The sequence below is a fragment of the Vicia villosa genome, linkage group LG4 (genome assembly GCF_029867415.1).
Source record: "Vicia villosa cultivar HV-30 ecotype Madison, WI linkage group LG4, Vvil1.0, whole genome shotgun sequence".
Lineage (NCBI taxonomy): Eukaryota > Viridiplantae > Streptophyta > Magnoliopsida > Fabales > Fabaceae > Vicia > Vicia villosa.
In genome coordinates, this window is record NC_081183.1 from 118,865,235 (window position 1) to 118,931,871 (window position 66,637).

Here is a 66,637-nt window from a genome sequence, read left to right on the forward strand (position 1 = left end):
GAAGATAATCAAAGAGTGTTTTATAAGATTTTGACCTAATTTTGGTACATTACTTTGTTAGGACAAATATTTGTGCATGCGTCAATGTGTTATTGTCGGTACTTTGTATCAATAAAGGTATCATATAGATTCCCAACTAGCTAGCCACTATATTCTTTCCTTCTTTTTTGAACATGGAATTTTGAAAATTTGATTAGAATCAGCTATGTGGTGTGATTTAAATTTATGGATTTTCCGTGTGAATTAGGAATATTGGTTTATCTCCATAATTAGTCAATCAATTTGTTATTTTGATTGTATTTTAATTAGTAAGATCTCCAAAACATGATGATGAATGATCTCCATTAGTCATTAATCCTAGTGAAAATTTAAAAATACCACGTTTGTACCTCAGAATTTTAAAATTCGGACGCACCATAATACTACAAACCCAATGGTAGGATCACGCCAAAAGTAAGTAATGAATATGTTTGGAGACTGAAATCTGAATTCACGTCTATGATATCACGTAATACATATTCAATATAGTCTAAGAGATTTGTTCAAATATTGAAATTTCGATTCACCCCTTTATTATTAAGTATACACGTAACACACATCCAATATCATCTCAAAGATTTGTCCGGATATTGAAATTCGGACTCACCTATTTGGTATCACACAAACACAATTCATAATATAACTTCAACATAAATCTTTGTTATCACATACACATAATACATAACATAAATCTAAAATATTAATATAACTTAAATGCAACATAACATTAACTTCATATTTCATCACTAAAAGATGGTTCATAACATTTTATCATCTTTAGAATATCGTTAATTGATCTTGCAAGATTCACATCCACCTTGATTGGACCCTTTTATGTAAGATATAAAATATACTCTACATAACACTTACATTTGTATTCGTTTTCAGCTCAAATTTACTGAACTTGATCTTTCACTCATTATCAATCGTAACATGGGTTAATAACATTCTATCTTAGCCACTTTTCGATTGATTGTGTAGTGTAAGATATTCTCCAGTTTAAATTTCAGATTTTGAAGAGAGTTGCTGTTTGTGATCCTAAATTCAAAAGGAGACCCATATTGTTGAAGTAAACAAATGCAATATACCAATATTAGATCAATTTGGAGTGTTTGTGTTAACAACATATGGACGATAAAAATGCGAACATGTCTCGGGTATTGGTCTGAATATTGAAATTTGGATTACCACTTATCATATATATGAAGCAAATACAAGTAGGATTGTCCCAGAGATTTATCGATTGAAATATAGCTTCACTCCATTTTTATCATGCAAGAAGAAGACACTAGTTGGAATATATCCCATAGGTGTATTCAAAGATTAAAATTTGGGTTTCACCTTTATCATATATGAATCAAGCATTAGTAGGTCTGTCCCATGGGTGTATATGAATATTGAAATCCAGATTAACCTTGATTCCCAAATATTAAATGTCATTATTTTTTTATGCCATGCAAACACATCAAAACCTTAATTCTAGTGTTTACATAAGTAATATTAGATATACATTAAAACACATTAAAAATGTGTCCTGATTACATCCAAGAAATTACAAAATTAACATTGATTACATTATGCATTGTATGATAAAAATTAAAAAATATTTAAAAAAAGTGTCACCACCAAAATTTAAGGTTGGTTCCGCCTTTGAATTTTCCTTACTATATTCTCTTTCAATATCATTCTATTTGATAAACTCTTCTATCCTATCCAAAAAATTATCCTGTAAATTTGAGCTTCTTTTGTGGAATGTGATGTCCATTTAGGGGTGTTCGAGGTATAGGACTTCCTGATTTCAAATAAACTTGAATAAAATATTGTGATTTTGAAATTCATCCAATACACATAATGCATCCTGTAGGATTTTAAGGTGGGACACTTTATAGTGGAAAAAATGTTTATAGAAAAATCATATCTTGTTATATGCATTTGCGATAAGATGACCCGTTTCATGGAAACACGTCCAATTTTTCTCAGGTGGTGTAGCATTAAAACAAAGAAGAAGAAGAAAAAGAAGAAGAAGAAGAAGAAGAAGATAATCGTGAATGTCATCGTAATGTTTTTTCTGTAAAGCCCTGAGTATGATTCTTTATGGGCTTCCAACTCTTACATAAGATGTTAGATGACAAGTGTATGATTCTCCTCGCCATTAACTAGAAAAGTTGAAACAGTGTGATAACCACAGTTACCATCAACTTTAACATATATAATAAGGTCAATCGATATGTGCATAAAAACTAGCATCTCTACAATGTGTATCATTTTTAGTAAAGGTGGTGGTAGCGATGATTTGCTAACGTGAGCACCTTTAATGTAACTTTTTTGGAGTGTGAAATTGTAAAATTTGGATAAAGTTAGTCAACATGTTCAAAATAAGATGGTGACCTCTTCCACTACGCCAAATTTGGCTTTTAACAGCACACCTACGAAAGCGCTTTTGCCCAAAAGCGCCCTGGTAGGTTTGGCTAAAAACAAAATTAAAAATCACGCTAGAAAAGCGCTCTTATAGGGGGGGGGTAATGAAAGCGCTTTCTAAAAGCGCTCTTATAGGGGGTGGGTATGAAAGCGCTTTCAAAAAGCGCTCTTATAGGGGGTGGGTATGAAAGCGCTTTCTAAAAGCGCTCTTATAGGGGGTGGGTATGAAAGCGCTTTTGAAAGCGCTCTTATAGGGGGTGGGTATGAAAGCGCTTTAGTAATAAAGCGCTGGTATAAAGGGGCATATGAAAGCGCTTCTGAAAAGCGCTCTGGTAGCCCTTTTTAAAATTTTCATAAAACTAAAACACGCTATTTTATTCAGAAACCCAAAACTCCTCCGTACATCTTCTTCTTCTTCCTCGCTCACGTATACTCTCTGCTTCCTCGCTCTCACTCCCTCCGCCGTGGTCTCAGCCCCTCCTCCGTCCCTCCGTCGTCGTCTCAACTAGCCGCCGTCGTTGTCTTCTTGCTGCTTCTCTCAGAATCAAAGTCTTGTGGGATTTTAGGGTTTTTCTTGGTCAAAATCAAAGTCCAGTTCTGCTTCTGTTCAGGTAAAGTCTTCCCACTATTTTAAGAGCAAATTGTGAGAATACTTTGAAACATTTATGAGAGATAATGGTATAGTTTACTCTAAAAGTATGATATCAAGCAAATAGTTTCTGGTTCTGCTTCTGTTCATAATTTCTGTAATGTAGAAATTTGTTTTTGTGTTGCTATCTTATTTGATCCTGAAGTGATAATGGTATAATTTACTCTAAAAGTATGATAGCAAGCAAATAGTTTTTTCTATGTATCTTTGGCTTATGATTCATCATAATGGTATAGTTTACCATGTACAATGTTTGACAAGTCTAATATATCTTATCAACAAATAATCATAGCCTGATATATCTTTGCCATTATATCCAAATCAAATCCCACTCTCCTTTGATTGTAAGTCAGTTCCTTCACTATGCTTCTATTGCTTGCTTCTTCTTCTGGATACAGGCTCAACTCTCCATTACTCACATAAGTTAATTCTTCCGATTTCTCTAAATAACACGATATCACGATAGAGGACGGTTATTGTATTTTGAAAGTTAAAGAAGATGTTTGTGTTATTTAGCTAAATCTAAAGGGAGTTGAGTGTATTTTCCTCTTTAGTTTGTTAGACATCAATGCTGCCCCGTTATGAAAATACATGCTAAATTGTTGTTTTCTCATGAGATATAATTGCTCAACCTTGATTTCTCCATTTGTATGACTCGACTATGATTTGTGGTCGTTTTCACGACGTTGTTTTGACATGCGTAGTTGCTGCCCCGGTTTCTAAGTAGTTGTTAAACTTTGATTTACCTTGCGGTACTATGTATCTAGAATTGCTATAACATCTGGGTTATGATTATTTTTCAGGGGATATTAAATATTTTTTAAAAGAATATCACTAGAGACATCAGATTAGCTTACGGTGTGTGGTTCCAGAAGTTTCTGAATTTCTCTAAAGGTAATTAGTTATTCTTTTGCTAATATAAAAATGTATGTCAAAATAATATTAATCTATTCTTAATCATTGTAGTTTGTGCTACAGTTTGCATATAGTTCCTTCACTTTTATGATATTTGTATTTAACTGCATCGTGTGTGTGTGTTTAATTTTACAGTTACTTTGAAGTCTCTGGTTTCTACTTGTACAACGCCGATTCAAACCTACCCATCTCCCACATAAAGTCTAACTCAGGTTACTATCCCTTTCTTCTTGCTTATAGTTTGTTATTTTCTGCTTATAGTTTATTGTTTATGGTTCTATTTAATATCAATTTAGTGTCTCTCAACCAGTTTTTTGGTTTGTGGACTTATATTACCTTGAAATAAGGTAATGTCTTCTTTAAGAAATCGGGTATTCTGATTAGGTATTCTATTATGATGATAGCTATTTATTATCTTGACAGAATTCCTTAGTACCTGATAGAGAAACCAAGAAGCATTTGTTTAGCTTAATTAAGACATGGATAAGACATGGATGAATTCAAACCGATTGTCGAAAGAGTACGAGAAAGGGGTATGGGAATTCGTTGAGTTTGCGGTTGCGCACTCTGAAGACCCGCTTCGAATGCCGTGTCCTTGCCTGGGTTGCTGTTATGGGGGTAAGGTTGACGGGAATAAGTTGGCATCCCATTTACTACGGTTTGGAATTGATAGAAGTTATACATGTTGGACAATGCATGGTGAGAAAAGTAACGGGAATGCTGAGTCGAGTTGTAATAGGAAGTATGCTTCAAACGACGATTGCACAGACACATATGATTGCGATCGAGTCGAAGAGATTGCAGAAGCGCTTGAAGAAGATCTTGCGGATTGTCCCAAAATGTTTGAGAGGTTGGTAAGCGATGCAGAGAAACCGTTGTATGAGGGTTGTACAAAATTCACAAGATTGTCTGCAATGTTAAAGTTGTACAACTTAAAGGCGGACAATGGATGGTCGGATAAAAGTTTCACAGAGTTATTAGCCCTTATGAAAGATATGCTACCAGATGATAATGTTCTTCCCAAACGAACGTATGAGGCCAAAAAGATGTTGTCCTCTATTGGCATGAGCTATGATAAGATACATGCATGTCCAAACGATTGTGTTTTGTTTCGAAACGAGTATGCAGCGTTGAATGAGTGTCCTAAATGTGGTGCCCCTCGATATAAGAAAACGTTGTCTCCTGCTAAAGTCTTATGGTATTTTCCTATAATTCCGAGATTTAGACGCATGTATCGTAGTGAGACCGATTCAAGACACTTGACTTGGCATGCAGATGAAAGAATTATTGATGGAAAGTTGCGACATCCGGCAGACTCACCACAATGGTCGAAAGTTGATACTGATTATCCTGAATTTGGAAAAGAAGCAAGAAACCTTCGGTTGTCATTGTCTACTGATGGAATGAACCCGCATGGTATTCAAAGTATCTCGTATAGCACATGGCCTGTGATTCTTATGATTTATAACCTACCTCCGTGGCTATGTATGAAGCGTAAGTACATGATGTTATCTATGCTAATTTCTGGGCCTAAACAACCAGGGAATGACATAGACGTATACTTGGCACCCTTAATCGAAGATTTAAAGTTTTTGTGGGAGAACGGTGTGGAGGTTTACGATGGGTATAGGAAGGAAAGTTTCAACTTGAGGGCGATGTTGTTTGGAACAATTAATGATTTTCCAGCATACGGAAATCTATCCGGGTACATCAATAAAGGTCAAAAGGCGTGTCCTGTTTGTGAAGACGAAACCGATACGACACGATTGGAGCTTTGTCAGAAGAATGTCTTTCTCGGCCATCGTAGATTCTTAAATTCTAATCATCGCTACCGTGGGTGGAGAAAAGCATTCAATGGAAAGGCCGAACATCATACAGCCCCGCCTTTTTTGTCAGGTGATCAAATTTTTGAAAAGGTGAAAGATATGAGCACTCAGTTTGGCAAGCCTTTTGCACATTCACTTGTCAAGGGTGGGTGGAAGAAGAAGTCAATTTTTTTTGAACTTCCATATTGGAAGTCGTTGTACGTAAGACATTTCCTGGATGTTATGCATATTGAAAAAAATGTATTTGACAGCGTCATAGGTACGTTACTCAATATACAAGGAAAGTCTAAGGATGGCCTCAACATAAGGAAGGACATGGTAAACATGGGAATGAGAACTGAATTAGGACCCGTGACGAAAGGAAAACGAACATATCTGCCACCTGCTGTTTACACTCTATCTAGAAAGGAGAAGAAAACATTGTGTAAGTTCCTCAGTGAAGTTAAAGTTCCAGAAGGCTACTCTTCAGATATTAGAAGACTTGTGTCCATGAAAGACCTCAAGTTAAAGAGTTTGAAGACGCATGATTACCATGTTATAATGGAACACTTTTTACCAATAGGTATACGTTCTATTCTGCCAGAAAAAGTAAGAAGCACAATAACTAAGCTGTGTTTCTTCTTCAGGTCAATTTGCATTAAGGTGGTCGATCCCGCGATCTTACCAACATTGCAAAAAGAGATAGTTGTTACTTTATGTGATCTTGAAATGTATTTTCCTCCCTCGTTTTTTGACATAATGGTTCATCTAGTCGTTCATCTTGTGAAAGAGACACAATTGTGCGGACCAGCTTATATGAGATGGATGTACCCTGCTGAACGTTATATGAAAATATTAAAAGGGTACGTGAAAAACAGAAGTCGACCGGAGGGTTGTATTGCCGAACGATACATTGTTGAAGAAGCGGTTGAGTTTTGTACTGAATATCTGTCAAATGTTCAATCAATTGGACTCCCCAAATCTCATATTGTCGAAAAAAAAGAAGGAAAAAGGCTAATTGGAAATAAAGTTGTGACAATATCAATGGTCGAACGGGATCAAGAGCACTTGTATGTTCTGCACAATGAGATTGAGGTTGAGCCGTATGTTGAAATGCACAAGGTTGTTCTCCGAGATTTAAATCCAAATAGAAATGAGAACTGGATAGTACGAGAGCACAATCGAAGTTTCATACCGTGGTTTAGGGATCATATTTATTCAAAGTATCGTTCAGATCCTGCTTCAGTAACAGAAAGGTTGAGATGTTTAGCCTATGGTCCAAGTGTAATTGTGCTTTCTTATAGCGCATACGCAATTAATGGATACACATTTTATACCAAAGAATAGGATGATAAAAGTACTATGCAAAATAGTGGTGTTACCTTGGTAGCTGAAGCAATGCACATATCAAGTGCGAATGACTTAAATCCGAAATTTGTAAATTTGTCATATTTTGGGGTTATCGAGCGCATTTTGGTGTTTGATTACGCGAAGTTTCAGATTCCTGTATTTGGTTGCAAGTGGGTTGAAAATAATAGTGGCATACGAATGGATAAGTCAGGATTTTTGCAAGTGGATCTCAATAGGGTAGGGTACAAAGATGAGCCTTTCATTCTAGCCTCTCAAGCTAAACAAGTGTTCTATGTCAATGATCCGACAAGTACGAAATGGTCTATAGTGCTTTTATCTAACAAAATAGTTGATGAAAACATTTAACATCAAGGTGATATTGGTGTTGGCATTGAATCTTGTACAAGAAACGATCAAAATGAGGATTAAATTACAGGCTGCACATTAAAATACCTCATTTAGCAACGACAGCGCTTTTAAAAAGCGCTCTTAAAGGTCCACCTACAAAAGCGCTTCTTAGTAAAAGCGCTGCCAAAGAATAATAAAAAAGCATAAAAAATAAAAAAAAATGCAACATACGAAAGCGCTTTTGGAAAAGCGCTCTTATAGGGGGGGCTACCAGAGCGCTTTTTCCAGGAAAGCGCTCTTATAGGGGGGCCTACCAGAGCGCTTTTTCCAGAAAAGCGCTCTTATAGGGGGGGCCTACCAGAGCGCTTTTTCCAGAAAAGTGCTCTTATAGGGGGGGGCTACCAGAGCGCTTTCTGAAGCGCTTTTGTTACCTACGCCAGCGCTGGCTTTCACAGCGCTTTTAAGCGCTTTTAAAGCCCATAAAAAGCGCTTTTAAAGCCCCAGCGTGTTGTAGTGTTCATTGAGTTGTTACTCAGTGTTGGTTTCACCTTATGAGGAGCACCATTAGTGTTTACTAGAATTGCGAGTGGTTTCATATTTATGGTTTCTAGAAAGGCTATCTTGTGCATCTGCTTTTTGATGTGAAATTTTATATTATAATCAACATTTAAAAACCTCTCTTGAATGGCCTATCATTCTGTCATAATAAAAATATCTAAATTACCATCCTTGATCACACTATCTTCATCAGACCGAAGCCTTTTCTAGTGCGTGTAAACCTCGTCCATACATATAGTTCTTTCAAGTTTTAACTTCTTGGAAATTAAACAAGCACAGGTATACCATATGTTCTTCTAAGTGTACAACCACTCATTGAGCCATCTAGAGATGTTTACTTTGCTTGCATAGTTTTGTGATAAATAAAGTTCAATCTCGCTCGAGATACATTGTCGACAACCTGTGAATACAAATTTTTGTCTATGAATTTATGTTCTAATAGAGTGATGTTGCAACAAAATGATATATGTATCTTGTTAGGCTAATTTTGTTAGAATTGTGGGTCACAAATTTCTAAGCTTTACATAAATCTCCCTTATTATTTCCCAACTATTTCTTCATGTTAGAATTATGGGTCACAAATGTAATATTAAATGTGTTAAGGTCATTATTTAATTAGCAAAACCATAGTAGTCTAATTGATATTAAGTATATGTCTTAGGGCATATATGTCATGAAAGGTTATTGTGTGGACACCATAAGTCAATATTCTGATTTGATGAGGGGCCAAATAAGAATATTCAAAAGTAAGTAGAAACCCTAAGGGATATATATATATATATATATATATATATATATATATATATATATATATATATATATATATATATATATATATATATATGATTATCCTCAACTGTAGAGTGTAGCGGCCGGCCGAAAATACCCGAGGGCTCTCGCGCTCGAGATACAAACAGAGTCGCCACCGATCTTTATTTATTCAAAAAAGGAAAGGGAAAATATCGAATAAAACCCATGAATAAAAAGAAATGGATAAGAAGGTCATCGCAACCAAATTAGGGTTCGGGAGTCGGTTATGCGAGGGGAAGGTATTAGCACCCCTCAAATCCATCGTACTCGATGTTACCCATTTAGTTAGTTTATGAATGATTGTTAGCGTGATGTTTGCGTTCTTTTGCTTATTAATCGAGAAAAGAGAAAAGGAAAAGAATTTTTATTTTTTATTATTTTAAAGAAAAATAAATGTTTTTTTATTATTGTGCTCGCCAAGTCATTTGTGTCTTGTGCCTACGTATTCCCTTGTGAAATGGGAAAGTCAGAGCAATCGTAGTCGGGCGAAGAACCACGAAAGTTTGTTGGTTGATTTTAGCGAGAGTTACTCGATCGCTTTCAAATGGAGACAATATTACGCGCACATGGATAAGAGATCACTACAAGAATGGATAACTAAATCAAGAGTAAGACGAGATTTTGGCCATCATCGCATTCGAGTTGAAGATATTCGATCTTCACATGTGGAAGTATGTTCACATTTTAAATTGATTAAGTGTCTCCTTTATGAAATTTTTAAAATGAAAAGGCCATAAGGCAAAAAGGTTTGAATGAAATTGAGGTTGTTTTTTAAAGGGATGTTTAGTGAACATTTTGAGCATAGGTGTACACCTAGCGCGTTGTTCACCAAAGATATTCGAAAGGATGTGCTTCCAATCGTCACTTGTTATCCAAGTTGATAGAAATATTTGGCTCAACTGAAAAACACAAAGCAAGTCTAGTTGCTAGAGGGTTTCTGTAGAAACCTGGGCTAGATTACTTTCAGGTGTTTGCATCTGTAGCTAGACATGAAACAATCAGGTTGGTGATTGCTATAACTGCTAATAGAAATTGGTATATGATACATCGGGATGTTAAATATGCATTTATTAACAGTCTTTTACAAAAAAATTATGTGTCACAACCTTCTGGATCTGTGTAAAAGAATTAAGAAGGGATGGTGTACAAGTCGCATAAAGCCTTATATGTATTGAAGCAAGATCCCAGAGCCTGGAATTTGAAGATTGATTTGTTTTTCAAGAAGCAGGGGTTTCAGAAATGTGAGATGGAATTTGGTGTTTATGTTTAACATACTTCTGAAAGCAATATGGTTCTAGTATGTCTCTATGTTGATGACATATTGTCGACTGGAAGTTGTTCTGATGAGATAGTCAAGTTCATGAAGGTACTAATGAATGAGTTTGAGATGACTGATATGGGAAATCTGGTATATTTTCTAGGGATCGATATTTTTTACTATGAGAAGGGTATCATTTAGCATCACCTGAAGTATAAACTTGAACTTTTGAAGAGATTTGAGTTAATAAATTGCAAGTCTGCAGTCACACCTGTTGAGACGAATCACAAGGTGGATTTTGATGTTGTAGGTGATGATGTAGATGCTACAACTTTTAAATAGATGGTTAGCTCGCTGAGATATCTCTGTAATACCATACCTGACATTTCCTATGCACTTGGAATAATGTTGTGAACAAATCAAAGTGGTCACAATACCAAGCTGTAGTTAGGATTATGAGGTATATTAAGGGGACTCTAAAGTTCAGAGTTTTGTTCCCTTTTGGTGCTAAATTTGAGTCAGAACTGATGTGCTACTTAGACTCAGACTGTGTGGTGATAGATTTGACAGAAGAAGTACTTATGGATACTTTTTAAAATATATGCGAAGCCTCATTTCTTGGTGCTTCAAGAAGAAACCTGTGGTTCCCTTGTCAACTTGTGAAAATGAATACATTGCAGGTGTTTTGTCTACATGTCAAGCTCTTTGGCTGATAAATTTGTTGCAGGATTTGAAGATCAAGGTGAGCAAGCCTATGAAGCTGATGATAGACAACAAGTCACCTGTAAGCCTTACCAAGAACCTAGTGTTGCATGGAAGATGAAATCACATTGACACAAAATTCCACTATATGAGGAATTAAGTTCAGAATGGAGTGATAGAAGTTATGCACTGTAGCACCCAGAGACAACTTGCAGATGCAGGGACGGATCCAAAAATTTTAATGAGTGGGGTCAAGGTTAATTTTTTTTATACAAAAATTAAAATCAAATAATATAAATATTTATAAAAAGTATATAAACACTTATGCGTACAATAATGATAGTGTATATTTAAAAAATTAAATATTACCAAATAAAATACCAATGTATAATTTTTTTTTAAGAAAACTTAATATTCAAGGATTATAATTGCCCTCTACGTGTCTTCATATTTTGAAAGTGTTGTAAGGCCCTTTTAGTAAATATGCTCTTCTGATTTCATCTCAATCATTCAGATGATAACATGACATTTGATTCCTTTCTCCAGGATCTACAGGAAGATTATCTAAATCAACATCTAATTTTTTTTCCAAAGATGGCTCTATTTGTTGTGTTGATGCACTTTCCACTTCATAGACTCTAATGTTGATTTTATTTTAAAATACTTTTCCATTTCTAACACATAAAAATATAACTCTATTAGTTACTACTTACTCGATTCTAATACAATTACAAGCATAAGCTTAAAATTAAAAACATGATTAAAATTGAGACAAAAATATAAAATGACAACACAATAATATAATATATCCAAAGAAAAAAAAGAATGAAGGAAGAAATTTACTTGAATCATTGTCTTTTTATTTCACTTAAGTAGGAGATTTGTGAAGGAAAAAAAATAAAGTAGTAGTGTGTAGAAGAAGACAAAAAGTGAGTAGAAATGAAAGAAATAGTCTTTTGTAGTGTACTGTATGCAGATTTAATTAAAAGAAATTTTTTCATGTCTTTTTACCTTTCATTTACTTTTGAGAAAAACAAAAAAAATGGAAAAACGAAAGATTAAAATTTACTGTCAGTTTATGTTTTCTAGAGACTAGAATTTAATATAAATGAGTAGTGTGGGGACATTAAAATATTTTTGTGGGGTCAATATATAAAAAATAATTATTTTTTGTAGCGTTGAAAATAAAAGTCAAGTGGGGTCACTTGACCCCAATTACTACCATTTAGTCAAGTGGGGTCTCTCTCTCTCTCTCTCTCTCTCTCTCTCTCTCTCTCTCTCTCTCTCTCTCTCTCTCTCTCTCTCTCTCTCTCTCTCTCTCTCTCTCTCTCTCTCTCTCTCTCTCTCTCTCTCTCTCTCTCTCAAACAATGAATTGGAAATCCAATAAAACAGTGTCGCGTTTATCTCATGTGAAGACAACAGTGTTGTGTTTATCTCATGTAAAGACTAAAGAAAACAAATCAAGACATATATCGGCGATTGCAGAAAATAACATCGGTATGAAAGAAGATAATGATTAACAAGTACGACAAAGAGTAAATTGATAGTTAGTTTCAATGCCATAATTCTACGTTGGAAAACAATTGAAGGAGATAAGGAAAAAAAATTATCTACGATACTACATCATAAGATTAATTGGAATTAGTTCATCTAAGAGTGTTTAATGATGGTTCACTGTGAAACACTTGATAGGTGGTTCCAGGGCCGGCCCTGGGCCAGGGCAAGTAGGCCCACAGCCCAGGGCCTCAAAAAAATGAGGGCCTCAATTTTGGGGGTATGCTTTAGAAATTATAATACTAAAATTATAAAATATATGCCTTTTGCGAAATCAAACAAACAAATTACTACTTATAGCCCAATGGTGTAGTAATTGTCTGGCAAGCTGGCTGTTTTTAGTTCGATCCTTACTGGGATCTTTTAAATTTTCAGTTATTTTTATAGAAATGCTCTATTTTTAGATAGGTTTTCTTTGTCTTTTTTAAATTTTAATTATAAAATAACTTGTATATTTCTTGATACATTTAAAATCAAATTTTATACTTATTTTTGGTAGCCCTTGTAATTTTATTTTAATTTGTTTTAGTATAAATTATAGAGACTATTTATATGTTATAATAATTAAGATTTAATTTTTTTTTGTTATATGCGAGATTTTTTTTCATTTTAAAAACGAATAAAAAGGGCCCATTTTTTTTATTTGTCCAGGGCCTCTAAAAAGTCGGGACCGGCCCTGGGTGGTTCACCTTAGACTTCACCTATTATTATTATTATTATTATTATTATTATTATTATTATTATTATTATTATTATTATTATTATTATTATTATTATTATTATTATTATTATTATTATTATTATTATTATTATTATTATTATTATTATTATGTTTTTGTAAAAATATTGTTGTTTACCTTCATTTTATATATTTCGATGCTTATGATTAATTAATAGCCCTGTATTCAAATGATATGGCGTTCATTTTAATGATATGGAGTTGATATTTTTATGTAGCTCATGTGAGATCTACTCCACTTATAACTTTTAAAATCATCAAGAGGTTGAACCTTGAACACTTAAACCTCACAACTTTTAAAATCACAAGTAAGTGAACACCTATAATAAGTAGTGGTTTTGGTGAAAATCATCAAGAGGTTGAACCTTGAACACTTATAAATTGTTTAAGTATTTATTTTATTAATTTTTAATTATTCAATTTTCTATCTTATTTTGAATCAATAGGTATCAACATGCTAAGAAGCGAGAAATTAAACTTTTCCACAACATTAAACTTTTTTTATGGTTAGTTTGCTTCTTATTTAAGAAAAAAATTGTTGAAGAACTTAGATGGTAGAAAATAGAGCAATATTAGAAAATAACATTTATAACATTAGTTATTTAATTCATTTTTATTAGTCAATGTTATAATATATGTGAAGTTTATTAATTTTGTTAATTCTTGATTTTTTTAGATATAAGATTAAGTTATTCTAATTTTATTGATTTTTGTCAATTTTTAATTTTTTTTTGTAGGTAAACATTTTGAAATATTACAAAATATATCTTATTATAAAAAAATTGTTGAAGAAGATGGGGATTTTGAAGATAAATGTTAAAATATTTTGTTGAAGAATTAATAGATATTTGTCCCTTTGTTTCAAATATAAACATAAATCGATGTATTTAATCAATTTTTAGTAATATTTCAATCAAGTTTTTGTTTGACCTTCACCTATGTAAATTTAATTACGTTCATGAAATCTAATTTTAGGTATAACTTCTTTAAACCCTACAACTTTATCATTTATCATTTAAAAATAATTATTATTACTTTTAATTTTATTGTTGCTATACACATCTCTTATGATTCAATTAAAAATCTTATATATATATATATATATATATATATATATATATATATATATATATATATATATATATATATATATATATATATATATATATATATATATATATATATTAGTAAAATATTTATAAATGATATTTTTTCCACTAATTATGTTATTTATTTTAAAAAATATAATTAATTTTGATAGAGTTAACTTATTTTAAATGATATTATCAAATGATATTATTTAATTATGCAATTATATTAATTTATTATATCATTCAATTTTTTATTCTTCTACGACATGTTTCTATTTCTTGCCATCTTTTCATTTATTTACTATTATTTTCCCTTTTTTCTTTCTCATGAATTGTCTACTTTTTATTTATTTTTAATTTTGAATTTAATTCTTTATTATTATTATTTTTTTGATAAGCAAGATTAATTAATTATATAAATGAAGTGAGTACAAGGGATACACACAACCCATTACAAACCAAGAACATACAGTAAGTTATACAATCTTCAGAACATCCATAGATGATTGAAGCCAAGAGTAAAAAGAAATAAATCTGCGACTTTTCAAACCAATCGCGTGCCAAATTCAAGACACCATTTTAACGCTCAAGATGAAATCTTCCAAAACATAAAACACGCTGCTGAAAATGAAATTGTTTCTTGTATTCCATATCAACCAAACAGTTGCCAGCCAAATTAAATAGAGCTTTCTTCTCTTTTGTCCTCCTACCCAACGCCTGAACAAACTAATCTTCTAATTCTGCAGAACAAAGAATACATAATTTATCTTGTTCCTATCAAAGTAAATTTGTAGAATATATATTAGTATTAGTGTAGGAATTATTATCATATTTTTACACTTTGAAATTTTTATTATATTTTAATTCTTCAACAAATATCTATTATTTTTACACTTTAACAATTTTTATTATATTTTTATGTAGGGGTATTTTTAAAATAAGATATGAGAGGAACAAATATCTACCATTAGATTAATCAAGAGACACAAATTAATAATTACATTAATATTTCAATAAACAATTTTAATTAATTTAATGATAGATATTTATTCCTCTTATTTCTCATTTTTAAATATATATTTATTATTAATAATTTAATAAAATGTATCTGTAGGCATAAATAGCTGACAGGTTGATGACTGGTATTACCATAGTATAAACAACTAAAATCTTGCTCAGAGTAATATGTAAGATGTTGATATTTTAAATGGGTACTCCATAATAAATTAAATGAATAAAAATATATATAAATAAAACAAAAGTTAGTTTCACTAGATATTTGAAGAAGGACGTATACAACATAGAAAACATAATAAAAAAAAGGGTAACATCTAAGGTGACACACTAAAGATGTGGTTCTCCAGTGAGACAGATAAAAATAGAAAAAAATTTAAATAATCAAGTTTAATAAAAAAAATTACAAAAAAAACCATGTTTTTAGAATAATTACCAAAATGTCTAGGTTTGGAACCCTAGATAGGTGGATGCGCCAACTGAAATGGCGCATAAGTGTTTTATAGGGGTGCATGTGCCAATTCAAATGGCTAACCCGAAATTTTCATGTGATTACGCCAAATGGAATGGCGCATTAGGGTATTTTTTTCCCTTTTAGCCAAACCATTTGGCGCCTAAGGCCAATACCTTTTTTTATTTTTATTTTTATTTTTTATAATTAAATTTAGAAACACCTATTTTGACATCCTATATTCGAAATCGAAACAATGGGGCTATATATAAAAACCGAAAATAACAAATTTCATTAATTTTAGGGAAACGATACATCGATAACAATTGATTAAAGAAAACATAACAAAATACATAACAAAATGCCTAAGGGCGTCCATCGCCAAGATAATCATCTGTTCTGCACGGAGGTCTTGTTATCGGACGTCTAGCACGTTCGTTGATGCCGCCGCGAAGCCTAGCACCACCCCTACCCATTCGTGCTTCTTGCTGGGTCTGTGTAGCTGGGCCTGGAAGTGGGTTGTTCCGCTGGTCGCTGTCTATGAATTTGTCAACGCCGTCATAATTTTCCAGAAACCGACTGTCGTAAAGTCGGTTACCCAAGCCCTCAAAAGTGTTAAATGGTGGTGGGGGAGTGGGTTGGGACACGACTTCCAGTCGGTAGCACCCAAAAGCACTATAACTACCTTGATAAAATCCAAATTGGTTCGACGGTGTTACGTAGCCAAAAGGGGTGTCACGGTGAGATGATTCAGCATGTGGACCATCGTCGGGACTTAGATGGAGGCTTGACGAACCGGACTCAATGTTTTGTATGAACAACCTTGTGGACCCTGTGTAACCTGCAAAGCCAAGTGGTTGTGAATGGGTCTGGTATTGGCTAGAGGAATGGTGTTGGTCTTCAGCTTTTTGGAAAGGTTGAGACTGTGATTGGAACCGATTTTGTTGCCGGTAGTTGCGGCTAGAACGAGAAGGAGTATGGAATAGATTTTGTTATTGGTTGGTGTACTGATATTGTTCTTGTTCCCGTTGTTGTTGTTGTTGCAGCTGTAGTTATTGTCGTTGTTGTTGTCTTTGTTGCAGTAGTTATTGTTGTTGTTGTTCCTCTTCAGGTTGTTGTTGTGGTAGGATGTAGTTGTGAGCACAGGGGTCTATCAAGTAGAACGGATCTGCAAAAAATAAATTAGGGGTGGTAACCGTACGGTACCAACTCATGTATTGTGCGGATGGTTTCATCTCACGATCACTCACGGGGAAGTCGAGGACATATTGGCGACGGTCCTTCCACATCTGGCGCCATTCGGGTGCGTAATCCTTCCAGTTTTGATGATTCCACTGATGGTTGACTCGTATGAGGTGCCACACTCCCAAGTCAACCGGAGGATCGGGTATCCTTGATGCATTCTGAACTGTAGTTTGACCCGGTCATTATGATGCATTTCGATGATGTTGTACCGGATCAGGCAAGTTCTTGCAGTCTAAATAGCTACATCTGCACCTCTAGGCTCATGGTCGCAATCGAGATACGATCTCCATTTAAACTGCATGCATAAGAGTTATACATTATTTCGGTCAAATATTTATAAAAAATAAACTTATAAAAGAGCAAAAGATTAGAGATGATACATCCTCGGGTCGTAAGTGATCAATCAGCTGGCGGTACATCGTGATATTTGACCGCGGATTTTTCGTGAAGTCTATTTTTTTCACGCAAAATCTAAAACGCAAATTAAATGTGTTAGTTAGAGTAAATCATAATCCACTTATTCTGCATGAAAAAGTTGAATTAAAAAGTTACCTCAATGCATACGGAAATGTCCAGCTGGTTCTGTTAATCGGGGCCATTATAGGCATCCTCCACCACCCCCGCACTTGCACCAACAGAGCGTATCCATAGAATGTGCAAGAATCGTATTTTCCGTTATTGCTTAGGGATTGGTACAACGTAGCCAGGACTGCAGACCCCCAACTATATAGATTCACTCTAGTAAAATCCATTAACAAACGTAGATACATAAAATTAACGGTGTTACCGGTACTATCTGGAAACAAAACGTTTCCAAATAGCAAGATCAGGTAACACCTGGTTTTCTGAAGTATAGTTTCTTGGGAAGAATCATCATCCAACTGAAATATTAATAGTCCTTTAACCTCTTAAGGTTAACACCCTGTCCCCTAGCACCAACTTGTTCCTCTATCAAGTCTATACCCAATGCCTGATGGCAAAGGTAATTTTCTTGCATTACACAACCATTAATTGTCTTACCGTCTACTGGAAGGCCTAGCAACATGTGAACATCCTCCAGGGTTATGGTGCACTCCTCTGTTGGAAGATGGAAAATGTGGGTCTCCGACCACCAGCGTTCTAACAAGGCCAGAACAAATTTGTGATCTATGGAAGCCTTAGCGATGCTGCTAATGGGTCTGAAACCAGCAACTTCTAAGTATGGTTTTATGCGTTCGTCCGGAGCGATGATCGAGTGACTACGAGTTCGGAATCGAGAAGCATCCTGAAAATAATTATGTATGCATTAGTATGCAGTTATAACATTATAGGTACATGCAGTTATTAACGTAATAGTAAAATACTTACATAGGATGTGATGTTCTCCACGGTTCCTCGGTGCGTATCACCCATTGTTAAGAGAGACGTGGTTGAACACTGGAAATCTGGAATTTGAAAGCAAAATGATTATTGTGAGAGTAAATGAGTGATGGTGATGAGAAATCTGCAGAGGCCAAGGTAGTATATATAGTGATAAGGCTGAAACAGTAACAAGCTCCATGTTGGACATGTCAACACATTCAATGTTGCTAGGTGTTGCTTGTGCAGAAGTGGTTGGCATGAATGCAACATAGCTTTCGGTGACAGGATATGGTGACATGCATGCAGAGAAGAAATAGGTGACAGATAGGGTTGCATGCATCCAATATTAGGAGGAATCGTTTCAGGAATCTTTTCAGGAATCGTATTAGACGCATGCGAACTTGCAGGAATCGTTCCATACGCATGCATCACACATAAATTATTAAGAAGTTAACGGGTGGGGACCACATGTACAACACATATGCGCCAAATGGAATGGCGACTTCATACAAATACAACACATATGCACCAAACCATTTGGCGCCTTCCAGGAGAGGAAAACAACCTATGCGCCATTTCATTTGGCGCATTAGTGCAAGGGTTAATGAACTTTTTAGTCCCTCTAAATATTGCAGATTTCGTTTTTAGTCCCTCCAAAATTTTCCTTTAAGAAATCGTCTCTTCCAAAATTTTCGTCTAAACTATTGGTCCCTAACGTCAAATTTGCTAGAGATTAGCTACGACTTTAGCCACCGATTAGCAACGAAATTTGACGTTAGGGACCAATAGTTCAGAAGAAAAATTTTGAAGGGACGATTTCTTGAAGGAAAATTTTGGAGGGACTAAAAACAAAATTTGAAATATTTAAAGGGACGAAAAAGTTCATTAACCCTTAGTGCAAATTAGGGTTTCTGTTTTGTCATGTAGTGGAAACCCTAATTTTGTTATGAACTGTCAGATACGCGTGCGTCCCTCTATAAATTAGGGTTTCTTGTGTGCAGAAGACTACACACACAAATTAAAGATGAGATCTCGCATAAAGACAGATAGAACCCAAACACTAACCCGAAACAATGGCTTCATCTCCCCAATACTTGGTAAATGCCCATCTAAACGGTGAGACTTACTCACATGAAACAGCTGGTTTTGTGATGAGAAACACTCAAGTTGTGCCATTTTTGTTTAGCAAAAGAGCCACCTTTACATCCTTCATTCAGTGACTTCAGGCTAAGATTGCAATGGGACCTATTACAAACATTTTCTACCAATGTCTTTCTTTCAATAACAACAACACCGTCAATTTTTATGAGATGGAGATTGCAAATGACGAAGACCTCCAAGATATGTTTGCTACCCATGAATATTCTGGCTTGGATGCCATCGAGCTGTACGTTACTATACAGGTTGAGACACAAGAAACTCATATTGTCCAGTCGCAAGTTATTGACCCACCAGTCAACGAGTAAGAAGAGGTTGATGTCATAGACGAGGAAGAAGAGGATCTGGAAACTGAATTTGACGACATGGTCAACGAGGAATCTGAAGACGAGCAACACATGTTGGTACCTCCAGCTCATGTGTACGCACCTCCAGCACATATGAGTAACTTGAACCTGCAAGGTGACGAACCATCATCCGACATCTTCTTCACACCTTACATCTAAAATGATGATGAGTTAAAGGAAGGAGACAAGTTTCCTTCTAAGGAGGCATGTCTTAGAACAATAAAAAATGGCACATGGCGCACAATGTTGATTTTGAAGTAGATCGTTCAAACCTGGAGCGGTATGTAATCACTTGTAAAAATCCAGAATGTGGCTTCAGACTGTTGGCTTCATATAGGAAGAGAAGTAATGCATGGGTCATAGGATCGATTACGCAATAACACACAAGTGTCAACCCTAACACTTCCCAGGATCATACGAAACTCAGTGGCGATCTTATCTTTCGGGAGATCTTGCCTCTCATAAGCTCTGATCCGTCTTTGAAGGTCAAAAATATTATCTCGCATATCGTTACAGCCTACATCTACACTCCATCTTACAGAAAGGCGTGTGTTGCAAAAACAAAGGCAATTGAAAAAGTCTACGGCAATTGGGAGGAGTCATACAAAATTCTTCCACGCTACCTTACTGCGCTACAAACTTACACACCTGGCACTGTTTCTATTCTAGAGACACTGCCCGCGCATGCCCCGGATGGAAACCCTGTCCAAGGAAACGGAATATTCCATCGCCTTTTTTGGGCGTTCAAACCTTGCGTACGAGGGTTTGCACATTGTAAACACATACTTCAAATTGATGGAACATGGTTATACGGAAAATACAAGGGAATCATGCTTATGGTGGTTGCACAGGACGGGAACATCAATATATTTCCAGTGACGTTCGCAATTGTTGAAGGTGAAACTGCCGCCGCTTGGAGTTTCTTTCTAAGAAACCTCCGAGAATATGTTTCTCCTTAGCCTGACCTCTGTTTAATCTCTGATAGCCACGCTTCCATTGAGAGTGCTTATAACAATCCAGCAAACGGATGGCATGACCCACCATCAACTCACTCTATTGTATTCTCCACATTGCCTAAAACTTCATGTGGGAGATCAAGGATAGGCAGCTCAGGAAGGCCCTGGTCAATGCTGGTTATGCATTAACCCAACCTACATTGCAACATTATCGGAGTGAGATTGTACTGACAAATCCAGATGCGGGAACTTGGATAGATAACCTTTCCAGGGAGAAATGGACAAAGGCTTATGACAAAGGCGTGCGATGGGGCCACATGACGACAAATCTGGTAGAATCCATGAATGGAGTTTTCAAAGGCAATCGTAACCTTCCTATCACAACACTAGTGGAGGCAACCTACTTTAGGATGGCTTCGCTATTCTTAACGAGAGGCAGGAAGTGGGGTGATGTTAGACAATCGGCTCAATTGTTAAGTGATAGTTGCATGAAATTTATGCAAGAGCAATCGGCAAAAGCAAACACTCATCAAGTAACTGCTTTCGACCGATTCAACCGCACCTTCAGTGTTCGTGAAACAATTGGCCACAATGAGGGTTTGCCAAGACAACAATATAGGGTTCTGCTAGACGACCATTGGTGCGAATGTGGAAGGTTTCAAGATTTCCGTATGCCTTGCTCACATGTCATAGCTGCATGTGCATTTGCGCACTGCGACGCAATATCACTATTGTCTCCAATTTACAAGGCTCAGACATTGCTTCGAGTTTACAGTGCTGCGTTTCTAGTGGTAGCCAAGGAGGATTAATGGCCTGAGTATGATGGGGAGGTAGTTTGGCATAATGACACAATGCGACGAAAGAAAAAGGGTCGCCCCAATAGTACGCAGATTAGAACCAAAATGGACGTCCACGACAAAATGGAAAGAAAATGTAACATTTGTCGTCAGGTGGGGCACAATAGAAAAAGATTTCCTAGTCGTGGCTCGACCTCGTCGCAAGTTTAATCTACTTTGTATTTTTTTTTTTACGACAATGTATCAATTTCGTTACCACCTCTTGTAACCTTTCCTTAGTCTTTCATCAATAAAGTGTGCTTTAGTAAAATACCGCAATCGACAACGCAAATATTATTTAGGGTTACTAAGAATTTTACGAACTCGGTTTATCAGACGTTTTTACGAAAATATAACACCGGAATCAAAAACTTTGCACGAAAATACCCGAAACGGATTTTTTTTAAAAAAAAATACCCCAACACATAGGAGCCAAATGAAATGGCGCTTATGTGTGGGTTAATGTATGCACGCGCCAATTCAAATGGCTAACATGCTTTTGCCCTAATTTTTCTTCAAATACGCCAAATGGTGTGGCGTGTTGTACACAGATGCGCCAAATGATTTGGCGCATTCACTATTCTGGGTTCTCAAACCTAGACATTTTGGTAAATACCCTGAAAAGATGGTTTTTTTTTGTAATTTTTTTTTTAAACATGGTTATTTAAAAAAAAATCATAAAAATACCGTTAAATTTAACTAATAATTCAGATATATTAAAAAACAAACAAAAAGAAAAAGAACAATTTATGTTTTTCACACAAGTTCGGGATTTAAATGATCCCCCATTCTAGAACCATTGGATTAAGGTGGTTTTTTAAATGGGGCTCAATGAGTCTCTCACCTATATACTATCCAATTTTACCGTGAGATTAAACATGTCTACATTATATTATTATATTCTACTATATTAGATTTGATCTCTTCGTGCATTTCAATTTTCTCTCTCTCGACTAACAAATAACATTACTCTATTCCAACTAACAACTTGCAGTATTGATCACTGTTGTCTCAGAAATTCAAAGGGATCAAAATAAAACTCTACCTCTGTTAGTTTCACCATTACATATCCATATCTCATGTTACATCAACTAAGCTTAAAAAAAATCCATGGAAAAGAAAAACACAAAGTTTTGTTTAAATTATTTTCTGTCCCAAAGCAATGATATATAAAAAGGCAACAGAGGTTACAATTATTAAGGTTATTCATTGTTAAGGCAATCTAAACGAGTTCTTTGATGACATTTATCGCTACTGAGTATTTAGAGTGACAAGAACAATTAAACAAAAGTTGAAATTGCAATCCATTTTTATTAGATTGGAAATGAGCATCTAATTAAAAAAGGGGAAATTTTTAAAGCGCTCTCTTGGAACAAAATTTCACATCAGGTATGATGCCTCAAAATCTAAATGTATATATAATAACAAAATTTCCAATTTTGTATAAGTTAAATATAGAAAAAAACCTTTTAAAATGGATAATGAAAGATAAGAGTGATACAATATTCAACCACTCACAAAGCTTCATCTAATTTTTCCCAATCCAAATTTTCAATTCACATTATTTTGAACATGTTTAAAAGACAATGATAGTAGAAATACACAAGCAAGATACTTCTAATGTCCAAACACATAAGTAAGGGACTTCAATGCTCAAGCAAACAAGCAAGAGACTTCTGATTGCTCAAGCATACAAGCAAGATACTTTTATAAATGCTCAAGCACACAAGAAAAGACTTCATAAATGCTCAAGCACACAAGCAAGAGACTTCACTGCTTAAGCACACATGCAAGAGACTCCTAACAATCTATCTAACTGATAAATGTTAGTGATAGAGTGATAGTTACGCTTGATATACAATCAAATATGTAAACAAATTACAACACAAAAAACTTTAAGACTTAAGAACTTCTAAGAATGTACAATGGTAAGAAGTTTTAAGTTAGCTTGTGGTCTTTGTCTTGACAGAGTAACTTCTCTTTTTCTTATCAAGGCACAGTGTTGCATTTATCTCCAAATTTTCAACTCTTTTTATAGAGTTCCATGAAAGAGTCGTTGGAGAGCTTCCTCAAATGGATAATGTCGTTGCAAACTCATTTGAACTTCCTTTGCTACAAAAGGAATTTTCAATTGAAAATGTTCAGGCTTCTGTAACTTTCTGCTGAGTTATTATGTGACCAGAATAGGAAAAATTAACCTCAGAATTTGATACCGACGTGTCATGACTTCCTCGGTCCCTGAACTTTGTCTGCGTTTAGGTTCATGTCCTTCAGAGTCTAAGTTTGTGCATCTAATGCTTCAAACTTTGACTCTTCAGCAGCTGGCTTTTTCAGATTCTAGAGACATCAGATTCTGATCATCTTGATCAGAAGTTGATTCTTCAAAATCTACCTCTTAACAACTTCTCTTCTGATATTCAACGCAGTTTCGGAACTGACTTTCAATTAGTACACACACACATACACACACACACACACACACACACACACACACACACACACACACACATATATATATATATATATATATATATATACACATCTTTGTAGTTGCACACCTGAACACACATTAGACTGCCTAATTGTTCTTTAAATACTTTGTTATCGTCAAAATCGAAGAGATATGGTATAAACCAATTTTGTTCTAACACTCCCGGATGACCGCACTCACGATGGCGTAAGTCTCAATTCGCCTTTTCCTCACTTCAGAAGAAGGCACATTACCAAGTCCAAACCCTTCTTCATATCAAAGTCATTCGAACCAAGAACCCAAGTTCTCTTTCATAATCGTCTTATCAAGGGAACAAGACCTTGTTAGGTGCAATAAAAATGGACATCCAAGAGGAAATCACTACAAAAAAAAGGTCTTCTGCCACGCCCAAGAAACCGAGGCTATATGCAAAATAACCGTGGCGTAGCGCTGAGGCCACGGTTTGGCCACGAAAATCCAACTGTGGGATATGCGGCCGTGGCCTAAAGTATAGTCCACGGTTTTTTGGTATATACCACATTTTTTTGACAACCGTGGCTTTTATAGGCCACGGTTTAGGTAGTTTGATTAAGGCCGTGGTTTATATTTGCCATGATTACAGAACTGTGGCCATATGGTAAAGTCACGGTTTCAATTTAACGTTTAACATACAGTTTTGGTTCAAGATATAGCCACGGTTTGGTTATGACCACAGATTTATAACCGGGGTTATATGTTATGCATTCTAAACCATTTATCTTGCCACGGTTTATTTCTGTATCATTCCATACATACATACATACATACATACATACGTATACGTACGTACGTACGTACATACATACATACGTATACGTACGTACGTACGTACGTACGTACGTACGTACGTACGTACGTACATACATACGTATACGTACGTACGTACGTACACGTACGTACGTACGTACATACATACATACGTACGTACATACATACATACATACATACATACATACGTACGTATGTACGTACATACGTACGTACGTACGTATTGATGATTAGAATCTAATTAATTACAAGCAAATTAACATTAACATCAAAAGTAATTTTTTTTGTAGTGTCACTAATAAGTTGGATACTAAGTTTTGATGTCATCCCAAATTCAAAACAACCATGGGATTCAAAACAAGAGTTAAATTAAACACAAGTTTCTCTCAAAGAGTCATCCCAAAATAACAACAAAAGTTCTAAGAATTAGCTAGCTAGATAATATAAAACACAACTTCTTAATATTCTTCTTGATCATCTCCTTGTTCTTCTTCCACATCTTCAGGACAACCTTCTTCCACATCTTCATGATCACAAGCTTCTTCCATATCTTCATCACAATCTTCTTCGTCTCCAATCTGCAATAAACATCATTCCAAGCATCATTCAGCATATTACAACTTTAGAGGCTCATTTATAAACTTATGTTTTTTATATGTATTTTAGAAACCAAGGTGGTTTTCAAATGTTGATCAAGAGTTGAAACAAGAGTTGATCAAGAGTTTTCAAATGTTGAAACAAATCCATATGAAACCCCATTTGCACAAAGGAACACTTGGGTAACTAATAGGTGGGGGAGAACATACCAAATGCTTCCATAAACTTAGGATCCCCTGGTGATTTAATATCCGGTGACATCCAAAAGTGTACCGAATCAGAATGTTACTAGTACATATGAAATATATTTTAGTCTGACATGTTTTAAAGCATGTAGAAGAAAATGCTTATAAAAAAGCATATAGAACATGAACTTATGGCTGAACAAGACCACACAAGATCATACAAGACCACACAATAACTTATGGCTGAACATGAACTTATAAAAATGCTTATAAGAAAATATATAGAAAATTTAATGAAATCTAAACAAGACCACAAAAAACTTATGGCTGAACTTTTAGCTATAAATAAACTTATGGACTTTGAACAACATCTTTAAAGAAGCAAGCTCTTTTAATTCCATTTCAACCGAAAGTATACTTTCAATATTTCCTTCTCCAGTAAGATCATTCAAGTCTGGAACAAGATTTATCTTCTTCTCTTAAACCAAAATATATTAAAATACTTCACAAATAAGATATATTAAAATTTTTCTAGAAGAACAATAAAAAAAAATTACATTCATCCTAAGCTAACATGCATGAGTAATTCAAACAAATAATTAAATAATAAGCTTAAGCTAATAAAGCCATCAATTGTACCCAATGCAACTAAATTGCATATTAAGAATGCTTGTAAGAATATATAACTAAAGCATCAGATTTATCAGACATAGATATTTCAAAACTGCAACATACACTACAACAATATAGATGAAATTAAACATTAATCCTATAAAACATGTAATGATAGTTAAGTCAAGAAAAGAAACTTTAAACATTAACAAAGTATTAAAAAAGTACTTGTAAGAAATAAAAACTATCGATTTGTATGAGTTAGAAGTACTTGTAAGAAATAAAAACTTTCATGTGTAACAAGAATCATACAAATTAAAACAGAATAATAGGTGGAAAAATAAAATCTAGTCACTCATTAGTGTGTCCAAACCTCAGCATACAACAGAGTGGAATAACAACAACTGCAGACCTGCTTTAGTTCATCTTTGCAGTTCCCCAGATACTGATACTTCGTGTCCTAGCTTTACAAAATTATAATTATGACAATAGCATCAGAGTTTAACATTGCACAACAGATCACAGATCACAGTATAGTTAAACAAGGTGTGAGTGAAAAATAAGAAAATATTATTGAATTTAAATTTATAAATTTATATATGTATGTGTGTGTGTCCAGTATGTTCAGCATAAAAAAGAGCTTATCCTCAGGAGGTAAGTCCTTTGAAGAGACTGATGGAGGTGCGCCGTCAGGAACACTAACACAATTTCGGAAGCCAGCTTCTTCCATTGCCATTTTGTCCATTTCATCTTCAACCTAAAGTACACAGTCAAAATACTAAGAATAAAACAAAACTTTCAACCTTATCATTTGTGCAGCAGACGGAATGCATACAATGATAACATCACTTTCTCCAACTATGTCATCCAATCCATAAAAGATCTTTTCAGTGTCTGATTCCTGAAATAAGAAAAAAATGAGGGGAAAAAATGTTAATATTGAAAGGAATGGTAAAAAAGTTGTTGTATTTTATTCCTCAGCTCTAGGCTGGTATATATAATGGTAATACAATAATGATATTAATTCTTTCCTTAATGGAGAATAAAGGGAAATAATACAAATAGGGAAATAATACAAATAGAAATAACATATTCCAACACCCCCCCTCAAGTTGGTGCATAGATATCTATCATGCCCAACTTGTCAATCAAATGCTCAAAGGTTGGTCTTGCCAAACTTTTGGTAAGGATATCCGCAGTTTGCTGATTTGAAGTCACAAAAGGGAGACATATGATTCCAGCATCTAACTTCTCTTTTATGAAGTGTCGATCAATCTCAATATGTTTGGTTCTGTCATGTTGAACTGGATTATGAGCTATGCTAATGGTAGCTTTACTGTCAGAGTATAAGGATCCATAAGGATCCATAACCCTTCACAAATACCTTGAGACATAGCTCTAAACTCAGCTTCTGCACTACTTCTTGCTACAACTCCTTGTTTCTTGCTCCTCCATGTCACAAGATTACCCCAAACATAAGTACAATATCCAGAGGTTGATCTTCTATCAGTGACTGAGCCTGCCCAATCAGCATCCGTGAAGATAGACACATTTCTTTCACTAGTTTTCTTAAAATGTAAGCCTTTACCAGGCTTTCCCTTCAAATATCTCAGTATCCGGTAGACTGCCTCAAGATGTTCCTCGTAAGGAGAATGCATAAATTGACTTACTACAATAACTGAGAAAGCAAAATCAGGTCGGGTGTGTGACAAATAAATCAGTTTTCCAACCAATCTCTGATATCTTCCAGTGTCAACAGGAACACTACCTTCTCCCCAAAGTTTAGCATTAGGATCCATAGGGGTATCTGCAGGACGACATCCACTCATTCCTGTTTCTTTCAATAAGTCTAGAATGTATTTCTGCTGTGAAACCACAATACCCTTCTTTGACCGAGCAACCTCCATACCAAGAAAATATCGCATGGATCCTAAGTCCTTGATTTCAAAATCTACTGCTAATTTCTCTTTTACTCTTGCCATTTCAACTGTATCGTCTCCAGTAAGGACAATATCATCAACATATACAATCAGGGCAGCCAATTTCCCATCATGGGAGAACTTTGTGAATAAGGTGTGATCAGCATGTCCTTGAATGTACCCTTGTTTCTTCATGGACTGAGTGAATTTTTCAAACCAAGCTCTAGGAGACTGTTTTAATCCATACAAAGACTTATTTAATTTGCATACATTTGATCCAAATTTGTCTTCAAAGCCAGGAGGAATGTCCATGTATACTTCTTCTTCTAGATCGCCATTAAGAAAGGCATTTTTAACATCTAACTGATGTAGGGGCCAATCCAGGTTAGCAGCAAGAGATAAAAGAATTCTTACAGTGTTCAGTTTTGCAACAGGAACAAATGTCTCTGAGTAGTCTATACCATAGGTCTGAGTAAATCCTTTAGCCACCAAGCAAGCCTTGTACCTTTCAATGGACCCATATGAATTATACTTCACAGTAAACACCCATTTGCATCCAACTGTCTTCTTGTCATTCGGTAGTGTCATAACACTCCAAGTTTTGTTCTTTTCTAGAGCTTTCATCTCCTCAAGTACAGCTTCCCTCCACTTTGGAATTTCTAGAGCAACTTGTACATTTTTTGGAATTTCTACAATAGACAATTTTGAGGTGAAGGCAGACAGAGATGAAGACAAATTTGAATATGATATAAAATTGGACATGGGGTGTTTAGTACACGATCTAACAGGTTTTCTAATGGCAACAGGATCATCTATATCAGGATACAAAATACGACTTTCAGAAACAGAGATGGACTTACCTTTCATATTCTTAGGAGGTTGATCATTCCCCGGTTCAGATTCCTGACAGTGTGGAGATGTGGACTCATCCATTCCTTTGTGGTTCTTTTTTACAAAAACCTTCCCTTTCCAAATCCCGTTTCCTAATTCAAATCTGTTTTCCTGAAGTGACTCATTATTCTGTGGCATTTTAATTAGATCATCACTATCATCGTTTTCAGGAATTTCATTGTTTTCTACATGAGAAAATGTAGGCTCAGATTCGCAAGGATCGTTACTCATAACAGGAGTAGGATTAAATAAAGAATCATGGCCATTTTATGTTGGTGCAGAAGTATAAGTTTCAGAACTTTGTGATACAGGCAAAGATAAATTATTTAAAAAACTCATGTTCTCAATTTGAAACAAGTCTTCCTTTATATCCCCCCCTTGATGAGTGTCATCAAAAAAAGGTTTATTTTCAAAAAATGTAACATCCATAGTGACAAACATTTTTTTGGTTTTTGGATCAAAACATTTATATCCTTTTTGGGTTGGGGAGTATCCAACAAAAACACACTTTATAGCACGTGGTTCAAGTTTTCCAACATTCTTATGTTCATGAACAAAAGCTGTGCAACCAAAGATTTTTAATGTCAGATCAGTTAAAACACGAGAACTAGGAAAACATTCTTTGAAAGTATTAATCGGAGTTTGAAAATTAAGAACTTTGGAGGGCATTCTATTAATTAAATATGCAGCTGTTAAAACGGCTTCGCCCCACAAATATTTTGGTACTTTATTTGTGAAAAGTAAAGCTCTAGCAACCTCCAATAAATGTCTATTTTTCCTTTCGGCAACTCCATTTTGTTGAGGAGTATTAGGACATGAACTTTGATGTACAATCCCATTTTTTAGAAAAAAATCATCCAGGATAGTGTTAAAATATTCTTTGCCATTATCACTTCTAAAGACTTGGATATTTGTTTGAAATTGATTCTGCACCATTGTAAAAAATTCTTTACAGCCTGACAAACATCTGATTTCCCCTTTAACAAGTACACCCAACATACTCTTGTATGGTCATCTATAAATGTGATAAACCATTTTTTGAGAGAGAGTGTACTTGTACGGTTAGGGCCCCAAACATCACTGTGAATAATAGAAAAAGGTTTTGATGGTTTATAAGGCTGTATTGAAAATTGGGAACGATGATGTTTTGCAAACTCACATGCTTCACATTTAAACGAAGAAAAGTTCCTATTATGAAATAACTTAGGAAACAAGTGTTTTAAATAACGAAAACTAGGATGACCTAATCTTAAATGCCATGTCATAATGTCTTCATCTTTATTATTCAAAACAGAAAAAGACTCAAAACATGAACTTATTGTTTTTGAAGGTAGTTGTGATGCAGATCCAATGTCAAGGTAGTAGAGTCCTCCACTCTCCTTAGCACTGCCAATCATCTTCCCCGAGTTCAAATCTTGAAAGACACAGTGAGATCGGAAAAAATTAGTTTGACAATTTATATCTTGGGCTAATTTACTGACGGACATTAAATTACATGATAAATTTGGAACATGAAGGACATTTTTCAGAGTTAACAGTGGAGACAAGACAACTGACCCTTTACCTGCAATGGCTGAAAAAGAGCCATCTGCAATTTTTATTTTTTGGTTACCTGCACGTGGACTATATGAAGAGAAAAAAATAGATTCACCTGTCATGTGATCAGAGGCACCTGAATCTACTATCCAAGTATGACTGGGACTGACACTAATAAATGCAGAATTACCTTTTGTTGCTATAGAGCAAGAAGGAGTTGGAGACTCGAGGAGTTTGTACAGTCTGTCTAGTTGTTCTGTAGTGAGTGGAAGTTGCGGTGAAGAAATTTGCTGCCCTTGATCAGAATTACTAGCCTGAAATGCACGACCACCTTTCTTCTTCCAGTTAGGAGGTTTCCCTTTGAGCTTCCAACAGGTTTCACGCGTATGCCATTCACGCTTACAGTGGTCACACCAAGGAACTTTGTCTACCCTTTTTTCCTCGTCAAGGCTCCTAGTAGCCAAAGCTGAGCCTTCAGATTCAGAGCTTCGTGGTGTTTTGCCCATCATAATACCTTGTCGTGCCTCCTCCCTTCTTATTTCTGCAAAAGTTTCACGAAGAGTTGGCAATGGTATTTTTCCTAAAACTCTACCGCTTACCTCATCAAAGTCTTTATTGAGCCCAGCGAGAAACATGAAGACACGATCATTTTCTTGTCTTTTGAGAAACAAAACACTATCTTCTGTACACCTCCAATTGTCATCATAACATAGATCCAACTCTTGCCAAAGGGTCAACAACTCATTGTAATAAGCAGTAACATTCATGTCCCCTTGTTTCGCATGCCATAACTTTGATTTTAAGCCAAAAATTTGGGAAGAGTTTTGAATATCAGAGTATGTTTCCTTAACAGCTTCCCATACATCCTTTGCAGAAGGCAAAAACATATAAGGCTTACCTATTCCAGTTTCCATAGAGCTTACCAACCACGCAATAATAAAGGAGTTTTCAGATTTCCATTGTTGGTAAAGAGGGTCTCCTACTGCCGGTTCAGCTACTGCTCCAGTTAAAAAACCCAACTTCCCTTTGCTATCCAATACCAAGCGAACTGTCTGGGCCCATTCATTATAGTTATTCCCATTCATCTTAGGAATATTGACCTTGAGGGAGTATGAGGAACCCTCTTGGTCATTTCCGCCTATATTGAAATAACTGCCATTGTTTGTGACACCCAATGTTTCGTCGCCGTTTCCGCCACCATTACCATTTCCGCGGCCACCACCGTTACCGCGGCCGCCGCCATCACCGCGGCCACCGCCACCGCCATTATTGGATTCGGTGTAAGCAAAACCTAGAGCGGACCAATTCGTGCCGTGATTCGCCATAGGGGATTAAACGGGTATGTCAATCGGAAGCTGTTGTGGAAGTTTTACAGTAAACCCTAACCCAGAGCTCTTGATACCATATTGAAAGGAATGGTAAAAAAGCTGTTGTATTTTATTCCTCAGCTCTAGGCTGGTATATATAATGGTAATACAATAATGATATTAATTCTTTCTTTAATGGAGAATAAAGAGAAATAATACAAATAGGGAAATAATACAAATAGAAATAATATATTCCAACAGTAAAATAGTTGTAAAACATAAGATATTGAGAGTAAAGACAATATGACAATATTTCAATTTAATGCAATCAATTTGTGTATGCAGACACAAACAGTTTTATCAGCTTGAAAACTCTATTAATCACCTGCAGCTTTGCATCTGTGGTGGTTGAACCACAGTAGGAATTTGAAGGTTTTCAGAAAGTTCATCCAAGACTTGTTTGGAAGCATGAGGGTGGATCTGCAGCAAGGATAGAATCATGAACCTCCTAACACATACATTTAATGGGGATCCACAAAATCTTGAAGTCTTCTTTCTTGAAACATTTTATTGATTCTTTTGAGTTTTCTTGCAATCTTTCATAGATTGAATTCAAAAGTGAAATCTCATCTTCAATGCTATCAAGACTCGAAATGAACACCAATACATGCTTCTTCCTAAAAACTTCAAGACCCTATTAGGAAAATAAATGAACAAACAAACACAGTCATTGATTCTCTTTCAATTTATTTAAAGTAGTACTAATGATTATTTTACAACGGTCTTCGACAAAAAATTGAACTCTATCTCTCGATATTTCTAAACTTACCGTTTTAACATGGATGGCGCCTTCATGAATCTGAGGACTATCAATTCCATTATGGTGGATCAAAGCTTTCAAACAGTCAACAATATATTTGGGCTTATCAAAGATCTTCCTGCGGTTAAACAAATCATCTATGTAGCCTGCAACGAAAGAAAGATGAAAAAGCTAAAAGTTTACTAACTTATTTGCAGCTTGCAATTGTTCAAATGCACAACCAATTTCTGAACAATTCTAGAAAGCCTCTCTCTATAATCTGACAATTTATAGTCCCTAAAAAATAAAGATTAGTACTAGTGTTAGATTATAATATTACATATCAAAATGAATGGCGCAATAGTATTAGTAACTGCGACTGCAATTGCAATCTAAAACCATAAGAACTTACGAAACACCGACAACGTTGCCGGTAGAAGCAACAAACACCTACAACGTTGCCAATAAACGAAGACAGGAATCTTTTGCAAGGCTTCTGTCAAAGAAGGAACATCCTCTGCATCATAGCCTTCTTCTGACCATGCTGCCCACTCTTTTAGGTGCAGCAATTTATGCACTATGAAATTGACCAATTCAGGGATATCAGTTGAAATTTTTCTGGTTTGAACTTTCCAGATGGAGACAGAACTAACTGGACTCTCTGCCTCAGCTCTTATAGTAAGAAGATTTTTTACCTAACAAAGAGTGGTAGCAAAAGTTTTTAGCAGCAAGTGCCTACAAAACAAATTTGATTAAACATTTTGAGTGCAGAGCAAGTAATCACACTTACTAGTAAGAGACCAATTATATTTTTGGGATTTCCACTGTATACGGGGATGCGACTATGACCTCGTTCAAGAATTTTCCCAATTGCTTCCCTGTGATAAAATAAATTGGCTATGAGGAAGAAGAATAACTGAACTTTTTGTGACTTCTATATAGATCTGTACAGAAATGCTTACAGAAGCAAACACACTAGTCTAATTTTGACGCAACATCCATGGAAAAAGTTGACTCGATTGGTGTCATAGCCTCCTCTGCAGTCTGCATAGCAATGTAGAAAATATTTCTATATTAGAACAAAGGCAATTTAATATACATTTGTGTTTAAATATATATTATCATCGAAACAATGGATGAGCTTGGAAGAGAAGTGAAGTTATAATACATCCAGAGACAGACATCACTGATAAAGTTATGGTCAAGCAATAAGGAGAACCCACGATTAATCTCATCAGAACAATTGAGCTAATAAAGTAAAGGTACTGATAATCAGTATCTACCTTTAGAGTGAGATCTAATGCTCCACTGATAATCGTCGCCTCATCATGTGTGAGTTCACCTCCTTTACCAGCCTATAATAATCAACAGAATGAAAATTACCAAGATGAAATTAGCAGCATTCCTTGTTAAAAGCAAAATCTTTTAGCATGATAGCAAATTAGAATCCAATTATTAGGAAATTGTACAAAAACCCTCACGGTAATTCAAACACATTACCTCTTCGCTATGGATTGAAACAAGGGCTTTCAATTGTGCTCGTCTAAACAGTGTACAATGGTGTCCAAGCAAAACATCCAAAACCTAGAACCACCAAGCAAAACATCCATAAAAACCAATATTTGTTGCAAACAAATGTAACCAAATCCAAATTGTTCCAAAACAACCCTTTCACCACAGGGCATGATGTTATGAACACCACGGAACAAAAAATGATCTATTTGAACATAGCGCAAATTCGAGCCGATGATAAATAATGATATATATACCTATGACATATAAAGGAGTTGTTGTGTCCTTAAATCCTCGAAAAACTCCTTGCATTTCCAAAGAGAGAAGATCAGCAAGAGCACCAATTGATCTACTAGTAGGGCACCATTTTAATTGAATGCAAGAACCAACACTGCAAAAGAAACACATCTTGTGATTTCTTGTTCTCTATAATAAAATCTCAATTCATCTCAGAGACCCTTATATACATCAGAAAATGTTATAAACGTTTCTCCATCATTTGGATCTGCTAATATGGCTCTGGAATAATACTCCTCTTCCCCTTCACGGTCTTGTTACTCTGTCAAAATATAAACAACATCAAATTTCCAATCATCACTAGGTGAAACACCAATACAACTAAGTTTGTATGTAGAAATTGAAGTTACCTGATACAAAGACTGAGCATAGTTTCTCAGAAACAATGAATTCCCAGGATTTTGTTGCACCATTTTCTTGTAATATTCTTCCACCTCATGATTATTATTATCTCCATCATTCCCTCTAGATCCCATGGAATTAGAATCACCACCTCCTCCATTACCTCCTCTGCAGCCACATCCTATTCCATCACCACACACCTCAACACCAAGCCCTTTTGAAGATACATTTCTTTACTACCAACCTTTCTCTCCTCACCAAAAATCACTCTACAAACTCTATCCATTTCTCCACTCACCTTGTTAAGAACAGGTAACATACATTAGAGTTAGAGAACTGAGAGAGTGATAGAAAGAACAACAATAAATGAAAAACGCAAACGCTAATCACTTGTAGAGTGAGATTACTGGTTCAAATTCCTTTACTCACCTGTAAACAACAACAATCATCACAAACCCTAAATTAAAAATACAGAAATTTGGGAATGAGTGAGTGAGAGAAGTGAGAACAAGAAATTTAATACAATTCAAACTTCACTTTGCATCGTCGCGACGTCCGTTTCGATCCTCATTTCGTTCTCCATCGAACACGACCCTACAACGTACACCAATTCAGCATCAACAGCATATCGTCATCACCGCTATGCTATAATAGCTTCGCACAAAGAAATAGACAGAAATGAATAACGAATCAAGGAGAGACTGAACAGAGACGAATCGAGAGAGGGATATCGGAGAAGACGGTTGGGAGCAATCCTTCGTGTTGCGTTTGGATGTTCAGGGAGAGAGGCGAGTGATGAGAGGGAGAGGGAGTAATCGAGAGAGGGTTTTTCGTTTTTTAAGCGGCTGAGTGGTAAGTGAGAGAGTCGTGTGAGGGTTCTTGATTGAGAAGTAGTTTTAGGGTTTAGAAGAACAAAATTAAGTTAGACTTATTATTTACATTTTCAATTTTTTTTCTTTTTTTATTCTTAAAATAAATTAAAAAAGAAAATAATTAACAAGAGGGAAACTTAAAAAAAAAAAGAAAATTCTAGCGGGATATATTTTTTTGGGATTGGGCCACAATTTGAGTGAAAATTATAATGTCGCGGTTTTTATTTACGGCTTAAAATATCTACACTTTGTTAACCGTGGCAAATAAAGAAAACGCCACAGTTTCACAATCCGGATTCAATGTTTCAAAACATATGTCTACGATTTAAAAACTCTGGCCAAAGCTTGTATGTGGCCAGAGTTTTTTGGTTTTATGGAAAAATTTAGCGTGGCCGTAGGCTAAAATTGTTGTAGTGAATGAGGCAAGGACCAGTATTTCAAAAATGTTCCCTTATAGAAATAAGAAGATTCAATAAGGGAGCGACATAAGGTGATATGAGCCTCTGACGTAAGAGGCTTCACAAGTAAGAAACACCTTATAAAGTTGCCCCCATTCACAGGTGAACTGGTTTAACCAAGGATCGTCTAAGTAGAAACTAATGAGCCCTTGGTCACGGTAGTTGTCATAAGAGGAGAGGACCATGTAGAATAAGTTGAAAAACAGCCTGAGTTAAGGCTCATAAGACGTATGCTTGACACACAACAGGAATAACTTCATGTAAGCCCAAGACCTCGGATGAAGCTAGGAAGGGGAAACCTTTAAATGCTTCAGGACAACCACTTAACAATTAAAGAAATGCAGTTGTAACCCTATCCTAGTGAATAGACACTCATAAAATGGGACCGTGCAGTCATCAAAAGAGTTGCATATCCTCTTTCGTGGGCCCACTTAAAGAATCGACCAATCTCGAGGGTCATCAACCGTGATGCAAGCAGCCTTTATCACTGCTTCAGTATTCTGAATAGACGAGGTACCCATAGCTTTGGTGACCACCTAGTCGTACTTAATCGCATCAGTCAGCTCCACTTGCGTCACGCTTGTCTGAGCTAGGTGGTATGCTTTAGAATGTTTGCCATGTGTAATACAAGACACTATACATGACCTGCCATGAAGCTCCAAGTGGATCCTCACTTCACCATCGTTGTGTTCACGGGGGTTGGTTCTTAGGTAAAGTTGGATGAAATCACCAACACTTTCTCATCCTTTCTGAATCAGAATCGTCAAATAAGGATATAATTTCTTGACCCATGCGATCGTGATAAAGGAGAGGAATATGAGAATCATGGGACACCCTTATTCGCGTAGGAAAAGAAATATCACTCCTATAATCACTCACTAGGTTAACAGTATTATCACCCGTCCTAGTTAGAAAACAAGATATGCTAAAGATAAAAGCTTGAGTTGAGGAGGGTACCTAGTTGTATTGTGACATGTGAACAATACATCATAGTAGATTTTAAAAGATGTCAAAGCAGATGTCTTAACATTGTTAGCTAAAACTGTACTGTGTTTTAGTATATGTTTTAGGTTATTTTTTATCAGGTGTACATTTGTAGGAAATTTCTGCGCAAACTCAGGAGGAGTCTTGTCACGAGTTGTTCCAATAATATTGGATTAACCGTCCTGGTTTTGTGGAATTAATTATGGGAAATCTTAAAACCTGATTTGCTCTTAGCCTAATCCCAAGTTTGCTGCTGCTGCTACCTTATAAAGTATGCATAATCCTACTTGTGTCGTAACTCAAGTATTGAAGACTGTGTGTTTATTGTGTTTAGTCTTGAGCCTGTTGTTAATTTTAATCTGCTCTTATATTGTTTTGATATTAGAGTTGGAGTATTTTAGGTGAGTTGTAATTTGTTAATCATCTATAAGCTTCTAAGCAGGAGATGGTTATGTGTCTTTGAAGAGTGTCGTCTACATTTGATTATTTGTGTCGTTTATCACTAGTTGTGATTGAAGGGATTTGAGGAGGGCCTCATACCTAGGTGAGTCTTAGGTAGAAGTATAGCACGGGTAGTATTAAGTGAGTAGATTGTAAATGGAAGGTTTTTTGCTGAGGGTCTATGAATTGATACTATCTAGTGGACTTATCCCTGACTTGGTAGCCCCCAGAGTAGGTGTTGTTGGACACCGAACTGGGTTAACAGTTGCTTGTGTTTTTTTTCCTTATGTTACTATTTTACTGCTGTTTTTTTGATTCCAAAGTGCTTAGTCCTCATATATTTATGTCGTGTCATCTCCTTCGACATCACATATTTGATACTAGAATTTCAATTGGTATTAGAGCAGGCATCCTACTCTATATCTGGGTGAGATCTAGGGAAGATACTTTATGGTACTATGGACAAGGAATGAGGATTTGTGAGTAGACCACCTGTTCTAAATGGAAGCAATTATGATTACTGGAAACCATGAATGGTGGCCTTCTTAAAATCATTGGACAGTAGGGCTTGGAAAGATGTCTTGAAAGGTTGGAAGCATCATGTCATTATGGGAGCAGATAAACAACCCACTTCTGAGTTAAATCCAGAAGAAGATTGGGATAAAGAAGAGGATGAATTGGCTCTTGGAAATTCTAAAGCCTTGAATGCCATATTCAATGGAATTGACAAGAACATCTTCAGATTAGTGAGATAGCTAATGCATCCAGTGCTTTAGGAGAAATATGCCAGAAGACAAATTGGTGAGAAAGATGCTCAGGTCTCTTCCCAAGAGATTTGACATGAAGGTGACTACCATAGGAGAAGCTCAAGACATTAACCAGATGAAATTGAATGAGCTTGTTGAATCTCTTCAGATATTTGAACTGAGCATCAATGAAAGATCTGAAAAGAAAAACAAAAGCATAACTTTTGTAACCAACACTGAAGATGAAAAGGAGTAATATGGTTTGGATACAAATAAAGGAATATCCAACACAATAGTACTGTTGGAAAGACAGTTTAGCAAGGTACTAAAGTAGATGGATAGGAACCCAAGATCAAATGTCAGGAACACCTCATCTGACTTCCAGAAGTCAAATGATTTTGGAAGAAGAAGAGCCGAAGAAAATTTCACTCAAGGGAAGGGAATACAGTGTCATGAATGTGAAGGCTTTGGCCATATTAAAGCTGAATGTCCTACATATCTCAAGAGACAGGAGAAGGGTTTATCTATAACTTGGTCTGAAGAAGACTCTGAAAGTGACCTTGAAGAGGAATCTGCCAAGTATGTGAAGGCTTTAACAAGCATGTGTACATCCGATGAAGACTATAGTGATGATGAACTAACCTATGATGAGTTAGCTGCATTATACAGAGAACTGCGTCTCAGAAGTGGTGAAGTATGCCAAGAAGGGGAGATACAAAAAGGTCTCGTATATCAACTGAATGCAGAAAAGAAATAGCATTTGAAAACTATCTCTAGACTGAAAGAAGAAGTGAGTTCCCTGAAGTCTGAACTTGACAGAGTTCACAAATCTGTTAGAATGTTGAATAATGAGTCTTGCATGCTAGATGAAATTCTTCAAGGGGGAAGAATGACTGAAGACATGAGTGGTCTAGGATTTAATGAGAAAAATATTTCTACTCCAGATTTCAGTCATCGCAAGGGTGCATCAAAGATGTCAAATAAAATGCTTCAACATCATGATAAGAGTAGAGCAAATCGCACCAAGAAAAACTTCCAGCACTAGAGATGTCATCATTATGGACGATTTGGACATATAAGACCTTTCTGCTTTAGGTTGTATGGGTTCCCTAAGCTTGCATCTCTCCCTAACTATGAGAAGACCACTTTTAATAACAAGAAGATGAAACAGTGGGCACCTAAGAATGTTGTTGCCAACTTTATAGCTCGTACCTCTCTCAGAGTTTCAACCAAAGACGACTGGTACTTTGACAGTGGTTGTTTAAGACATATGACACATGTCAAGAATTTGTTGGTGGATATCAAACCTCACTCCACTAGCTATGTGGCGTTTGGTGATGGAGCCAAAGGTGAGATCAAAGGAGTTGGAAATATGGAGTGCGTAGGAGTTCCAAACCTTAATGGTGCGTTACTTGTGAAAGGGTTGACAACCAACCTAATAAGCATAAGTCAACTATGTGATCAAGGCTACAAGGTAAACTTCAACAAATTTTAGTGTCTTGTTACCGACAAGAAGAGTGAAGTGATTATGAAAGGAGTCGAGTCTAAGGACAACAGTTACATATGGACTCCTCAAGAATTAAGCTATTATTCCACATGTGTTCTAGCCAAAGAAGATGAAGTTAATTTGTGGCATCAAAAACTAGGATATATGCATCTGAAAGGCATGAAGAGAATTGTCTCAATGGAAGCTGTGAGAGGAATCCCCAAGCTCATGATAGAAGAAGGAAGAGTATGTGGTGAGTGCCAGATTGGAAAGTAAACTAGGATTTCACATCAGAAGACTCAACATCTTACCAAATCTAAGGTCTTGGAACTTCTTCACATGGAATTGATGGGTCCTATGCAGGTTGAAAGTCTTGGTGGAAAGAAGTATGCATATGTAGTTGTAGACGACTACTCTAGATACACTTGGGTGAGTTTCATCAGGGAAAAATCAGAAGTGTTTGATGTGTTCTAAGACCTTTGTCAAAGAATTCAAAGAGAAAAGGAGAGCAATGTCATCAAGATCAGAAGTGATCATGGGAAGGAATTTGAGAAAAAGAGATTTGCTGAATTCTACTCATCTGAAGGAATTAGCCATAAATTTTCCTCTCCCATTACCCCTCAACAAAATGGGATTGTTGAACTCAAAAACAGAACTCTTCAGGAATCTGCCAGAGCTATGATTCATGCAAAGAAGTTACCCTACCACTTTTGGGCTGAAGCTATGAATATTGCATGCTATATTCATAACAGAGTTACTCTAAGAAAAGGTACTTCGGTTACCTTGTATGAAGCATGGAAAAGGAGAAAACCTAATGTCAAATGATTTCATGTGTTTGGAAATAAGTGCTACATCCTGGCTGATCGAGAGCAAAGAAGGAATTTGGATCCCAAGAGTGATAAGGGAATATTTTTGGGCTACTCCACAAACAGCAGAGCTTTTATAGTATTTAACTCACTAACTAAAGTAATGATGGAGTCCATAAATGTTGTTATTGAAGATAAAGGATGGAATAATGAAGATGATGTCTTAGAAGATGTTGGAACATCTTTGAATGAATCTCCAACAGAACCTACTGACAAAATTGCTGATACAGAATCTAATGACAGTATTACTGATCCTATTCCTACTCAAGAAGAACCTAAATCAGATCAAGTCAACAAGGGGCCTTCCATCAAAATTCAAAAGGATCAACGTAAATAACTCATTATAGGAAATCCAAATCAAGGAATCACTACTAGATCAAGAGAGCTCATATCAAAATCTTGTTGTGTTTCATAAGTTAAGCCCAAGAATGTCAAAGAAGCCTTAACTTATGAGTTCTTGATTAATGCCATGCAGGAAGACTTAGAACAATTCGAAAGAAACAAAGTTTGGGATCTGGTTCCAAGACCTGAAGGAACAAATGTGATTGGAACTAAATGGGTATACAAGAATAAGTCAGACGAAAAAGGTGTGATTACCATAAATAAGGCAAGACTGGTTGCCCAAGGATACACTCAGATTAAAGCAGTTGATTTTAATGAAACCTTTGCTCCTGTGGCTATACTTGAATCAATCAGATTACTCTTAGGAGTAACTTGCATAATGAAGTTTAAGTTCTTCCAAATGGATATTAAGAGCGCTTTCTTGAATGGTTACCTGAATGAGGAAGTCTATGTGGAACAACTTAAGGGATTTGTTGATCCTAGTTTCCCTAACCATGTGTACAAGTTGAAGAAAGCTCTGTATGGATTGAAAAGGGCTCTTAGAGCGTGGTATGAAAGACTAACAGAGTTTCTTAGTGGAAATGGATACAGGAAAGGTGGTATAGACAAAACTTTCTTTTTCAGAGAAGTAAAAGGAAAGATAATGATTGCATAAATTTGTGTTGATGATATTGTGTTTGGTGGAATGTCAAATGAGATGGTTCAACACTTTGTCAAGCAGATGCAGTCAGAATTTGAGATGAGCCTTGTTGGCGAGCTAACCTACTTTCTTGGTCTACAAATCAAAAAATGGAAGACTCCATCTTTCTATCTCAGAGTAAATATGCCAAGAATATCGTGAAGAAATTTGGGATGGAAAATGCTAGTCACAAGACAAAACCTGCTCCCACTCATCTAAAACTGCCTACGGATGAGAAAGGTGTAAATGTGGATCAAAGTCTCTACAGAAGTATGATAGGTAGTCTGCTATATCTCACAGCCCGCAGACCTGACATTGCCTTTCCTATAAGGGTGTGTGCTAGATATCAAGTTGAACCCAAAGTTAGCCATATCAATCAAGTAAAGAGGATACTAAAGTATGTGAATGGGACAAGCGACTATGGTATGTTATATTCTCATGGATCTTGCTCTTTATTAATTGGCTACTGTGATGGTGATTGTGAAGAAAGTGTTGATGATAAGAAAAGTACTTCAGGAGGATGTTTCTTTATGAGGGATAATCTCATACCCTGGTTCAGCAAGAAGCAAAATTGTGTGTCTTTATCCACCGTTGAGGCTGAATATATTACTACAGGAAGTATTTGTTCCTAGCTGGTTTGGATGAAACAAATGTTGACTGAATATAATGTCAAACAGGATGTGATGACATTATTTTGTGATAATCTGAGTGCTATAAACTTAATTGCCTTATTACTGGAACTGTGAGTGGTTTCATATTTGTGGTTTCTAGAAAGGCTATCTTATGCATATGCTTTTTGATGTGAAATTTCATATTATATTCAACATTTAAAAACCTCTCTTGAATGGCCTATCATTCTGTCATAATAAAAATATCTAAATTACCATCCTTGATCACACCATCTTCTACAGACCGAAGCCTTTTCAAGTGCGTGTAAACCTCGTCCATACATATAGTTCTTTAAAGTTTCAACTTCTTGGAAATTAAACAAGCACAAGGTATACCATATGTTCTTCTAAGTGTACAACCACTCATTGAGCCATCTTGAGATGTTTTCTCTGCTTCTATAGTTTCATGATAAATAAAGTTCAATCTCGCTCGAGATACATTGTCGACCAACTGTGGATACAAATTTTTGTCTATGAATTTATGTTCTAATAGAGTGTTGTTGCAACAAAATGATATATGTATCTTGTTAGGCTAATTTTGAATCATTTAATTCACTAATTTCTAAGCTTTACATAAATCTCCCTTATTATTTCTCAACTATTTCTTCATGTTAGAATTGTGGGTCACAAATGTAATATTAAATGTGTTAAGGTCATTATTTAATTAGCAAAACCATAGTAGTCTAATTGATATTAAGTATATAGCTTAGGGCATATATGTCATGAAAGCTTATTGTGTGGACACCATAAGTCAATATTCTGATTTGATGATATTGAAAAGTAAGTAGAAACCCTAAGGGAGCTATATATATATATATATATATATATATATATATATATATATATATATATATATATATATATATATATATATATATATATATGATGGTCCTCAACTATAGAGTGTAGCGGCCAGCCAAAAATACCTGAGGGCTTTCGCACTCGAGATACAAACAGAGTCGTCACCGATCTTTATTTATTCCAAAAAGGAAAGGAAAATATCGAGTAAAAGCCACGAATAAAAAGAAATAGATAAGATGGTTATCGCAACCAAATTAGGGTTCGAGAGTCGGTTATGCGAGGGGAAGGTATTAGCACCCTTCACATCCATCGTACTTGATGGTACCCATTTAGTTAGTTTATGAATAAGTGTTAGCGTAATGTTTGCGTTATTTTTCATATTAATCGAGAAAACAGAAAAGGAAAAGGATTTTTATTTTTTATTATTGTAAAGAAAATAAATGTTTTGTATTATTATGCTCGCCAAGACATTTGTGTCTTGTGCCTACGTATTCCCTCGTGCAATGGGAAAGTCATAGAAATCGTAGTTCGGGCGAAGAACCACGAAAGCTTGTTGGTTGATTTTAGCGAGAGGTACTCGACCGCTTTCAAATGGAGATAATACTATGCGCACATGGATAAGAGATCACTACAAGAATGGATAACTAAATCAAGAGTAAGACGAGATTTTGGCCATCATCGCATGCGAGTGGAAGATATTCGATCTTCACATGTGGAAGTATGTTCACATTTGAAATTGATTAAGTGTCTCGTTTGTGAAAGTTTTAAAATGAAAAGTCCATAAGGAAAAAAAGTTTGAATGAAATTGAGGTTGTTTTTTAAAGGGATGTTTAGTGAACATTTTGAGCATAGGTGTACACCTAGCGCGTTGTTCACCCGAGATATTCGAAAGGATGTGCTTCCAATCGTCACTTGTTATCCAAGTTGATAGAAATATTTGCGGACTCTTAGTAAACATTTTGAGCATAGGTGTGAACCTAGCGCATTGTTCACCTAAGATATTCGAAAGGATGTGCTTCCAATTGTCACTTGTTGTCCAAATTGATAAATATTTACGGACGTTTAGTAAACATTTTGAGCATAGGTGTGCACCTAGCGCGTTGTTCACCCAAGATATTCGAAAGGATGTGCTTCCAATCGTCACTTGTTGTCCAAATTGATGAAAATGATATTTGCGGACGTTTAGTAAAGGTTTGAGCATAGGAGTTCTCCTAGCGCGTCTTTACCCAAGATATTCAAAAGGAAGCGAGTCCAATTGTCACTTATTTGTCTTGTTTAATTAAGTGTGTTTTGATTCAAAAGATCAAAGATATTCAAGAGGTGTACTCCTCTTGTCACTTGATCTCTTGATTTGATTAAGAAAGATTTTTAAAAGAAACTTTTTACTAAAGTATTTTAATCCAAAAAAATTCAAAATATTCAACAGATGTTCATTAATTATCACTCGATCTTTCAGGTTAATTTAAGAAAATGGTTTTTTGGATTTTTAAATATATTTGATGAAAGAAATATAAGCATCCATCTAAAAGGTCTTTTGAAAATAACTTAGATAAAGAACTAAAAAAAACTAAATCAACCATAAACTTTGGTTTTAATTATTTTTTGATGTTAAAAAAAAAAGAAAATAAACTTGATATATAAAAATTAAGGACCTTCCCCTTTTTGTATCTTATGGTTTAAACTTTCGATTAAAACCTCAGTTCCATTATCTAAAATAATTTCACCTTATTTATATTAACATGGCAAGACAAAGGTTATCTTTTTTTAAACTTAATTTAAAGAAAATACTACTAATCTCTTTTAACCTTTGCACTAAGAATCACTTATCATTATTATACATTCTTTTAACAAAAACGAGCTCTTCATAGGGAACAAACATATGATACTCTCATAACAACTAGAGGTGTGCAAAATATCCGATTGTGATGCCCAAATTTATAACTAAATTTAAACCACTTTTAAATATCCGAATATAATTGAATGGTTATTAACCGATTTGGTTATTAATGGTGATGTTATCCATTCATATAATTCGAATATAATTAAATGGTTATTAACCGGTTAAATTATTTTGGATTCGGTTATAATCCGGTTATTATCCAAATCTAAATATTTTAATTCTAAAAATAAATTAAGAAAAAAATTTCGGAAAAAATAATTTTTAAAATTGGATTTTTTTTAAAAACCGGTTATATAGTCATAACCAAATTCATAACCGATTTTATAACCAATTTTCATTAAAATGTGGTTATGGTTATAAATTCAAACCATTTAAATAGTTTTTAAATGGTTATGATTTGGTTTTTGTAAATAACCAACCATGGACACCCCAAATAACAACAAACACACATAACACCTTTCATTTAAAAGAGTAAGTGCCTATAATACATGAGTTATCTTATAAAACAAAACGCAAGAAAAGTTTGCATGGGCTTAACGAATCATATCTTTCTCTCTCGATTCGCCTCCATTTCAGAAATAACAACCACAAAACAAACTCTCCTCCCTCTCGTACTCGCGATTCTCTCAATTTAAGAACAACAAGCACAAACACTCGTAACGTCGATACATGGCAACAATAGTGACAAAAATCAAACTCGGTTTAGAAGGCGATAACAACAACAATGGTACAATAAAAACAAACTAGGCAAACAATAGCAAGATTAAAACAAAGCAAGAAGAAGATACCGACGATGGATATGTGGCGGTTCTCCGGTGGTTTGAAAGTCAAATGTAGCGTCACAGCTTCAGGTACATCGTCGAGCGAAGCACTTTAAAGATATGAAGTGTAGATAACAAGCTTGGAGCGTTGGAAGTTTGTGTTGAAGTGAGGCAGTGTTTGAGAGTTGTGGAATGTGGGCGGATGATTATTGGTTGAACGAGGCTCCCCCTTCAATGCTCTCATGCAAGAGTATATATAATGTATACATTAGGGTTTTTTTTAGGTCTAAGAAGAGACATGGGCTTTAACAACAAAAATGCAAAATGGGCCAAAAGTTTAATTTTTAAACACATCCAAATTTCTACTCTTTTTTCTTATGTATATTTTTCTAAGCTAATAAAATGGTAACACAAATTAAAACAAAATATTACTAATTCTATTAAACAAAATTAAACTAAATATTTCTTTTTTGAATCAAATATGAAATGATGAATTAAAATGTGACACGCCTCAATGAATGAAATATATGGGGCAAAAATTGAGGTATGACAGATGCCCCTATTTAATTATCTTGAGTCATTATATCAATGGAGGAAGGTAATTAAATACAGAAGGATCCAAATTTTTGTCCTTCTTATGCAAATGAAATGCAATGCATGGACTCTTTTTTGTTATTTTGAATGCAATACGATGTAAGACAAACTTTGAATTCTATGGGGAATAAGGCGCCACAAAAGACAAACTATCAGTGAAATATGTAAAAGACTTAATGAAAGAGATAATTAGGTAAAAGGTGATAAGCATCAGAGATATTCAAAAAAGCATTGTGTAGCAACCTGCCCTAAAAATTAAAGGTTTTAGAGTCGCCACCTATTCTACCAGGGCGAATAGGAAACCCTACGCAGTTAAGAGGTCGGGGTAGGATACTATATTCAGGTCGAGGGAAGGTGTTAGGCACCCTCAACCCTTTCCTAAGGTTTGCATTTTAAGGTAAAGGTTTGTGGCTAAAATAAAGAAAGGTGACAAAAAGTTAATAGGGTTTAAAGGGCAAAGGTTGAACCTGATTAGAGTTTTGAGGAAGGGGACTCGCCTTGTTGCCAAGTGCCTACGTATCACCTTAGGGAGAATCAGAGTCAACGTAGTTCGGGGAAGGGTTGTACGCCTTAGATTTTTGATATGAAGTTGTTTTTGAAGGCTTTTTGAATTGCCTTATCGAAGTGATGATAATCCGTAGTTTGATATTTGTGGTTTTGAAAAGTGTTTTAAGATTTAGCGTACAACCCTGATTTTTAATATGCACTACTAATCGCAATGATCAATAGGTTTGATCATCATAATTAATAGATTAGTGGGGGATTGTTACCAATTCTAATCGATAGATTCGATTATCACTAATAACAAATAAATGTATTTTTTATAATTTTAATTATTTAATTTTCATCGTTATCCCTCGTAATCGATAGATTCGATTATAAATAATAACGAATTTTTCAAGGGAAATTAGGCTAATCATCGCAACCAATAAGATGGTTGAAACCCTTTAGCCAAATAAAACTTATTTTTATTTTAATTAATCAAATATTCAAATAATCGATTATTACCCATCACGACCAATAGATTTAGTCGGAACGAATAATAAATTTAATTTTAACATTTATCATACTTTAATTTAATAATAATAAAAAATAGATTTATAAATATATAAATATTAAAAATTTAATTAAGTTTACATTTAAATAATTGAAATAAATAAGAAAATTGAAGGTTTTTATTCAGTATGGCATATTTGAGGGTTAATGGTATAGGGACTAATCCTGGGACATTGGATCTAGAGAGTGTTGGCAATTCAATGGCCAGATCTGAGGGTACATGGTGGGATATAAGACCTTGGACGCATGGGATCATGTAATGAAATTCATGGAAAAAATATACAAAGGGCCAGGGATCGAACCCTGGACCCTTGGGTGATCAATACGCACATATACCAACCCAACCATCAGCGCAACATGTTAAATGAACGCACCCAATTAATTATATAAAAAACAAACGAAAACCTAAGAAACGCGCGCGAAAATTCAAACAGCCCAATGGCACGAGGACACATCATCATCGTCCCTAGACATACCTGTATTTTCTGCAAATTTTTGCTACGATTTTGCTACGAATGCGTTCGTAGCCTAATAACCTGCAACTTTCAAAATCCACAAATAAATATATAAATCTTTCGCGACCCTCTCCCTCTCTTCGTCCAGGGGCCACAAACCTAATCATACCATTTATTGTCCCTAATTTTACCTCTAATGAAAAGCCCTATTTTAAAACTCACAAAACCTAAATCGGTCAACAACGGTGGATCATATACAGAGTGCCCAGAAATCCAATTAATATTCAAGAAACATTCATAACAATTAAGTAAAGCATAATATACAATCAAAACACTATGAAAATGCATACATCATGTCAATCGATTCAAAATTTAGAGCGACCTACCTTGGCTTTTTGGAGGTCGTTCTGGGGGTGCTGAAGCAGAGCAAGGATCCAGACACCTTCAGGATGCTTCAAGGAACCTTTTGCAACCTTTCAATCTTCTTGCAATGGCCTGATTCTCCCAAACCGAACTTGAGTTTTGGATGAGTTTTCTTGTTCTTGACTATGCGCTTCTGACCAGAATTTCCAACCCCTACTCAATTGCCTTGTGTTGTATATTTATAGAGGAGCAATTTAGGTTAACAAAATAGTCCACAAACCTCTTCAATCCAATCTTGCAAAATTAGATTTGGAACTTGAATGAAAACTTTCTAATTTTGTCCAATCTTGCATTAATCTTTTTCCAATCATTATAGCACGAAATTATATTGCAAATTTGCATTAATTTTGATTGGAATTGATCAATATGAGTCCCTTAATCCAATATTTGATTTTCCTTTCAATTATATCACTTTAAATCACTTTTTAAATGAAATAAAATTATATAAAATCAAATAAAAATGCTATAATTCATGGCCAATGATTTGGATAACTTGGACAGCTTGTGAATCAAGATTAAGCCATAAAAGGTTAGGCCCATTTGCAAAAAATTCCAATTTGAACCCCTTTTATTTCACATTTTGCCTCCAAAATTGCCCAACTTTGACAAGGCATATCTCCCTCAATTTTCAAGATATGAAGGATTTCTAGGACTTTTTAGAAACCTCAAGATGTCCTCTATAAGCCACTTTGGGAAATATTTTTCATTTAGGGATTTTATCTTGATGATATGCCCTTTGACAAAAAACTTCTTTTGGTTGACCTTTGGAAATGACCTATAATCTTTTGTACCATATCTCTCAAATGATGCATTTCTGGCCTTGGCTTGTGAGAGACAAAGTTGTAGAGGATTCAATTTCCTTCAAAATATGCTTTGAGTGAGGAATTTCTGATACTCCCTGTGAAAGTTATGACCAGTCAAAGTTGAGTTGACTTTTCCTATAAAAAACCATAATTTGAACCTTTTGAATTTGTTCATTTCTGAGTTTTTATTGATGAATCATGATCAACCCTTGATCAGATGATGGATATAACCTCCAATACTTGATGTTAACCAAAAGTCAGGAGTTTTGACTGTATTTTGACCATAGTTGACTTTTAGGTCAAACTAGTCGACTGTGGGTCATCTGAGCCATTGAATGAGCAAACCTTGGAATTGGACCTTGACTTTTGACATGGAGATGTCCTGAAGCATAATGAGTCATAGGAACTCCATTGGGGACCTTATTTTGTCCATTTCCTTAGGAGGGTACAAAACCCTAGTTTAAGAGATTCTTGCTTAGGAGAGTGCCTTGATAAAACCCCTTGAGTTTTGAGTCATTGAGGATGAGATGTGGAAGGCTAATTTTAGGGTATGATAGCTGCCCCTATTTAATTACCTTGGATTGAATGGCGTGAGTGTCATACCCCAAAATTTTCCCCATCTACTTCACCTACAAAGATTCAAAGGCTAGGGTTCCATTCAAGCAACACTCCTAGCCAAGAGCCTCCTAAGGCTAGGGTTGAGATTCCTCTAAGAGGGATCAATGAGATAAGGCTCCTAATCAAGGGTATATGGTTTATGGTGATCTAATATAACCCCATAGCAAAAGTCAAGGCACCACTCCAAAGGTTACCTGCTCAAACAGTCCCAAGATCTACAATCAACTGATTCAAATCCAAAGTCAAGGCATGATCCAAACTTCTAGCCATTGGTCACACAACAAGTATGGGGATGTATATCCATCATTTGATCAAAGCTTGATCATGATTCCATTAATAAAAACTCAGAGATGAACAAATACAAAAAGGTTCAAATTAGGGTTTCTTTAGGAGAAAGTCAACCCAACTCTGACTGGGCATAACATTCACCTGGAACATCAAAAATTCCCCACTCAAAGCCTATTTTTGAGGAAATTGGATTCTCTACAACTCTTTCTCTCACAAGCTAGGGCTAGAAATGCTACATTTGAGAGGTACATTATAAAAGATTACAGGTCATTTTCAGGCATCCTTCAAAAGCAGTTTTTGTTAAAGAAGATATGATCAAGATAAAAGCTCCAAATGAAAAATATGTTCCAAAGTGGCTTGTAGAGGACACTTTGAGGTTTCCAAAAAGTATTAGAACTCCCTCATAGCTTAAAAATTGAGTGAGATATGCTTGATCAAAGTTGGGCAATTTTGGAGGACCAAATGTGAAAAAAGAGGGTTCAAATTGAGAAATTTTGCAAGTGGGCCTATGGTCTTATGATACAAACTTGGTCCACAAGTCATTAGCATGCCCAAAACAAGAGGCCACGAAATTTAATATTTTATTTGGTTTAATATAATTTTTACTTCATTTTTATGATTTAATTAAGTATAGAAATCAAATATTATGCTAAAATAATCATATAGGCCAATTCCAATCAGTATTAATGGCAAATATATTATAATTTTTGTGCTCAATCAAATGGGAAGGGATTGATATAAGATTTTGGCCAAAATAGAAAGTTTTGAATCCAAGATAAAATCAAATTTCTCAAACTATGGCAAGATTGGATTTAAGGTATTTTTGGGCTCTTTTCTAAACCTAATTCTTTCCCCTATAAGTACTAAACCTAAAGCATAGGATTAGGGGAGGAGAATTGAGAGGAGGCATACTAGAAAGAACTCAAAAAATTCACCAAGAACGTGAATTCGGTTTGGGATAATTCGTGACTCTCATGAGGTTCTAAAGGTTGCAAAAGATTCCTGGGATTGTTCTGAAGATGTGAGGATCATTACTCTACTTCAACACCCCCAGAAATATCTCATATTCGCCCAGGTAAGTCGTTCTGAAAATCTCTTCGATCTGAACAATATATGCATCCTCATTGAAATCTAATTGCATACTCTCGCTTGTTTTAATGCCATGAACGTTTCTGGATCGTTAGTTTAGAGTTTGTATGCTTATAACTCACCCTGCCATTAACGACCGGTTTGAGTTTTTAGGGTTCCAATTTGGGGCTTTTAGTTAGGGGGAAAATCAGGATGAATTGAATGCATGGTTGGGTTCGTATGGTTGAGACAAAGAGAATAAGATAGGTGCGAAACGTTTATTGCCAGGCATTTGCTGTTCGCTATTTTTCAGGCCCTTTTGCTACAAACGAACTCGTAGCGAATTCGTAGCCAATTCTGCATATTTTTTGCAGGTGTGTTGAGGAAGACGATTACGTGGCTTCGTCGTATTGGATGCTTTTAAAATTCGCGCGCGTTTTCCCATTTGATTTTCGTGTTTCATATTTTATCTTATGCAAGCGTCTATTAAACAAACCAGCGCGTTTGGTTTAGTGGTAAACAAGCGCACCTGGGAGTGGAGGGTCACAGGTTCGAGCCCTCCCTCCAACTTTATTTTTTACGAAAGACATGTTTCCTTGATTCCCTGCGCGCGCGTCTGGATAAGATACCATAGTCCCTCTCAATCTGACCATTAATCCTTCACCCCAACCAGATCTGACGCCTCTAATCAAGTCCCTATACCATATACCCTAATAACAACCTCATTGAATCAAAACCTAATTAACTAATTCAATTTAATTAATATAATTGATTTTAATTAATTCTTTTTATATATAATTAATTATGTATAATAATTATTTTTGTAAATAAAAAAATATATGATATTATTATAAAAAATTCTAATTTGTTGTTCGTTCCGATTAAATCGATTAATCGCTATGGTCAACAATAATTTTAATTAAAATGTTATTTAATTAAATAAAATTTGGTTTCTATTACTTGGTTAAATGGTTGCAACTATTTTATTAGTTGTGATGATTAACCGTCTTTCCTTCGCTTTAATTTGTTATTCTTTTTAATCGAATCAATCGATTACGAGGGGTAACAATGCATATAAAATTCACATAAAAATAATTAAAAAATACTATTATTTGTTATTAGTGATAATCAAATTAATTGATTAAAATTGGTAACGATCAAATTATTAATCTTTTAACTATGGTAATTGAATCAATCGATTATTGCGGTTAATAGTACAAATTAAATCAGGGTTGTACGCCTACTCTTAAAACACATCCCAAACTTTTCAAAACTTCCAGTATCAAATTACACATTATCATAAGCTATTTCAAAAGCCTTTGAGGCAAATTCCCAACTGTGGACCTCCGTTTTTTAATTCCGGGCCATACCTCTGTTCGGGAGAGATACGTGAACTGACTCTTTTTTATCGCTTAATGCTTTCGCATTTTTGAAAATTCACAGAGTCGCCACCGACCTTTTATTTTATCCAATTAAGGAAAGGTTTATAAAAGAAACAGAAAAAAGACCTTTAAGAAATTCTGGGTAAGGGGGTAGGTTATACAAAGGGAAGGTGTTAGCAACCTTTGTATCCATGGTTATCCATGGGCTCTTAAGTTTGCTTAGCTCACTTGTTTTTCGATCACTTTTCAATTGCTTTAGAATGCTCATATGTGGTTTCAAATACTTTTGTAAATTGAATTTTGTAATGATCCGTGTGTGGATGTATACAAAATGCTTGTTTATCTTTCGAAAGATGTTTTGAAAAGAACGTTAACTTTGTAATAATCCGTGTTTGGATGTATACAAAGTATTGTCTTTTTTTGAAAGTTTTTGTTTTGAAAAACAACAGTGTATGAGAATTTTGTTTGTTTTGATTTGAGCAAGCAAACTAGGAGGTCTACCTTGAGTTGTAAGGTCTTTATCCTTATTTCCTTTAAAAATCTATCCTTTCACCGGATATAAACAAAAGGTTCGATTTTGTACTCGAAACAGTAGAATTTTGACTTTGATTTTGAAAAGAATGAGAAGGGATTACCTTAAAAGGTGCAAGTGTGATTGTGTTTGGATTCAGATATTTTATCTTTGAAGTTAGTGATCTAACGGTTCAATTTTATCTTTGACATACACGCAGTTTATATTTTGCTGGAAATTAAAATGCGGAAATGTAAAGTGCGGAAAGTAAATCTACGCTATTACATCGATTGTGCAGGAAATGTAAACTAGCCTATTTACATGAATTTGACATCCTATACATTTATCTAGGAATTTAAATTGCAAGGAAAATAAAAGGCATATTTTTGGATTTTTTATGATTGATTTTAATTATAATTAATGCATGATTAATTAAATTAAAATGAAGAAAAAAAAAGATGAAAATATATTTAAACCTAGAAATTAAGTTTAAAATATGTACAAAATATTTGTCAATTAATTTTAAAACAAAACTAATTTTTTTGGAATTTTTGGAATTGATTTGAAATTGATTTATGTTAATTAAAACATAATTATGCAAATAATTATACAAATAATTAAAACTTAAAGAGAAAATTATTCAAAATATGTACAAAATTAGTTTATAATATATAAACAATATTTTATATAAAGAACAATTTTTTTTATGATTTTTTGATTGGTTAGAATAATTAAAAAGCAAATATATAAATATATACTAATTAATTATGCAAAATATTGAAATTTTGAAGAAAAATAAAATATTTTTATTTCAGAAAATAATATATTATTTTAGAAGTCTAAAAATATTTTTTGTGTATTTTTTGGATTTTTAAAACTATTTTTAATTAATTTTGCAAAGAAAATTAAAATAAAATAGAAAATAAAAGGATACATGATCAGGTGCGGTATGCATGTGAGTCCATGGTATGAATAGCTTGATCTGATGCGTTGGATGAAGATTTGAGATGATCCAAGGGCTCAGATCATGAGGGAGCATGATATGATGGTGGGGAACATGTGCTGAATCCAAGGAGATTCAAACTTTCTGACTAGGACCCACATGTGCACGCGTGGATGGGAAGACCGGTTGACCAGCCAATGATCAAGAGCCACACTAGCGGAGGGAAGAGTCAGCTTTGACTGACGAACCACGCTTGGACGCGTGGTCGTCTTCAACCTCCGTCTCTCTTATTTTTTCAAACAAATAGCGGGGGTTTTAAACCTCCCCTATTTTTATGATAAAAACGCCATTTTTGGTAGCTTCCCACACCTGCAAAAATAAACGTTAGGAATAAAAACAAATGACCCAGATCCCCTAATTAGGATGCTCTGAGTCCAAATATGATGTTAGTTTCGCTGTTTGAAAGCTGTAGCTATGGATTCGATGGAGTTGAAGTTTTAGCACGTATGAACACTTGTTAATGGCATGGAGTGGTTCTCACGTGGGAGCTTACATGTTAAGGCCCAGATCTAGCTTATAGGACCTCATAAACTCAGTGGAATGATTAGATTACATTGAGGTCGATTAAATATAGGAAAACGAAAATTAATTATGTATGAACATGAAGAACACTATGCATGTGTTACGACTCTCATGGGACCATATTTAGGGTTCATTCTTACTTTATATGATCTTAGAAGATGATTGGAATGATTGTTTTGTATTGATATTGATTGGAATATGAAATTTGAAAATTACAAAGTGTATGGAAATTTTGAGAAATTTGATGAGTTTTCTTGCTATGCCTTGCTATAATTTCGTGTGTCTCTTGTTGTTGATGTATTCCACTTCTTTTATAGGCCAAAGGCTGCTTGGAAGTGAAGCTAAGAGTATTGATTGCTTGGTTGAAAGTTTGATTTTTAAATATTAAAAATCCTTGAATATTTGACCAAGTCTTCCTCTCCTTTACTTCTCTTGCCTTGTGCTTCAATTCTCTGCAGAAAATCAGAGATTCCTTGGGTGAGTCATGCTTGATTTGTAAGCTACTCTTTATCCATTCATTTTCCTTTTAATTTAATCTTAAAATAAGATAAAATTATGCCAAAAATGGATAAAAAAGGTGTGGGCCTTGTCTTGGTCGTGGTAGGCCCATAATAACATGTCAAAGATGTTTGAACCATGAAAACTTGGCCCCATTTGGAAAAAATACATTTTTGAGCAATGTTGATTTCATGCATTTTCCCAAAATTTAGCCAACTTCAACAAGGTGTAAATCCCTCAATTTTTGTCATATGAAGGAGATCTTGCACTTTTTGGAAACTTCAAAGAGTCCTCTAACCAATTTATTTGGTCTCATGTCAAAATGATTTTTGATGCTCCTTGTGTGTCCTTTTGAAAAAAGTGTCTTTTTGTTGACTTTGAAAATGACCTGTAATGTCTTTGGTCATATTTTTCAAATGGTGAATGCAATGACCATGGGATCAATTGCATTTGAAAGATAATTGAATTTCCTTCAAAATGAGCTTTGGTTTGAATTTTTTGGATGAAGGATGAGAGAGTTATGACCAGTCAAAGTTGAGTTGACTTTTCAGGCAAAAACCCTAATTTTGAATCTTAGGATTTTGTTGATTTTTGATCTTTCCTTGATGAATTATGATCATCCAATGATCAAATGATGAATCCTTTGACAAAATATGGACTTTGACAAAAAATTTCATTTTTGACTGTCTGTTGACTTTTTTGGTCAAACGGGTCGTCTGTTGACTGTTTGAGCTGCTGACGGTGCGTCTGAGTGAATTGAAGTTTGAAAATTTGTATGATGGTACTTTGAGATATATGGATGTGTATGAAATCCATTTGAGCTCTCAAAAACTTGTTTCTCCTGTAAAAACAAGAAAACCCTAGTCAGGGACTGTTTATGTAGGAGACAGTTAAGCGTACCTGATTTTTGTGCAGTGTTGAGTCTCTGCTAATCGCGTGATATTCAGAGGACTTCTAGAACAAAAATCTTGGAATTTTGAATTGTGAAAGATTGATTTGATTGATGGTACAAAACACTGAGAATTGTACTGCCAGCAGTTTGGCTGTCGACTGACTGTTCAGGTATTGACGTAGCAGTTAGAGTGAAAAATCAACAGTCAAAGTTAATTTTCTTTTTTGTTGTTTTTGTTTTATGTTAAAAATGAAAGTTTATTTACATGACTTGTTAGAAAAACACAGACATAATAAATAACTAATACTTACTGTATGCGGGCAAAATTACCGATAATAACCCTGAAAATCATTTAATGCACAGAAAAATGAATATTTGACTGGCAGAAAACACATAAAATATTATCTGAGTAATTAAGCAATATTATGACAAGTAGTACAATATTTAATACTGACAGTACAAATATTACATACTATATTGAACAGTACGACGAATAAACGGTACATTTAAGAAATAAGAAATACGGCAAATTTTAAGAATGACGATTGATAACCCATGCTACAAATAGTAACATGTAGATGATTGGGAGCATAAGCATCCCAGGTCCACAGTGTTCCGGGCTATGTAGACAGAAGAAAGACATGATCACCGTAGCAATGGTGATGACCATAAGAAAACACGTTTCCCACCGCTTCGCCATTTTGTCGGGGAAGAAGAAAGGATGGATTATGAAGTAGAAATTTGAGAGATGAATTAGAATTTGATGTGAGATTTTTATGAAAAAAATGAGAGGTATTTATAGAATGGAAAGAAGGATAGAGACGTTGGGGAATGATGTGATTCCGTACAAAAGGAAAATTTGAGTGGAAATAAGATTTGAAAGAAAGTGGAGATAGTGTTGGGAAAAAGAGAGATTTGATTTTTGAAAAAGAGATTTGAAAAGATTTTTGAAAATAATGGAATATAGTACAAAAATTAGTGGGAAACAAAAGATAATAATAATCTACTTGTTACCAGTACAGTCTGAGTTTCCTGATTCTGCGCCTGCAAAAAGATTTAACTCTGTACCAATTGTGTCAGTACTATTTATCTGTAAATAAATAAATAGCATGTGTGAAGTAATAAACAGTATATGGCGTTTGCGTAAGAATAAATTCAACTGCAAGCCAAATTACTGTATAAGAAAAAATTAAAAACTAAGTATTTCATATGTCAGGATATTTGTTGAAAAAACCCATGACTATATGAGACTCTTAATTTTCAGATTGGAGTTTTCTTGAAAAAAGATGTGGGCAAATTTTGGGGTATAACAGTTTCCCCTATTCAATCTTCTTAAACCTGAAGAGATTGTCTGAAATCTGAAGGTAGAAGATGATTGAATATTTAGATGCCCTGAAAATTTGCACTTACCTTGATCAGAAGAGATGTTGGAAGTTGCATTTGAATGTCGTCTGCGAAATGTTATTGGCAGATTGGAATATTACCTGAGATGGGCTTTCAGATGCCACCTGGTAAATGGGTTGAGGGTTTGTTCATCAGAATGAATCCATTGATTATATCTTGATGAAGGATTTGAAAGTCTTTGTGTTGACTGTTTCGGAACCGTCCAAGGTTACCGCTTTAAGTCTTGGAAGATAATCGTTACGGAACTTGTCCAAAGTTTTTCTGATTTAGATTTTGGAAGTTGATCATTGTGGAACCGTCTGAGGTATCGCTTTAGATCTGCAATGTTAGATCGTTCTGGAACCGTCTGAGGTATCGCTTTAGATCTGTGATGCTAGATCGTTCTGGAACCATCTGAGGTATCAACTTTAGATCTGTGATGTCAGATCGTTCTGGAACCGTCTGAGGTATCAACTTTAGATCTGCAATGTTAGATCGTTCTGGAACCGTCTGAGGTATCGACTTTAGATCTGCGATGTTAGATCGTTCTGGAACCGTCTGAGGTATCGACTTTAGATCTGCGATGTTTGTTTTTGAGTTGGTAAGTGATCAGAATGAATCTTCGGCTTGATTATATCTGAGAGAACCGTTCATGGCATTCAGGTGAACACCGCATGTGATTGAGAACATCTTTGTTGAAGATATCCGTCTACCTGAAAAATCAAGTTAGTGATATGCAATGTTTATGATGCATGTAATGTGAGATACTCCCGGAGAAATATGCATGTTATGTTGTGTATGAATATGCGCATGAATATGCGCATGATGCATGATGTATGAATATGATGTATGAATATGATGTATGAATATGATGTATGAATATGAATATGTGATGTATGAATGTGAGATGTCGAGCTTTTATTTGGGAAAATAAATTTCCGCCAGTCATCTGGATATGACTATATTGTGATCGTTGATGATCTTTTGTCTTGTTTGAGTACCCTCGGCTGGGGAAATTCTTTGAGAACCCTGGTACTCTGTTGAAGGATCTTTGAATATCTCTTGAGAATGAAAGGTAGCTGGAAGTTCTGATGCCCTTTCAAATGGGAATGAGGAAGATGCATAATCCTCCGATGCACTATCTGACCAAGTCCGGGTGCGGAGATCACACCTTCTGAGGATAGTAATCTGGAACAACCTTGCTGGGGGATAAGACTTCTTTTGAAGAGAAAATCTTTTTGAGGAATTTGCTGAGAAAGGCGCTCCTCTTGGGGATTTTCTTCTGATGGGATGATGTCCAGATAATTGGGACATTTCCTGAATGCTATTCCTGTTTTTCCTGGTAAACATCAATCATATTTAAATGCACATGTTCATTCAAAATTATCATTGGGACGTTTACGTATTTAAAACAGAAAAAGTGAAAATAGTGATTTTTGAGCCTAAGCTGCATTGATTTTTGAAAAAGAGCCATGATAGGCTGGTTAGCACAGGGAGACAACAATCCTAGAAGTAGGAAATTGTTAGAAAGTTTTGGAAAATATTTATAAAGATAAATAGCTATGTGAAAATGATCCCAGTCAAGTTTCAACTCTGCTATTGCCAATCTGTCTTCGAGCATCTCATCCCTCACTTGTTGGAAGAAAGTGATTGGACTGATCGGTGTCTTTGAGGTGTTGAATCTTGATGGTGAGTAGGCAGCTGAACGGAACACAGTTGTATGCTTCATTCCCTAACTTTTGCCTAGGCTGCCCTTTCAGGTTTTCAGCCTATCGGGATAGTATTTGTTTAGTCTCTAATTTTTGCCTGGACCGCCCTTTCGGGTTTTCAATCCACCAAGACGCTCATTTTTTGCCTAAGTTGCCCTTTCAGGTTTTCAACTTAGCGAGCTGTTTTTTTTCTTTTTAAGAGAAGTATTTTTTTGACTATGTCAGCATTCACAGGATGTGGGAAATCCTCGCCATCCATGGTGGTAAGCAACATGGCGCCGCCGGAGAATATTTTCTTGATTATGAATGGTCCCTCGTAGGTGGGAGTCCATTTGCCTCTGGGATCACCTTGTGGTAAGATGATGCGTTTGACAACCAAGCCACCAGTTTGGTATACTTGACTTTTGACTTTTTTGTTGAAGGCTTTGATCATACGCTTTTGGTATAGCTGACCATGACAAATAGCTGCGAGCCTTTTCTCATCAATCAAGTTTATCTGGTCCAACCGTGTTTGAATCCAATCGTCTTCGTCTAGATTGGCTTCTTTCATAATCCTCATGGAAGGAATCTGAATTTCAATTGGAAGAACTGCCTCCATACCATAGACTAAGGAGAATGGAGTTGCCCCTATTGAAGTACGCGCAGATGTGCGATAACCATGAAGAGCAAAAGGCAACATCTCATGCCAGTCTTTGTAGGTTACTGTCATTTTTTGTATGATTTTCTTGATGTTCTTGTTGGCAGCTTCCACCGCGCCGTTCATCTTTGGTCGATATGGAGAGGAATTATGATGCTTGATCTTGAACTGTGTGCAAAGTTCAGTAATCATTCTGTTGTTTAGATTTGTGCCATTGTCCGTGATAATCCGTTCAGGGATGCCGTACCGACAAATGAGATTGTATTTGATGAACCGGGCCACCACATTCTTGGTAACAGAAGCAAATGAAGCTGCTTCTACCCACTTTGTGAAGTAGTCAATAGCGACCAGGATAAAGCGATGTCCGTTGGAGGCAGTAGGTTTGATTTCTCCAATCATATCAATACCCCACATTGCAAAAGGCCAAGGAGCCGTCAGGACGTTTAATGGAACTGGAGGTACATGTACTTTGTCAGCGTATATCTGGCATTTGTGACATGTTCGGGAGTGATGATGGCAGTCTGTTTCCATGGTAAACCAGTAATAACCTGCTCTCAGGATCTTTTTAGCCATTGTATGTCCACTGGAATGAGTACCGAAGGCACCATTGTGTATTTCTTCCATGATCTGTTCTGCTTCCTTCTTGTTTACACAGCGAAGTAAAGTCGAGTCATGGTTGCGTTTGTATAGGGTTCCATTGCTTAGAAAGAATTTGGCAGCAAATCTCCTTAGAAACTTTCTGTCGTTAATGGATGCCCCTTCAGGGTACTCCTGAGCTTCGAGATATCTTTTTACTTCATGGAACCATGGTTTTTCCTCGGTTCCTTCGGTATCGATCTCATTGCGCCTCGTTGTCCCACCTGACTTTGAACATGGATGACATGGTAGCTAAAGCATCAGCTAGTTGATTTTCCTCGCGTGGGATGTGTTCGAAAGTGATTTCTTCGAAGTAAGGAATCAAACTCAGCACATATTCTTTGTAAGGAATTAGATTCGGGTGCTTCGTGTCCCATTCCCCTTTGACTTGGTAGATTACCAAGGCCGAGTCTCCGTAGACTTCCAGGAATTTGATTCTTAGATCGATTGCAGCTTTGAGACCCAGAATACATGCTTCGTATTCGGCTATATTGTTAGTGCAATTGAAGCATAATCTGGCAGTGAATGGTGTATAACCTCCTGCGGGGGAAATGATCACAGCTCCGATGCCATTGCCAAGTGCATTAGAAGCTCCGTCAAAAACCATAGTCCACCGGGATCCTGGCTCGGGTCCTTCTTCTGGTCCTGGTGTCGCGCGCTCGCGAAATATGAACAGAGTCGCCACCAATATATTTATCCCATAAGGGAAAGGAATATCAGAAAACCTAGAATAAGGATAAGAGAAGGTCTTGCGACCAGAGATAGGGTACGAGAGTCGGTTACGCGAGGGGAAGGTACTAGCACCCCTCGCGCCCATCGTACTCGATGGTATCCACCTATGTTTGTTCTATTCTAAGGGTGTATAAATCTAAAGCTTAATTGCTAAGGGAATGCATGCAAATGAATGAAAAAGAAACACGGGGAAAATAAGGATTATAAATAGTTGTGCTCGCTTAGGTCCCGCGACCTAATGCCTACGTATCCTTTTCAGGAATCAGAGCGCCGTAGTTCGGCTCTTTAGTTTTTGTTTGTTTTTGTGTTTTTTAGTTGAACAGTTACATTCGCACTCCGCTGCTCGACCTCTGGAGTCTTAAGCTGGGAATGGAGCGGAAATAACGTGTCCGATTAGGAGAAAGAATGCCCTGAAGGCAAGAGAAAGAATGCCTCGGAGGCAAGAGAGAGAAGAGAGAAAATTGGTTTGTGTCTTTTAGATGTAATTCCATGATGAACAAAACCCAATACAAGGTTTCGCACCACTTCATTACTTTGTTTAGGTCTGAGCCTTTATTAGATATTTTAGATGTTTTTGATTGAGTGTTTTTTAAGGGAATTTACTTCGCGATTTGAATCACATAAAAATGCATAATGATCGAGAAGCAGATTAGGGAATGAATCCCACTCACTTCTATCCCATTATGTAATGTTCAAGAAACAGATTAGGGAATGAATCCCACTCATTTCTATCCCATTAATTAATGTTCGAGAAACAGATTAGGGAATGAATCCCACTCATTTCTCTCCCATTAAGTAGTGACCGAGAAACAGATTAGGGAATGGATCCCACTCATTTCTATGCCACTAAGTGATTGAGAAACAGATTAGGGAATGAATCCCACTCATTTCTCTATCACTTTCTTAATGTGATTCGCATCTCCATTTGTTAATGTTTTAATGTCGAAAGAGAAAAAAGAAGAAAACTAGCCTAAAATGAATAACTAGCCTAATGTTATGATTATACCTAAGTGGTAAGATTTTAAGGGAAAAGACTAAGCCTAATATTATGAAGATTATAGGTCCTAAATCTAAAGGAACAAACAAGTGAAATTACAAGCAAAAATTACAAGCAAAACAATGATACAAAATTAGTGCAAAAATGACTAAAAGAATGACTTGAAATATGGTACAAAACATAGAAGCAAATGATGCAAAATATAGTACCAAAAGTGAATTAAAGGACTATTATTTTTATGATTTTTATATGACAAAAGCAAGAAATCTAATCAAGCAAAAGAATTAAAATACAAGCCTAAACTAATATTTTTTATGAACATTTTTATGTCAAAATTTGTATTAAAGTCTAAAGACAAGAAGTGAAAATTAGTGTTTTTATTACTTAAAAGAAATTGGTAAAAAGCTAAGAATAACCTAAAATTAAAGAATGATATAAACAGGGGGGTGCAAACAAGATTGATGGGTGGAACCAGTAACAGGACGCAGGGCCCAGCCCAAAGGGTTTTTGTTTACAGATTTTGCTTGTCAAAAATGGATAGCATGGGCCAATGGGGGGTGAGGTTAACAGCAATTCTCGGCCCATAGTGTTTTATTATTCAGATTTTGATTGTTATGCTAATATTCTGGTGATTCAAATAATTAGCCTTATGTCAATAATTAAGAGATTAATCATATCAGAGTTTATTCACTTAATTATCCGCTAATCGTTGATTAATACTCAAAAACCATAAGCTGAAATCAAATTATATAGAAAGGGGAAGAATTAGGGTTACCTGTGAGGCTATTGAACTTCTTCTTCCTCACGAGAACTACAACGAAACGGCGCGATGGATCTCTCTTTCTCCGTCACGCGTTGCGGCCTCAGATCCTCTCTCTATATCACTCCCGATCTCTCGATTTCTCTCCGTCTCATACTCTCAATCTCCCTCCGTTTCTTCGTGTTTGTTTATTGGTGTTGTTATCGAAATCGACGTGAAGATCTTGTTGCTTGCAGAAACGTCGGCGAATTTTGAAGATGATAAGATGAAGATTGAGCGACGAGGTTCTTTGGTGATTCGCAGATGAAGATGAAGTTGAGGAAGAACGATGGAGCTTCGTTGAAGATTGAAGATCTGAGTTTTGCTCTTATGCGATGAAGATGAAGGTATTGAAGGTTTTCTCTTCTCCGATTCGTCCTCTTTCCCTCTTTTGTTTCTTTTTTATTCTGATTCCTTTTTGTGTTGTGATTGATGAAGGTGAAGGAGAGTGAGAGTGAAGATGGATGATGATGAATGAATGAAGGTTGAGAAGAAGATGAAGAATGTTGAAGAGTGAAGCAGAGAAGTGGTGGAGGATTGGTGAAAACGGTTGAGTGGTTCAGAAGATGGAGAGAACTTGAGGAATGAATCGAAAGATGGTGGAGAGTGAAGTGAATGGAGAAATGAGAGGAATATGTGTGAACAATGGTGAAGTGAAGGGGGGCCTCAATAATGGATCGATCCTTGATTATATATGGCTTTCTCAGGTAAATTCTTCTTCTCATTCTGTTAACTGATTCTGTTAGTCACCGTTAGGATAAGTTAGTTAGGTAGTTATGAGAATCGGTTAGGACAGTTATGAGTTTGTTACAAACTGGTATGTTAGCTGACAGTTAGGAAGTTTCTGTTATAAATGGTTAGAAAATTCTGTTATATAGTTGAAGTTAGTTATGCAGGGATATGGTTATACTAGGTTGTTAGAAGTTTATATGGCTGTTAGCACTTGATTAGGAGTTTACTCATGGGAATAAAGAAAGGCTGCTGTAGTAATTTAAATATGTATGATTATTGGCTGCCGGCTATTACATGTTAGGCTCCATGGGCAAGATTTTGTGTTGAATTTTGGAACTGTTTGGGTGAGGATTCAGCACTGTTTTGAAAACATACTGATGCAGCATCTTGTTCCTTTTGGTTTAATTTGCAGGGTTTGAACAGCAGAAGGAATGGTCTGATGAGGATGTGATGAACAACTCAAGGGGATTCATGGAGATCTTTAATGTGAAATTGTAATGAGGCACTGTTTCTTTTATGAAGCTATAATAGCATGAGATTGAACCTTTATGATGTAATGGACCCTTGTAATAATGAAGTTATTTTGTACCGTATTGGTATGGATATAATAATTCTTTTGTAATAGATATGTATTGGATTTTTGGCATGGATCCTTGAATGAAGCTTCTTTATTATTTGGAATTCTTCTTGTTGTAATGTATGAACATTTGGGATCCTCTTTTTCTTGTAATGACTTAATAATAAGGGACCTAATATTTGACCTTGTAGGGAAATAAACCCTAATTCTTGTTCTTGATGAGTTTGGATAAAGAACACCCATGTAGCTTAGTAGAGAAGAAATAGATCGTGCCCATACTTCAAAACCCTACTTCCATGGTTCAATTCTCAAAGAAGAACTAAGTGAATCAAGCTTGGATGAAGTAGAAGTCTCACTTTTGTTGATCTTTGATCCCAAGCTGTGTTTATTAATTGATGATGCATGATGTTAGACGACCTAATATGCGAGTGATTATAAAGTAATAAGTCAGTTAGAAATAAAAATAGATGGGCAAATTTTGGGGTGCAACACCTGGTTGTTTGTAGTCATTGACTAGCATAATGTCTTCGTCTGGGAAGTCAAAGTTCAATGCTTGATAATCATCCACTGCTTGATGAGCCAGATGATCAGCTACCACACTTCCTTTGATTGCTTTTTGTGAAGTGTATTGAATGTCATATTCTGTTAAGATCATTTGCCATCTCGCTATTCTTCCAGAGAGAGCAGGTTTTTCGAACACGTATTTGATGGGATCCATCTTGGAGATTAGGAAAGTGGTGTGATTTAGCATGTACTGTCTTAGTCAGCGAGCCGCCCAAGCTAAGGCACAACAAGTTTTTTTGAGTAGTGAGTATCTTGTTTCACAATCGGTAAACTTTTTGCTAAGATAGTAGATTGCGTGCTCCTTTCGGCCGGATTCGTCATGTTGTCCTAGTACACACCCCATTGAGTCTTCTAACACAGTTAGGTACATTATCAGAGGTCTGCCTTCCACAGGTGGCAACAAGATTGGAGGTTTTTGGAGATATTCTTTGATTTTGTCAAAGGCTAACTGGCATTTGTCATTCCACCTTTCCACTTGATCTTTCTTCAACAGTTTGAAGATCGGCACACAAGTAGTAGTCATGTGGGCAATAAATCGGGCGATGTAATTTAGACGTCCCAAGAATCCTCTGACTTGTTTCTCGGTACGAGGTATAGGCATTTCTTGAATGGCTTTAACCTTGGCGGGATCAACCTCAATACCTTTGCTGCTGACGATGAAACCTAAGAGTTTGCCGGATCTTACTCCAAAGGTACACTTATTTGGGTTCAGTCGCAACTTGTATCTCTTGAGTCTGTCAAACAACTTGTGTAAATGACCCAAATGTTCTTCCTCGGTGTTGGATTTTGCAATCATGTCATCGACATACACCTCTATTTCTTGATGAATCATATCATGAAATAGCGCTACCATTGCACGTTGATAGGTTGCTCCTGCGTTTTTCAGACCAAAGGGCATTACTTTGTAACAAAAGGTTCCCCAGGGTGTTGTGAAGGTTGTTTTTTCCATGTCTTCGGGTGCCATCTTGATTTGATTGTACCCTGAGAATCCGTCCATAAAGGAGAATACCTTGCATTGTGCGGTATTGTCAACCAGTACATCGATGTGTGGTAGAGGGAAATCATCTTTGGGGCTTGCCCGGTTCAGATCTCTGTAGTCCATGCACATTCTGACTTTCCCGTCTTTTTTAGGTACAGGCACGATGTTAGCTATCCAAGGAGGATAACTTACAACTTTTAGGAATCCGGCATTGAACTGTTTTTCAACCTCGTCTTTGATCTTTTTTGACATATCAGGCCTACTCCTTCGTAGTTTCTGTTTGACTGGAGTGCTACCTTCTTTGATTGGCAGGCGATGAACTACGATGTCCGTGTCAAGGCCTGGCATATCTTCATAGGACCAGGCGAATATCTCGACGTAGTCTCGCAGCATTTGAATCAGTCTTTGCTTGACGTTGTGTTCTAAATCAGCCCCTATTTTGACTTCTTTCTTTTCTTCGTTGCTGCCCAAGTTGATGACCTCAATTGGCTCCTCGTGAGGCTGTATGGCCTTGTTTTCTTGTTCTAGCAGCCTTGCAAGTTCTCTTGGCACTTCACAATCTTCCTCACTTTCGTCCTCAGTTTGGTAGATCGGACTTTCAAAGTCATGACGGGCAATAGCAGAATCGTTGTTGACTGGATCCAGAGTGTATGTGAATCTGCATGTTAATTATGTGAGTGTGTGTGAAGAAAAAAAACATAGCTATTAGAAAGCGAAGAAAGAAAGAAAAAGGATCACAAAATTTAAATATGCAAGCGTCCCATGATTTTATTGAATGCACATGATCATGATATGATAAGCCCTTATAGAAGGACCGGTGTGCTAAGGCACACGGCTTTCAAGCTCATGGTTCGATTGTTCAGGAACCATTTTTATCTTTGCACAATATACACAAAGAAAACAGGAAATGGCATTT

At 35.7% G+C, this 66,637-nt stretch overlaps 1 protein-coding gene and 3 long non-coding RNA genes across 4 annotated transcripts; 1 reads left to right on the forward strand and 3 right to left on the reverse strand.

Annotated features, from left to right (window-relative positions):
* Window positions 1-25,165: 25,165 nt before the first annotated feature.
* On the reverse strand, window positions 25,166-25,996 carry LOC131599547 (uncharacterized). Its single transcript, XR_009282834.1, has 2 exons — window positions 25,669-25,996; window positions 25,166-25,440 (listed from the first exon to the last, which is right to left on the reverse strand). It is a non-coding gene; the product is annotated as an uncharacterized LOC131599547 (long non-coding RNA).
* A 6,297-nt stretch (window positions 25,997-32,293) lies between these two features.
* Window positions 32,294-32,902, reverse strand: LOC131599548 (uncharacterized). The gene is made up of 3 exons (XR_009282835.1): window positions 32,739-32,902; window positions 32,474-32,603; window positions 32,294-32,389 (listed from the first exon to the last, which is right to left on the reverse strand). It is a non-coding gene; the product is annotated as an uncharacterized LOC131599548 (long non-coding RNA).
* Window positions 32,903-33,690: 788 nt separating this feature from the next.
* Window positions 33,691-34,294, reverse strand: LOC131599549 (uncharacterized). Its single transcript, XR_009282836.1, has 3 exons — window positions 34,209-34,294; window positions 33,992-34,063; window positions 33,691-33,752 (listed from the first exon to the last, which is right to left on the reverse strand). It is a non-coding gene; the product is annotated as an uncharacterized LOC131599549 (long non-coding RNA).
* A 7,549-nt stretch (window positions 34,295-41,843) lies between these two features.
* On the forward strand, window positions 41,844-42,365 carry LOC131597741 (secreted RxLR effector protein 161-like). Its single transcript, XM_058870416.1, has one exon. The coding sequence runs from the start codon at window positions 41,844-41,846 to the stop codon at window positions 42,363-42,365; it is 522 nt and encodes a 173-aa protein (XP_058726399.1).
* The last annotated feature ends 24,272 nt before the right edge of the window (window positions 42,366-66,637 follow it).

Coding starts and splice junctions, on each gene's coding strand:
- LOC131597741 (XM_058870416.1), top strand. CDS start 41,844: ATGGAAGACTCCATCTTTCTATCTCAGAGTAAATATGCCAAGAATATC.